The sequence below is a fragment of the Pongo abelii genome, chromosome 13 (assembly GCF_028885655.2).
Source record: "Pongo abelii isolate AG06213 chromosome 13, NHGRI_mPonAbe1-v2.0_pri, whole genome shotgun sequence".
In the NCBI taxonomy this organism is placed as follows: Eukaryota; Metazoa; Chordata; class Mammalia; order Primates; family Hominidae; genus Pongo; species Pongo abelii.
The window spans coordinates 80,877,425-80,949,513 of record NC_071998.2 but is presented as its reverse complement, the minus strand read 5'-3'; the positions used below and the strand labels follow the sequence as shown (position 1 = coordinate 80,949,513).

At 40.5% G+C, this 72,089-nt stretch overlaps 1 protein-coding gene across 1 annotated transcript; it reads right to left on the bottom strand.

The window, feature by feature from the left end:
• Window positions 1–16,049: 16,049 nt before the first annotated feature.
• DIRAS2 (DIRAS family GTPase 2) lies at window positions 16,050–49,132 on the bottom strand. Its single transcript, NM_001133014.1, is given in 2 exon segments — window positions 16,050–20,078; window positions 49,086–49,132. A coding segment is annotated over 1 exon segment (600 nt). The 5' UTR covers window positions 20,043–20,078; window positions 49,086–49,132; the 3' UTR covers window positions 16,050–19,442.
• Window positions 49,133–72,089: the final 22,957 nt, after the last annotated feature.

Sequence of the window (72,089 nt, the reverse complement as noted above, 5' to 3'; positions counted from 1 at the left end):
AAAGTAGTTTTTTCCAATTCTGTGAAGAAACTCATTGGTAGCTTGATGGGGGTGGCATTGAATCTATAAATCACCTTGGGCAGTATGGCCATTTTCATGATATTGATTCTTCCTACCCATGAGCATGGAATGTTCTTCCATTTGTTTCTATCGTTTTTTATTTCCTCGAGCAGTGGTTTGTAGTTCTCCTTGAAGAGGTCCTTCACATCCCTTGTAAGTTGGATTCCTAGGTATTTTATTCTCTTTGAAGCCATTGTGAATGGGAGTTCACTCATGATTTGGCTCTCTGTTTGTCTGTTATTGGTGTATAAGAATGCTTGTGATTTTTGTACATTGATTTTGTATCCTGAGACTTTGCTGAAGTTGCTTATCAGCTTAAGGAGATTTTGGGCTGAGACAATGGGGTTTTCTAGATATACAATCATGTCGTCTACAAACAGGGACAATTTGACTTCCTTTTTTCCTAATCGAATGTCCTTTATTTCCTTCTCCTGCCTAATTGCCCTGGCCAGAACTTCCAACACTATGTTGAATAGAAGTGGTGAGAGAGGGCATCCCTGTCTTGTGCCAGTTTTCAAAGGGAATGCTTCCAGTTTTTGCCCATTCAGTATGATATTGGCTGTGGGTTTGTCATAGATAACTCTTATTATTTTGAGATACATCTCATCAATACCTAATTTATTGAGGGTTTTTAGCATGAAGGGTTTTTGAATTTTATCAAAGGCCTTTTATGCATCTATTGAGATAATCATGTGGTTTTTGTCTTTGGTTCTGTTTATATGATGGATTACATTTATTGATTTGCGTATATTGAACCAGCCTTGCATCCCAGCGATGAAGCCCACTTGATCATGGTGGATAAGCTTTTTGATGTGCTGCTGGATTCTGTTTGCCAGTATTTTATTGAGGATTTTTGCATCAATGTTCATCAAGGATATTGGTCTAAAATTCTCTTTTTTGGTTGTGTCTCTGCCCGGGTTTGGTATGAGGATGATGCTGGCCTCATAAAATGAGTTAGGGAGGATTCCCTCTTTTTCTATTGATTGGAATAGTTTCAGAAGGAATGGTACCAGTTCCTCCTTGTACCTCTGGTAGAATTCGGCTGTGAATCCATCTGGTCCTGGACTTTTTTTTGGTTGGTAAGCTACTGATTATTGCCACAATTTCAGCTCCTGTTATTGGTCTATTCAGAGATTCAACTTCTTCCTGGTTTAGTCTTGGGAGGGTGTATGTGTTGAGGAATTTATCCATTTCTTCTAGATTTTCTAGTTTATTTGCATAGAGGTGTTTGTAGTATTCTCTGATGGTAGTTTGCATTTCTGTGGGATCGGTGGTGATATCCCCTTTATCATTTTTATTGCATCTATTTGATTCTTCTCTCTTTTTTTCCTTATTAATCTTGCTAGCGGTCTATCAATTTTGTTGATCCTTTCAAAAAACCAGCTCCTGGATTCGTTAATTTTTTGAAGGGTTTTTTGTGTCCCTATTTCCTTCAGTTCTGCTCTGATTTTAGTTATTTCTTGCCTTCTGCTAGCTTTTGAATGTGTTTGCTCTTGCTTTTCTAGTTCCTTTAATTGTGATGTTAGGGTGTCAATTTTGGATCTTTCCTGATTTCTCTTGTGGGCATTTAGTGCTATAAATTTCCCTCTACCCACTGCTTTGAATGCATCCCAGAGATTCTGGTATATTGTATCTTTGTTCTTGTTGGTTTCAAAGAACATCTTTATTTCTGCCTTCATTTTGTTATGTACCCAGTAGTCATTCAGGAGCAGGTTGTTCAGGTTCCACGTAGTTGAGCGGTTTTGAGTGAGATTCTTAATCCTGAGTTCTAGCTTGATTGCACTGTGATGTGAGAGATAGTTTGTTATAATTTCTGTTCTTTTACATTTATTGAGGAGAGCTTTACTTCCAAGTATGTGGTCAATTTTGGAATAGGTGTGGCGTGGTGCTGAAAAAAATGTATATTCTGTTGATTTGGGGTGGAGAGTTCTGTAGATGTCTATTAGGTCTGCTTGGTGCAGAGCTGAGTTCAATTCCTGGGTATCCTTGTTGACTTTCTGTCTCGTTGATTTGTCTAATGTTGACAATGGGGTGTTAAAGTCTCCCATTATTAATGTGTGGGAGTCTAAGTCTCTTTGTAGGTCACTCAGGACTTGCTTTATGAATCTGGGTGCTCCTGTATTAGGTGCATATATATTTAGGATAGTTAGCTCTTCTTGTTGAATTGATCCCTTTACCATTATGTAATGGCCTTCTTTGTCTCTTTTGATCTTTGTTGGTTTAAAGTCTGTTTTATCAGAGACTAGGATTGCAACCCCTGCCTTTTTTTGTTTTCCATTTGCTTGGTAGCTCTTCCTCCATCCTTTTATTTTGAGCCTATGTGTGTCTCTGCACGTGAGATGGGTTTCCTGAATACAGCACACTGATGGGTCTTGAGTCTTTATCCAATTTGCCAGTCTGTGTCTTTTAATTGGAGCATTTAGTCCATTTACATTTAAAGTTAATATTGTTATGTGTGAATTTGATCCTGTCATTATGATGTTAGCTGGTTATTTTGCTCGTTAGTTGATGCAGTCTCTTCCTAGTCTCGATGGTCCTTACATTTTGGCATGATTTTGCAGCGGCTGGTACCGGTTGTGCCTTTCCATGTTTAGCACTTCCTTCAGGAGCTCTTTTAGGGCAGGCCTGGTGGTGACAAAATCTCTCAGCATTTGCTTGTCTGTAAAGTATTTTATTTCTCCTTCACTTATGAAGCTTAGCTTGGCTGGATATGAAATTCTGGGTTGAAAATTCTTTTCTTTAAGAATGTTGAATATTGGCCCCCACTCTCTTCTGGCTTGTAGGGTTTCTGCCGAGAGATCAGCTGTTAGTCTGATGGGCTTCCCTTTGAGGGTAACCCGACCTTTCTGTCTGGCTGCCCTTAACATTTTTTCCTTCATTTCAACTTTGGTGAATCTGACAATTATGTGTCTTGAAGTTGCTCTTCTCGAGGAGTATCTTTGTGGCGTTCTCTGTATTTCCTGAATCTGAATGTTGGCCTCCCTTGCTAGATTGGGGAAGTTCTCCTGGATAATATCCTGCAGAGTGTTTTCCAACTTGGTTCCATTCTCCCCATCACTTTCAGGTACACCAATCAGACGTAGATTTGTTCTTTTCACATAGTCCCACACTTCTTGGAGGCTTTGCTCGTTTCTTTTTATTCTTTTTTCTCTAAACTTCCCTTCTTGCTTCATTTCATTCATTTCATCTTCCACTGCTGATACCCTTTCTTCCATTTGATCGCATCGGCTCCTGAGGCTTCTGCATTCTTCACGTAGTTCTCGAGCCTTGGTTTTCAGCTCCATCAGCTCCTTTAAGCACTTCTCTGTGTTGGTTATTCTAGTTATACATTCTTCTAAGTTTTTTTCAAAGTTTTCAACTTCTTTGCCTTTGGTTTGAATATCCTCTCGTAGCTCGGAGTAATTTGATCATCTGAAGCCTTCTTCTCTCAGCTTGTCAAAGTCATTCTCCGTCCAGCTTTGTTCCGTTGCTGGTGAGGAACTGCATTCCTTTGGAGGAGGAGAGGCACTCTGCTTTTTAGAGTTTCCAGTTTTTCTGCTCTGTTTTTTCCCCATCTTTGTGATTTTATCCACTTTTGGTCTTTGATGATGGTGATGTACAGATGGGTTTTTGGTGTGGATGTCCTTTCTGTTTGTTAGTTTTCCTTCTAACAGACAGGACCCTCAGCTGCAGGTTTGTTGGATTACCCGGCCGGCCGTGTGAGGTGTCAGTCTGCCCCTGCTGGGGGGTGTCTCCCAGTTAGGCTGCTTGGGGGTCAGGGGTCAGGGACCCACTTGAGGAGGCTGTCTGCCCGTTCTCAGATCTCCAGCTGCATGCTGGGAGAACCACTGCTCTCCTCAAAGCTGTCAGACAGGGACATTTAAGTCTGCAGAGGTTACTGCTGTCCTTTTGTTTGTCTGTGCCCTGCCCCCAGAGGTGGAGCCTACAGAGGCAGGCAAGCCTTCTTGAGTTGTGGTGGGCTCCACCCAGTTCGAGCTTCCAGGCTGCTTTGTTTACCTAAGGGAGCCTGGGCAATGGCGGGCGCCCCTCCCCCAGCGTGGCTGCCGCCTTGCTGTTTGATCTCAGACTGCTGTGCTAGCAATCAGCGAGACTCCGTGGGCGTAGGACCCTCTGAGCCAGGTGTGGGCTATAATCTCCTGGCGCACCGTTTCCTAAGCCCATCAGAAAAGCACAGTATTCGGGTGGGAGTGGTCCGATTTTCCAGGTGCTGTCTGCCACCCCTGGAAAGGGAACTCCCTGACCCTTTCCACTTCCCAAGTGAGGCAATGCCTCGCCCTGCTTCGGCTGGGGCATGGTGTGCTCACCCACTGACCTGCGCCCACTGTCTGGCACTCCCTAGTGAGATGAACACGGTACCTCAGATGGAAATGCAGAAATCACCCGTCTTCTGCGTCGCTCACGCTGGGAGCTGTAGACCGGAGCTGTTCCTATTCGGCCACCTTCGAAACTAAAACACATTGTTTTAAAGTATATAAAAACACGCACTTTCTTGACTTAGTGAACCTGATTTAAACATTTTTGATAATTAAGTCACTGACAGTGCCTCAGGGTGGCTATACTGACAGTTGCTTCTCACCACTCTGTGCTCTATCCGACTGTTAGGTTTTGTCTGCTCTTCTACTAATTAAGGCTACAAAGAGCATCCCTGAGTGTGAGATTATTTCTTTTATATTTCACATTAGTTTTAGATATGCCTAAGGTTGTTGCTGGGCCAACAGGGTTATAATTTTTTTTTAATCCTTCCAAAAATGTTCCCAAAATGCAGCACAAATTTTTACCACATTGTTTCCAGGTTATAATTCTTTGAAACTCTTCAAATGTAATTCCTAAGGATGAATTTAACAATCAGCTGGTAACTGAGAAGCTGGGAGATCTGCAAGGAAGGTTCTTGTGAGAGGACGATGAAGATGGAGAGCACCGAACCAGGAGAGGAAGGATATGAAGAATGACGGCATCTCAAAGGGAAGAAGTTACACGCTTTGTGCATTGCAAGCAACGGTGTGCTGGTAAAAGCTTAATAACCAGTTCTCCAGAGAAGAAAAGGAGAACCCTGATTTGTAGCATTGGCCAAGGTGGAAATAGTCCTGCTACACCCCATTTCAAGTCACAGGATGCAGTTGAAAAACTGCGCACCTTTGGGTTTGTGACCCAGAAGAAACTGTCCTCTAGAATACACTGACTGCAAGGGACCAGGGGACCACTGGGAGGGACAGTGAAATATGCATCCCTGGATATGGTGTGCTGCCGTCCTCCGCTCGTATCATGCAACAGTCTGGACACTTAAAGGCCCCCTAAACAGAGGTCTCAGGACCTGAATGCCCTTGTGGTCTCTCAAACATGGGACAATTGAACAGACCCCACGGGAAAATGTCGTATACTTGGGGGTAGCAGTGTCCCCAGGCACTAGCATGTGCTCTCATCTTTTCATAAGGTTGTCACATCTCATTGCCTAGTCACAGTCTTTTATTGGTCCTAATATATGCCTACCAAATTAGAAGCTCCTAAGTCAAAGGAATAATGGCTCATTATGAGTGACAGTCAGTGGTTGATTATTTTGGCATGCAGTTCTTGGCACTATGATTAAAAATGGACCCAGAAAGGGGGAAAGACTTCTCAGTGGACCGTATTTTCAGTGTTTTACCTAATGGTAGCCAAACAGCATGACATACCCAAAAGCCAGAGGTTAAAATTTCAACGAAAAGATGGCAGCAAATGGATTCTTACTCTAGTCACTTATTTCATTTGGCTTTAGAAAGTGTCTCCTCATGCTCTTTTTTTCAGCGTTTGGAAACACTCTTAAATTGTTCACAATATGGCATTGCTTTATTTCTCTAACAAATTTGGAAAAATTGTAAAACATTAGGGAAATGCTGATGATTGAACCATTTTACCTTCTCATGAAAACTTGATGTTCTATCTAAAACAGAGATTGCCAGTTTATTAATCATGCTTTTTTATTTTCTATATTTCTGATGCTTTGATATCTGGATGACCCTGGAGGCATCCTATCCAGATTAGCCTACTTTTAAAAGCAGTAAATGACGCCCTGTGAGCACACCTCGTGTATGCAAACCACTCAACCCAGCACCCACCTCCTCCCCCACCTTCTCTCTCAGGTTCTCACCATCTAGGCCACCATCTTCCTTCCCTAATCATTCCAGGGCCAGGCACCAGATGTCCAGAGATAGCCCTCGTGTCCCAGAGCCTGCTGAAATTATCCAAGCTAGCCAATCCTAAACCTGCTTGCCCTGACTTGCCTTGCCTTTCCTGCAGAAGCCACATGATAAAGGCTCTTGTGCAGGTTTCTCCCCTCCTCTCTCAGCCTCCTCACTGATCCTTGTACTTCCCTGGGTGGCCCCACCTGGCATTGCATGCCCCCTCCTCTTAGGAACTGTAACAGCTAGCTTTTCAAAGGTAGCCCTCTCCTGATCTGTTGGTTTCACCATACCTGAATAATAATAAAACCTACATTTTAAAAAAGCCAGTTTCTCTCAATACCCATATTTCTCTTCTTAATAAAAAATCCCCAACTTCTAGATAAGCGTATGGCCTCCAAGATAAAAAAAGACCAAGCCTTTGCTGATTCTCCCTGGCTATTAGCAGTGGCCACGTGAATCAGGTCAGCTGCTTGCTTACAGTGCTCTCCCAAGTGCTGTGGAGGATTCATGCTTTCTTCTGAGTGCCTTCTCTAGCTGCAGAGGATTTGATGGCTGGGGTTCCAGCAGTCATCATGGGCCATTAGGATGCAGCCCACACTCACGTCCTAGAACTATCTAGGATGGGGAAGATGAATTATCTAAATAATCTGGATAGCTCATGATTTCGTGGAGCCATGGACTCCTTTCATGGAACAAATAATGAAAACCTGTTTTTTAAGTAACTATTATTTGATGTTTTTCTGTTGTACTCAGCTAGACTTCATCACAGATAATGCACTATCCTTAATGGAAGAAAAACCATAATACCTGTCTGTCAAGGTAGTCATTGTGTCTCAAAAATATGTCATTTGATCTTGCTACTGATATTATCAATATCTAAAAGAAAACAGTTTTACCCATCTGTAACATCAAAACCATGGTAAGTGCCTTTCCCTTCAAGGGTCACCATGCTCAGTGCTGAAAATCAGGGTGCTCAATCAATCCTCTGCCCCTCCACCTGTTTTCCTAAACATAGCAGACCACAACATGTTGGTGGACATGATTTAGTTATGTTCACAACTTTCACTATTTCCTTGAACAAGAAATAATACATCAAGAGCAGGAGGCGTATTGTTAATCAGCAATTGCTCTGCAAAATAAAGCAGCATGTGATCTGGCATTTAAGTAAAATCTTCCCTTTTCATGCCAGTCATCATGAGTCCCCGCTGCACCTGACCCCAGTGTACTTTCTACGGCCCATATCCTCTATTAATAAATAAACACTAATTAAACAAATAACAATAACAGAACATCTTCTTATATGGCATGGATTCTCTGTTGACCACTCATATGTTCCACCAGCATATGACGAGCTGATCCAAGCATTAAACAGAATCAGCTAACACCCTATTGCTGTGCTCTTCCACATTGTGTGCTTTTAATGTTACATGATATCCAACAATAAGTAAAGGAATTTTAACCAAAGACCAATTGTTCTTTCTCTCTGAGAAATTTTGCAAAAAACTTTGAGTTTGGTTTTATAGGTCTCTGTTATATTACTTATGTCTCTTTCTGCTACAAAATATATAACTTTGGGTTGTTTTTCTTTTAAAAACTCATTTATTTCACACTGCTACAAAATATATAACTTGGGTTATTTATCTTCTTTTAAAAACTCATTTATTTCAAATTTTGCACAGTATTACTTTGCATTTGTTCTGTTAAAAAATAAGATCTTGATTGGTGTACCAGTAGTGGTAGAAGTTTAATGAATTGATCAACTTTCATAAAGATCAATGCATTGTCATGAGGAATCCAGACCCAAAATATCAAATCTTCAGATATTTTTGTCTTATCTCCTATACACACTTTTTTTTGGCATGGGGGACATTTAAAATTTTTCTAAATTTTTATTTCAATAGGTTTTGGGGGAACAGATCGTGTTTGGTTAGATGAATAAATTCTTTAGTGGTAATTTCTGAAATTTTGGTATACCCATCACCCTAAGCAGTATACACTGTACCCAATGTGTAGTCTTTTATCCTTTATCCCCCTTCCACCCTATCCCCCGAGTCCCCAAAATCTACTGTGTCATTCTTATGCTTTTGGGTCCTCATAGCTTAGCTCCCACTTAAGAGTGAGAACATACAATGTCTGGTTTTCCAAGTTACTTCACGTAGCATAATGGTCTCCAATTCTATCCGGGTCGCTGCAAATGCCATTATTTTGTTCCTTTTTATGACTGAGTAGTATTTCATGGGATATATATATACGTATATACGTATATACGTATATACGTATATATATATGTATACACACACACACATACACACACACACACACACACACACACACACACACACACAGAGACCACATTTTCTTTATCGACTGATTGATAAGCATTTGGGCTGGTTCCATATTTTTGCAATTGCAAATTGTGCTGCTATAAACATGCGTGTGCAGGTATCTTTTTTGTATAATGACTTCTTTTCCTCTGGGTAGATACCCAGAAGTGGGATTGCTAGATCAAATGGTAGATCTACTTTTAGTTCTTTAGGGAATCTCCACACTGTTTTCCATTGTGGTCGTGTACTAGTTTACATTTTTTTGACTTAGAAAATTATCATACTCACAGACTGACAGATGGACTGTAGGCACAGAAAGCTTCACGGTGCTTTATGACATTATAAGTTTAGTATTTTGCTACTATTTTATCTTGACCTTCATGATTCACTGAACCAAGAGTTAGGAATATAAAGGAAAAACGCAATTTAACAAACATAAGAAAGTACATGCAACAAACATGAAAATACACTAGCTGTCATGTCAAAACCCTGCTCACTTCAGTAGGGATGGCACCAGGTTCAAGAGACCAAAGAGACCTAGAGCCAGCAAATGAGACATAGGGTTTTATTTGGGGAATTTTAAATACAGGGAGAGTCCAGTGGTGGTGGGCTGAACAGGAGAACCACAATCCCTGGCAAAAAGCATGCAGTTGATTGAGCACCCTCACTGAGCACCTTCCCTCAGCAACCTCCATATGACAACCTTCATTTCTTAAATTATTGCTGTCAGGCTGGGTGCAGTGGCTCACGCCTATAATTCCAGCACTTTGGGAGACTGAGGCAGGTGGATTATTTGAGGTCAGGAGTTCGATATCAGCCTGGCCAATATGGTGAAACCCTGTCTCTACTAAAAATACAAAAAATGGCCAGGTGTAGTGGCACACGCCTGTAAATCCAGCTACTTGGAAGACTGAGGCAGGAAAATAGCTTGAACCTGGGAGATGGAGGCTGCAGTGAGCCGAGATTGTGCCACTGCACTCCAACCTGGGTGACAGAGTGAGACTCTATCTCAAAAAAAAAAAAAAAAAAAACAAGAAAGAAAAAGAAAAAGAAAAAGAAATTATTTCTGTCAGGTAAGCCTACCATATACTAGCCAAGATGAAAGGCATAATGTTAATAGAGTATCTGCCTCAATGACATGACAAAGGTCCCACTGTCTCTGCAACTGCTGTTGACAACACTACGGTTAGGAATTCAATGGAATTTTGATAAATGTCAATTAGTTTTATATTTCACATCTTTAAATTTATAGGAAGAAAAAACTTCACTACATTTTCCTTGGAAACTATGTAAATCCTTACAGACTACTCAATTGCCGAATATCTTGAACAATACTGACTTACCAGGAAAAGACAAAAAAGTGTAGAATACCTGAGTACTTTTTATCCAATTGACTTTGTTGCATAATTTCTGTAGCCTAATTTATTTCTTGCTAACACTAGTCAGCCTAAATTTGACAATATTCTTTTTTATAACCTGCTAAAAGGAATGGGAAAAAAAAACCCTTTATGAGTTTCTGGCATTTCTTAAATTTCTTAAGAACTTCAACCTCCATTGTACTGTATTTATTTATATTGTACAGATTTTAGCAACTTCTCATTTGAATCTTAGAAGGAAAAAGTTGACAAGAAGGAAATGCTAATCTCTGAGACCATGAACAGAGGTAACACATTAGTCAAGATGGGTTGGGTTATGCCCTAGTAACAAACAACTCCAGAATCTTGAAGGCTTAAAACAACAATGGTTTATTTCTCCCATAGACTTTAAATCTATCACAGGTCAGCAGGGACCTCTGCTCCCATCTCAGCCTTGCCCTCACTCTGAAAAGCAAGTCAGGAGAGCAACCCCTCTCTGGAACACCACCTGTTCCTTGGGGAGAGGGCAATGATATGCTGCAGCCTAAAATCAGGGGCCTCCTTCACTCACAACTCCATGGCAGAAATGGTCAAATCTCACCAACAAGAGGGCCAGGAAGCGCAGTCTTACTCTGTGCTCAGAAGGGGGAAGAATGGGAAGACCCAGAGAACTGCACAAGTGATTCTTACCGCGAGCAGTCAGGTGGGTTTTGCTGCTCAATCTAGCAAATGTGCATGGGATACTTATTGGTCCAAAGCATAGTTCAGGTTGTTGAGAGGGTTCAATAATGAACTGGGGGCCGGGCGCTGTGGCTCACGCCTGTAATCCCAGCACTTTGGGAGGCCGAGGCAGGCGGATCACGAGGTCAGGAGATCGAGACCATCCTGGCTAACACAGTGAAACCCCATCTCCACTAAAAATACAAAAAATTAGCCGGGCGTGGTGATGGGCACCTGTAGTCCCAGCTACTCGGGAGGCTGAGGCAGGAGAATGGCATGAACCCGGGAGGCGGAGCTTGCAGTGAGCAGAGATCACGCCACTGCACTCCAGCCTGGGCGACAGAGTGAGACTCCGTCTCAAAAAAAAAAAAAAATGAACTTGGGTTAAATTTCAAACAAGTCAGAATTATGAAGAAATCATTTCTGTATAACAAAACATCCTACAAGCCAGAAAGGTCAAGAAAGCAAGACCCAAGAAACATTTCAAAGAGAGAGAAAATTCTTTTTTTTGACTTAAATGACTGGAAAAAGCATAGAGGGGGCCATTTGAGGGCAGCCTTAGTATAAGAAAGATGTTCATATGCAGGGATGGACAGGGAGACAGAAAGAAGGGATTTCCAAGCAGAGGAAATAACATAATCAAAGCAGTACATTTTGACACATTCACTCTGTAATTGTGTGTTGCCAGTTTACAGTGACAATGATATCTTAAAGCCCATTCTCCAGCCCACTCTGAGTTCCCTATCCTTATGCTAAGATTGAAATGGGGATATTTGAGATATTTTGTAGTATCTAACTTTGGGGGCTGTTTTATTTCTGCTGGGGTGTGTGCGTGTTGTGTGTGTGTGCGTGTGTGCGCACGTGAACATTTGGGGAGGTACTTCTTGAAAGCTAATGTGTACTTTTTATTAAAAGGACTGCAAAAGATATAGTCTTGATTTTTGGCAAGGGCAAATAACACATTTCACATTTACTGTGTTGCCACCTAACAAAGAAACTGCGTAACTTTCATCTTACATTCATGACAAACAGCTCTATCTCCACTAGGTTTTTTTTTCTGAGCTCCCCATCTCTCCTTATAGAAGTTAAGTTGGAGTATGGTGGTTTCCTCTGTTTCCTACACCTAAGCTAACTCCATGTTGTTTGAGGCAGACTGTGAGGAGTTAGAAGAGCAAACAAATAATAGCAACAATAATGATAATTATTATCATTGTGACAATAGAATTTATGTTAAAATGTCTTAGGCAGATGCCTGCCTATTTGGGCCCCTCAGTGACTTGTGATAGACTAGGATAGGCAAAGACCCCTTGTAGTTAAGAAAGGTAAATGGAAATGGAAAAGTGAATGAGGACAATCCAGAGATGTGAAAAGATGAAGGCATGAGAGTTCGTGCCCAGATCTGAAGCAGCAACATTGGCAGGGCAGAGTCAGTGCCATGGGTTAAAGGAATCCTGTGGATGTGGCCGCAGCAGCAGCCATGGAGTGCTGAATGCAAGGAACTGCAGCCACGGACCCCACATTCACAGTATCTGGGGCAACAGCAAGTCGGCAAAGCCAAGGCAGAATTGATGGGGGCATAACCTCCTGACAGGTTCATCTTGCCCTCTGCCCAGGGACAGCCGATTTATCAAGAGAGGGCAGTTGCAATAGAGAAAGAGCTTAATACACATAGAGATGGCTAAGCAGTAGACTGGAGGTTTTGTTATTCCTCAAATGAGCCTCCCTGAAAATTCAGAGGCTATGGTTTTTAAAAGGTAGTTTGGTGGACAGGGTGCTGGAGAATGGGAAGTATTCATGGGTTGGGTTAGGAATGGCATTATAGGGAGTCAAGGCTGTCCTCTTGTGCTGGTCCACAAGACCAGATGAGCCAGTTTACCAGTCTGGGTGGCACCAGCTGGTCCATGAGAATGCAGGGTCTTGAACATCAACCTTAGGTTTTACAGTAGGTTGATATCTTGAACATCAACCTTAGGTTTTACAGTAGAATTGTTACATATAGGAAAAATTGGAGAGGTTAGAAATCTTGTGGCCTTTGGCTGCATGATTTCTGATCCATAATAATGTCTAATCTTCTGGCACTTTGGGAGGCTGACATGGGTGGATCACCTGAGGTCAGGAGTTCGAGACCAGCCTGGCCAACATGGTGAAACCCTGTCTCTACTAAAAATTAAAAAATTGTCCGGGTGTGGTGGTTCATGCCTATAATCCCAGCTAATCGGTAGGCTGAGTCAGGAGACTTGCTTGAACCTGGGAGGCGGAGGTTGCAGTGAGCCAAGATCATGCCATTGCACTCCAGCCTGGGCAATAGAGCAAGACTCTGTCTCAAATAATAATAATAATAATTTCTAATCTTGTGGCTAATTTGTTAGTTTTGCAAAAGCCTGGTCTCCAGGCAAGGAGAAGTTTGCTCAAGGAGGAGCTATTATTATCTATGTTTCAAAGTTAAACTATAAATTCATCCCAAAGTTAGTTTGGCCTAAGCCCAGGAATAAATAAGGGCAGCTTGGAGGTTAGAAGCAAGATGGAGTCTCTTAGGTCAGATTTCTTTTGCTCATAATTTTCCTATGTCAGATTTTTCTCACTGTAATAATTTTTACAAAGATGGTTTTAGGGGCACCTGTCTTCAGTATTTGCAGGCATTGAAGAAGATTGAGGAGTTGTTAAGAATAGAGAGTGTGCCATGCTTAGATCAGGAGGGCAAGGAGGGGTGCTCCAGATGGCTGCTGGGGCTCAGACCCACAACCAGGGACATCACTGCCCACGTAGCCCTGATGGAACTCCCCAGGGTAGAGCATGTGGGCAGATGCTCTATACCTGAATTACAATTTTCTCTCAATGCTAACCTTGGAAAATGCTCTACACAGAGAAAGCCGAGACCCTCAATAGCACTGACTGAAAAAAGTCACTAAAGGGGAACTTGATTTAACAAAGCCTGCTCCCATCTCCATCCCGCCCCAAGACTTAGGGAGCTGGCAGGCATTCCCAATTAAACTTGGCTAACAGCAGTGATTCTTAAATTCAATTCCATATCAAAATTACCTACTAACACACAGTTTCTGTGAGGGGTAGGCAGTCTGGTTATCAATAGTTTGCAAAACTTCTTTACCAAGCGATTCTCACGTGCAACAAAACTAAAGAGCAAGTAGATTACAGCCTTGCATGTCAAAGTGTGGTCTCGGACCAGAAGCAGGGACATCACCTAGGGGCCTGATAGAAATGCAGACTCCCGGGCCCCACTCAGCCCCACTGCCTCAGAGGCTATGGAATCACAAGACCCTGAAGTACTTCATTTGCACATTAAAGTTTGATAAGCACCAGAATACCCTTTAATGGTACATAATAGGGTTGACTGATTGTCATTATCTCCGTAAATGGGAGCCCTGACTAATGTTGCAATGATGACCTGAAGCTGGGCGGAGGGTTGTAGTAGGGAGGGGCATGCAGACAGCAAGACCTGGAAAGCTGTTGATGAAGAGGCTGAAAGAAGTGGAAGTTTCTGGTGGTTTTTGTACTTGGGTAGTTTGATTTTCACGTTGCCACCAACCTTCCAGATAGAATGCTACATAGTGGGCAGATTTTTGTATGTTTCCTCTGAAAGCTCAATATGTGACAAGCCAGCTCTGTGCTTTGTGCTTATCATTAAATTAACCCTCAGGGCCACCACCCTGCAGACGTTAATCATTCCCATTTTGCAGAAGCACTAAGAGGGCAAGAACCTCCCCAGTGTCACTTAGCCATTCCGTCGCAGAGTAAGGATTTTGTTTTTAGCGTTTGATAGGTTTTTCCTGCATCATCAAAATTAAGTTTTATTTTACAATTAGTATGGAAAAAGAGAAATAAAGACCAAACAGAAGCAGTACTTAGCAACAATGCTAGGGCAGAAACTGTCCCCACAGGGTTGACAAGAATGGCGTGCCCGGTTCCGGATAGAAATAGAATAACAATTAAGCATTAATCAGGCTGCACTTTGGCCTACTTCCTTGTTGCTAAAAGTCACGTAGCACTAGATCCTGACCATTTGTATCTCTTTGTTCCTGTAGATAAGATTTCTGGCATTAAGGTTATAAGATGGTTTAAGAATTGATCTGCATCCCTGTTGTTCCCTTAGACAGGACCTCTGACCTTAGAATCATAAGGCTTTTGTTTAAGGATCACTTAAGATTTTTTCAGCCCCCAAATTCCAGCGCCCAATTTGAAGACCCCACAGAAGGATGGGATCAGCATGAGACTGCAGCTTCTTCATCCTCATCCCACAACTTCACCCGATATTCTTTGACCAATCAATGATTTCCACACTTCACGCTGTGGCCCACTCCAAAACCCTCAAAATCGCTAGCCCCACAGCCCTCTGGGAGATGGATTTGAGGTTTCCTCCTATCTCCTCATTGGGTGACCCTACAATTAAACCTCTTGCTCTGCTGCAACCCCATGTCTCAGGCATTGGCTTGTCCCAGACTTAACACCATCATTTTGTCAATGAAAAGAATCACTCTATAAAATTTTTGAAGACATTTATTCTGAGCCTAATACGAGTGACTAATGACCCTAGACACAACCCCAGGAGATCCTGAGAACATGTGCCCAAGGTGATCTGGCTACAGCTTCATTTTATACATTTTAGCAAGACATAAGACATCAATGAATACATGTAAGAGGTACACTGGTTTGGTCCAGAAAGGTGGGATAACTCAAAGTGCGGGCTTCCAGGTCATAGGTAGATTCAAGAATTTTCTAATTGGCTATTGGTTGAAACAGTTAGATTATTATCTAAAGACTGGAATCAATAGAAGGGAATGTCTGGATTAAGATAAGGGCTTAGGGAACCAAGGTTCCTATTATGCAGAAAGAATCAATAGAAGGAAATGCCTCTTACCAGACCCAAACAGTCTATCATTCTTCAGATGTTTTAATGTTAATGCTGGTCAGTTGTGCCTGAATTCCAAGAGAAGGAGGATAAATGAGGCACGTCTGATCCCCACTTCCCATCATGGCCTGAACTAGTTTTTGAGTTAACTTTGGAATGCCCTTGGCCAAGGGGAGCATCCATCAGTCAGTTGGGGGGCTTAGAATTTTATATTTGGTTTACAATTTAATAGCCTGGGGTTGTGGAGGAAAGCAGGATTAAAAAAAAAGAGAAGGGAGTTTGTCTTCACTTCTTCTATTTTGACACAAGTAAGGCCCTGCCCTACTCCTTCCCTCTCACCTTAACCTGTCTGGAGCTTCGGCTTCATTTCCACCCAGTGACAGAGAGCAATGGGAAAGTTTCACGGGACATCCCAGGGTGAGCTACTATTGCCTATGCTAGTTCTGCACAGAGCCTGATACCCTCCTATTGTGGTCATAAGCACATAACAGCCGCTGAGGAGTCACCAAGTCGAGGTCATCCTAGACCAGCTAACCCCTTAAGAAATAGCACCACCTTCCAGCCAGGGTGTCATAACTGTAGCTTTATTGTAATATCTCCCATTATTTCCAGAACATCACTGGCAACTAGAAACTTGTATGCAAGGGTGGTTTTTATAACTGCAGAGTAAATAAAATATAATAGAGAATAGACTTGTAACAATAAATACACTTTAAATATAAATATACACATTGATATCCCACACATATAAAAGTCATGCTCTGCAAATACTTTGTATACACACTGTCCTTGTGGGGTATGAATTGCAGGATGTGTCTTCAAAGATTTACATGTGTCCTATTAGTTGTAGATATTTCCAGAGAACTTATGTAGAAGCAACACATTACAAATTTTGGGGAAAAAAATTAAGTATCACAGAGCAATTTTTAAAATATTTAATACATTTTTGTTCTACAAAGACTGAGCATTTCTTAAATATTACAAACAGGGAAACAAATATACTAGCTTACAGATATGTACAATTTATGACTTTATACTTCAAAAATGCAGGAAGATAAATTATATATTTTATATACATGTAATTTTAGATAGAATGAACAATTCAATATTGCTTTTGTGTTGGTCTTGCTGCATTGAATGCATGCCCATGGCTTGTCGCTGGATGGAGGAGGGGCTCATGGGGATAGAAGGGAAGTCATGGAGCCCCATGCTCATGCCCAGAGCGCCATCTTCAAAGCAATATTTAATTAAATATTAACTTATTCTGCCTGGGTCAAAAACTGCTGTGCCCATATGCAATGTAGGACGTGTTTTCAAGAACCACAGCTACATATTTGGGAATGGAAACATACAAATGTTTTAAAAAAATCTGATTCTGTGATACTAACTCCTCAAACCCTGAGTCAATTGGGGAGCTCCTAAAAGACGATTTTGAGATAACCATTGATATCCTCAGTTCAGCTCATAGAAAATGATCTCAAAATGAAGACCCATAATTGAGGCTTCAATAGCCTTCCTAGCCTATAAATTCACAGGCAAAATATGAAGGAAAAAAATGTGTCCTGAATGAAATCAGACTTTCAGTAATTACAAACTTCTCATGCTGATGAAGCCCTAAACACTTAAACATGTAGAAACTGATTTGAAAGGGATAAAAGAAATTCTGACTTACAATCAGTAGAAATGGGATGGTTTGCAGGAATATCTCACATTAAAAGCCTTATTAACACTACAGTCAGTGGCAAAGATCGCATTCTACTGTTAGCAAAGAACCCAATCAAAATCTATACGTCTATTTTGGCCATGAAGTTCTGTTTCTTCTTGCATTTAACCTATACCCAAATTAAAACTTGATCATCTCTCTCTCAGAATAGAAACAGAAAAAAAATGTCGGGACAAGTTGAAAAACAAATGTTCCAGAAAATCCACCAACTAAAGATCTCATTGCGAATGCTGTGCAACAGCTTTCTAGAACAGAACAATCCTGCTTGAGGAATTTGAAGGGGGCCACGGGACTGGCCCAAATGCTCTGCACCCCCAGCTGGCTCCCACGCCACTTCTCTGCTTTCTCAGCTCAGCATGAGTGTTCCCCCTGTAAAGTCAGGGCGGTTTTGTTCTAGGAGATCATGGAGTCAAGCAGTTCTCAAAGGCACCTCCCACGCTCTAAACACATCCCAAGGGTGAGTTACTGGGAGACCAGAGAGGATGAGATCAGGACAAGGGAACTGAACCAGAAAAGACTAAAGAAAACTAGGACATATTGAGAGAGCAAGTGTGCTTTGGGGGATGGCGATGGCCACACTGCTGCTGCTACAAGCCCTGCACAGGAGGGACAGGAGAAACAGCGGTTGCAGGATGTGGCCTGGTCAAACATCCCCAACTTAAGCCCTGCCTGTGCTGACACTGCCACCCAACAGCCAGGCAGCCCCCACCCCCCAAGGCAGGCCCACGTGGGACTGCAGCTTCTTCTGCCTGCCAGGCGGGTGACAGGAAGATTGCTGAGAGGATGATGCCACAGTTGGGTCCAGTAAATGTTCTGCCAACTGAAACAAACAGGAGATCTAACAGGCACTATCAGTGGGAGTTTTCAGGAAGCCAAGTCCAACCAGGCTCTATGATGGCAGAGCAATTAAGCTGAGTGCGCTCTTCCCAGGGCAGAGAAGCCTGCCTGTCTCCAGCCACCATCCTATCCCCAAGCTAACACAGGAAACCTGAAATGGCTGTAATTTGGCTTGAAAGATTAAAGATGCACACAAAATCATTAAGAGAAAAAGATAATTGTTACTAGAGTGAATACTGTATTGAACAGCTCTTAGAAGACACGTATAATGGAACATGCAAGAGAATTTACTATTACTTAAATGCATTTTCCAGGAATATATTTCCAATACAGATAGATCATCAAAAACACAGTGAATAACTTCTGTTTCAAAGTATTTCATTAAGGTGCAAAGTGTGGCATATACACGTTTGTGACACTACAAAAACGGATGTGCTTCTGGTTGTCTGATGGCCTTTGCTGGCTGCTACCCAGCTGGGTACAGATCGAGTTATTTAAGAGAAGAAAACCACTTTGGAGGAAAAAAACATCTAAAAATAGCGAGTTTATTTGCTTGTATTTAAAATCTGAGGGCTGAAAGAAGTTATACTCCTCACAGGTCAAAAGAAGAAAATCACATTTCTAAAACCCTCGATGTATAACACACAGGAACATTATTGCGATGTATTAATACTGTCACGATATCCTCACTTAAAAACTGAAGAACTTCCGACAGAGCAGCACACTATTAGTGCACTTATCCCTGCACATGAAGATAAATACTCTAATAGCTTAAAATGATACTTCCTAACTAGGTCTAGGTAAGGTGAACACATCCCCTCAGGGTAGCAAGGCTCCTAACAGGCCAGGTGGGAATTAAGAATGAACACCCTTTGGGGGAGAGGCTGTGTTTTTTAATCTCCTTTAAAAAAGTGTAAAATGGACCAAGTGTGGTCCACTTTGGACCACCTGATCTTCTCACCTCTTCCTGCCCCTCCCCTCCCCCAAAGATGTGATTGGCTTCTGTCTGGGATTGGTGCAGGTAGCTCTGGGTTAACACGCTCTCACATGCACGTAGATGACATTTAGTCCTTTCGGTACATGTTGCTTTGTGGGTACCAGTCCTCCCTCCCACCTTCGGGTGTTCATCGCCACCTTCAGCAATTGCTGGCACCTCTCAGTTCTCGGGGATGCTGAGCGTGTTGGTTTTCACTTGAACCGCCTGGCAGATTCTGTGACTCCAGAGGGGGTGGCTTGCTGTTGGTGGTGTGAAATGCCCTCTTAAGGACAACAGGACGCATCTCGATTAAATGCAATGTTTAACACGTGGGCATTATACATGCTACCCTGACGACGGTGGGTTTCATTTCGGGGGAGTGAGGTGCCGGGGACACACAGCTGCTCCTCCCGCAGGAAGGGCCTTCACATGATCACGCACTTGCCTTTGAGCTTCTCTTTCCTTTTCTGCTGCTTGCTCTTTTTCCCGTCGATCTGGAGACTCACGGTCCTGCGCTTCTCCAGGTTGAGCAGCTCCTGGAAAAGCTCCTTCACGTTATGGTTGAGCTTGGCTGAGGTCTCCATGAAGGCGCACTTCCATGTGCGGGCCAAGGCCTCCGCCTCGCTGCTCTGCACCTCGCGGCTGGGGCTCTCGTCACACTTGTTCCCCACCAGCATGATGGGGATGCTCTCCACGTCCCCTTTGATCTCGCAGATTTGTTCGTAGATGGGCTTGAGCTCCTCCAAGGACTGCCGGCTGGTAATGGAGTACACCAGGATGAAGGCGTGCCCTTTGGAGATGGACAGCCGCTGCATGGCCGGGAACTGGTGGCTCCCCGTCGTGTCGGTGATCTGCAATGTGCATATGCTCTTGTCGCAGCTGATCACTTGCCGGTAGGTGTCTTCCACCGTCGGGATGTAGCTCTCCCGGAATGTGCCTTTCACAAACCTCAACACCAGGGAGCTCTTGCCAACACCGCCAGCCCCAAACACGGCCACCCGGTAATCGTTACTCTGCTCAGGCATGTTGCTGGAGAGCTCCAACTCTCAGCCAGGACGCACCTAGCAAAGGAACCAGATGTTTGAGAGAATTAATAATTAAAATATAAAAACATTAATAAGGATGGCTCTACCCTTTTTTGATAGCTTAAAAATGGGAGGTGATAACATTTAAAATAGCGACAATTCCAAATCCAATAAATTTGGTCAATCCGCCGTTTTCAAAAGGACAGACGATCTATTCAAGGGCTCACTGGAGCCCATCTGTTTCTCTTTATTGGACCATGACAATGAGCATCTTTGCTCCCACATAGGCCCTAAGTTCAGGGAAAAGATGCAAAGTGAGCCCGAGAGGCAGCAACAAGGAAAGGCAATGAGCAGATAAATTAACCACCCCCCAAAAAACACAGACACACATATGCCCACACACATCACCATCATCAACAGCAGCATATCTTTGCTGTTTTACCTGAAGTGCTGAGTACCCAATATACTGGTCATCATAATGTGTGTGTGTGTGTGTGTGAACAAATACTGGGAGAGGGAGATGAGTGAGGGAAAAGGATGTTCTTAATATTTATTCAGTGTTTATATTAACTCATGAAATCCTCACCACTCTGCAGAAGTTGGTGCCATTAGCTCTGTTGTACAATGATGAAACTGGAAACAAGGAAGAAATCGGGAATGGAATGTCTCTGATGTTACACAGCAATAAGAGGGAAGGCTAGGATACAACCAAAGCATTGTGGATGTCAATGCCCATCCCATAGGCTGTCTGTAGACAGAGCTGGTCCCAGTGACTTGGGCATTACTCAGGCCATATTATAGATTGTCTCCATTAAGCATGAAGAGTTAACTAATAAGTGTGGATAGTCATTTCATTCATCAAAATTAAGATGATTATACAAGCTTTATTTTTAAGAAACATAAGGATTCAGGTATTACCAGGATAGTAGCATAAACTACTTTTTAAGGGTCATTAAAAATGAGGAGAACGCAGCAACTCTTCATCACAAACTTCACCCCTAGTCTAATATTTATTTTTATTCAGGGATGTGTAGATGTGCCTTCTTAATTTACAACCTATCAAAATTTTTTCATTCTGTACCTTCTTTGGTAAGGAAGGACATATACCACCAAATAAAATAGAGAATTACACAATTTGGATACATTTTTAAAACTGAAGTTGATAAGTAACATGGTAATGTGAAGCATGGAATTCATTCTTTTCTGCAAGCAGGCATTGTGCTGACTTTTCACCTTTCTAGTTTTAGGGCAACCTTGGAAAAACAATAAAAAGCTTTACTGAAGAAAATCAGTTTTAGAGTCCAGTAAAAATATTAAACATAACTACCAATGGAAGGAAATGTGTTTGTGCAGTGAATATGTTCTCCTGACAGACAGAACATCAGGTCAAAGCCCTGGACTGAGGCATCCCACCTTCTCATTTTGCCTTGTGCGTCTGCCTACAAATCTGCTCAATTCAATACTCAACTGTTCTTGCATGCACTTTGGAATCCCAAACCCTCCAAGAAACTAAGGAAACATCATTGCTAACAGAAAATATAAAAGACTGTTAGGAAGTTCATTAACACCAAAAGATGGCAGAAGAGTCTGCTTAGGAGTTTGATGAAGTTTATTAAATGCTTATGAGATAATTATGATTAATTCAAGGGTGAAGCATTGTGACAAATTGTTCCACAATTTTTTTAAAAAACTCAATCATGTCTTAGTTTGTTTTCTGTCGCTATAACAGAATACCTCAGATGAAATAATTTTAAAAGCAATCTATTTCTTACAGTTCTGGAGGATGGTAAGTCCAATATGAAGAAGCTGGATCTGGTGAGAGCCTTTTGTTGCCTCATAACATAGTGGAGCGCATGGCATGATGAGAGAGAGCAAGCATGTCAGCTAGGGTCTCTCTCTTTGTCTTATAAAGCCACTGATGCCATGACAGGCATTGCCCAGCCTCCTCATGACCTCATCTATTCCTAAAAGCCCCACTTCCAAATACCATGAACATACACATTTGAAGATTACATTTCTAACACATGCACTTTTAGGGAACACATTTAAACCATAGAAAATGGCCAGCGGAATCTAATGTTAAGCTTCTTTCTATATCCTTAGAATGAAGCTCTCTTTTTGCTTAGAAGGGAGTTTCCTCACTCTGTTTTGCCTTGTATTATGGTTATGTAGCTCCAGACTAGAGCATAAGCATCTAGCTGGAAGAGAACATATCTTAACAAGTTCTGCATCCCAATATATCTCAAAGATCTCTTGGTTCACAGCACACACACTCTTTATGAGTTTGCTGAATATGTGGTCAGCTATGTTAAGGTGTCTCCATTATTAAACTGGCAACGAACACATAGGAAGTAAATGCTAAACATAAAATAAAGTATTCATGGCTACAATTATTCATTTACCCAGAGAAATATCCATTGAGCTTCCACTAAACCAGGCTATGGACAAGGGGCCAGGGAACAACTGTACAGAGGACAGACTTAAGGAAGGATCTCTATTCTCATGAAACTCAGAATCAAGTAAAGCAGACATCAATCCAAAAGATAACTTCATAAATATTTAATAAATTATATCATAACAAGTGCTGCAAAAGAGAGGTCTGAAGGAATTTCATGAAATTTGAGATATCAGGAAGAATTTCACTAAGGAGGTGACATGGAAGCATGAATCTGAAAGATGAACAAGAGTCAGAAAATTGAAGGGGTATAAAGTTCAAAGTGCATTTATGAGATAGGCCTGGGACAATAACTCCATAGTGATCTTCAACTCACTAACAAAAACCTAGACTGTGGAGAACCACTTGAACCTTGGAGGTGGAGGTGGCAGTGAGCTGAGACCATGCCACTGCACTCCAGCCTGGGTGACAGAGCAAGACTCCATCTCAAAAAAAAAAAAAAAATTGTAAACTATTTTCTTCCATGTCAGAACCATTCATTTATTTCACAAGCATTTATAAAATGTCTTCTAGATACTGTGCAAACTCAGTGCTTACCCAACAGCACTCATAGCATTAGAGAGGGGACAAGCATAGGAAAGTATACATTACGCCCCACTTCACAGATGCTGTGATCTAGTTATCAACAAAGGCAGGATAAGAACCTAGTGGGGAATCTAGCTCTGGCTGGAGCCCTCAGGAAGCATTTCACAGAGGGCTGAAACTTGCCAGATGGCGAAGTGATGAAAGGCCTGTTAGTCAGAAGAAAGAACTTCATAGGAAGGAATAAATGGAGGAAATAGAGCTAATGCTCATGCCATGGTAGACAGCTTGTGTAAACTGGCATCCAGGAGTGAATTTGGGGGAGCAAATTCACTTGATTGGTGGCACTCACCATCAATCAAGATAAAAGGCAGAAGAGAGAAGCAGCTTTAGAGAAATGACAGTAAACAACAAGGAGAAAGGAACTGTGACTGGGTCAGGTTTATGGGACAAATGGGGGGGATATCTGGTAGGTGATTGGGATTTAGTGTGAAAGCTCAGCAGAGAGGTCTCATCTAGTGATAAATATCTGGATACCATTCATACACAAACAGCGCTATAATAAACAAAAATTCTCCAGGGAGAGAGCATGTAGAATGAAAGGAGAATACCACATGCCCAATCTGTTATATGCTATTGAGACAACTTGGCAAGTTACTTAAACTTTCTGCATTTGAGTTGCCTTAGCTAGGAAATGGATATAATAATGCCACGTTGTTTATGAGACTAATGTGGGGAGTAACACAATGCAATCAAGCACTTGAACAGCTCTCAGCACATAGTTTTTTGGCTACATTCAAGAAGGACTATGCAGACAAGGGGTTCATAAAGGAGCAGTATGATGGACAAGGAGAAAAACTCAACAAGAGGGCAACTAGCTATTAAACTCCTTCAATAAGATTTCAGAATACAACATTCATATAAAGAACCAACTGTATTTCTATACACTTGCAATGAACAATCTGAAAATGAAATTTAAGAAAATAACTCAATTTATAATAGCATCAAAAAGAGTAGGATACTTAGGAATAAATTTAACAAAAGATGCAAAACATATCTGGAAATTACAAACATGGTTGAAAGAAATTGAAGACACGAATAAATGGAAAAACACCCCATGTCATGTATCAGAGGACTTATACTGCTAAGATAGCAGTATTTCCAGGAATCACCTACAGATTCAATGCAATTCTTAAAAGCATCCCACTAGCTACTCTGCAGAAAATGACCAACCGATCCAAAAATTTATATAAAAATTCAAGAGACCCAGAATAGTCAAAACAATGTTGAAAAATTAAAAGTGAAAAAGCTGGCAGACCCATACTTCCTGATTTTAAACTCACGACAAGGATATAATACATCAAGAAATTGTGGTACTAACACAGGATACACAGATAGATGAACAGAATAGAATTCAGAGTCCAGAAATAAACCCTCATATTTACAGTGAATTGTTTTTTGACAAGGGTGCCAATAAAATTCAATTCAAAAGGGAGAAGGAATAGTCTTTTCAACAAATGATGCTGAAACAGGTAAAAGAATAAGGGGAGCACCTCTTCCTCACACCATACATAAAACTGACTCAAAATAGATCAAATACCTAAATATAAGAGCTAAAACTATAAAACTCTTAGAAGAAAACATAGGTATAAACCTTGATGACCTTGGAGTAAACAGTTTTCTTAGATGTCACACCAAAAGTATGAGCAACAAGATTAAAACTAGGTAAATCTGACTTCATCAAAACTAAAGGACACAATCAAGAAAGAAGTAACCCACAGAATAAGTGAGTATTGTTATAAATCATATATCTGATAAGGGACTAGTTCTAGTATATACAAAGAACTTCTACAATTCAACAACAACAAAACAACTCAATCAGAAATGGGCAAAAGACTTAAAAAGACATTTCTCAAAAGAAGATATATGGATATATTGACTATATTTAATAGTCATAAGAAGATATACAAATAATAATAAGTCAATAACATGAAAGATACTCAATAAGTCAATAACATGAAAAGATACTCAACATAATAGTCACCAGGGAAGTGCAAATCAAAACTATAACAAGCCTGTAATCCCATCACTTGGGAGGCTGAGGCAGGCAGATCACAAGGTCAAGAGATCAAGACCATCCTAGCCAACATGATGAAACCTAGCCAACATGATGAAACCTAGCCAACATGATGAAACCTAGCCAACATGATGGGCATGGTGGTGCATGCTTGTAGTCCCAGCTACTCAGGAGGCTGAGGCAGGAGAATCGCTTGAACCTGGGAGGCAGAGGTTGCAGTGAGCCAAGATCTCACCACTGCACTCCAGCCTAGCAACAGAGTGAGACTCTGACTCGTCTCAAAAAACAAAACAAAGGCTGGGGGCGGTGGCTCATGCCGGTAATCCCAGCGTATTAGGAGATCGAAGCAGGTGGATCACCTGAGGTCAGGAGTTCAAGACCAGCCTGGCCAACATGGTGAAACCCCGTCTCTACTGAAAATACAAAAAAAATTAACCAGGTATGGTGGCAGGCACCTGTAATCCCAGTTATCAGGAGGCTGAGGCAGGAGAATCGCTTGAACCCAGGAGGCAGAGGTGGCACTGAGCTAAGATCGCGCCATTTCATTACAGCCTGGGTGACAAGAGCGAAACTCAGTCTCACAAACAAAACAAAACAAAAAAAACTATAAAGTACTACTTCATACCCACTTGGATGGTTATAATCAACAACAACAAAAAACAAACCCAGAAAATAACAAATGTTGGCAAGGCTGTAGGAACATTTGAACCCTTGTGCATTGTGCATTGCTGGCCAAAATGTAAAATGATATTGCTGTTTTGGAAAAAATTCTAGCAGTTCCTCAAAAGGTTAAACAGAATTATAATACGACCCAGCAATTCCCCTCCTTTGTATATACTTACGATAAATAAAAACACATAGCCACACAAAAATTTATACAATGATACTCATAGCAATATTAAGCATAATAGCCAAAAAGTGGAAACAGCACAAATGTTTGTAACTAATGAATGGATAAGTAAAATGTGATCTATCCATTCAATGAAATATTATTCATCAAGAAAAAGGAACTGGTACATACTGCAACACGGATAAATCCTGAAAATATTATGGCAAGTAAAAGAAGCCAGTAGCAAAAGACCACACATACTGTATGGTTCCATTATATGAAACATTCAGAATTGCAAATATACAGAAAGGGTATTTGTGGTTGCCTAGCGATGGGGTGGGGTAGGCACTGGGGGAAAACAAGAAGTAACTGATAATAGGTACAAGGTTTCTTTGGGGAAAATGAAGTGTTCTAAAACAGTGGTAATGGCTGTACTGTAAAACCCTGTGAATGTACTAAAAACCGCTGAAATGTACACTTTAATGGGGGAATTATATCTCAATACAACTTTTACTTAAAAACAGACATGAGGAGAGCCAGTAATCCACTGCATATAGTCCATTATCTACTGAAAATGATTCACACATATAGAGCATCGGGTCACAGACCCCACTATGAGAAATAACCTGTTAAAGGTAACAGACCTCAGCTTTATTCCTACTAGGCAAATAATTGAAATATCCCAAATATTCACAGTAGAAGATGAACAAACCCTGAAATATTCATACCATGAAAAACAGTACCCTAAATGAACATATTAATACCTTAAGAAAAAGCAATACAGGCTGGGCACGGTGGCTCATGCCTGTAATCCCAACACTTTGGGAGGCTGAGGCAGGTGGATCACTTGAGACCAGGAGTTCGAGAACAGCCTGCACAACATGGTGAAACCCGTCTCTAGTAAAAATACAAAAAATTACCCAGGCGTTGTGGTGTGTGCCTGTAATCCCAGTTATTCAGGTGACTAAGGCACGAGAATTGCTTGAACCCAGGAGCAGAGATCACGCAACTGCACTCCAGCCTCTGCGACAGAGTGAGACTCCGCCGTCTCAAAAAAAAAGTAAAGAAAAAAAGAGAAAACAATACAAAAAATGATACATACAACAAGCTCTTTGAACCTGACAGTGGCCTGCTGGGTGCTGGAAATATTACATATCTTGATGTGGGTGGTGGTTACACAGATGTTAACATTGTTGTTATATGGCCATTATTTAGATTATCCTATCTTATTCATTTAAAGTTATCATGAAAATAAAATTTCAAATTTAAAAAATCTTTGAAAACTCAAAAATCCAATAGGATACATTTTCAGATCCCAGTTAGAGGAATAAGAATGTTGTGAGATCAAGTATGATAGAAATAGAAAGTAAATCTTTGATTTCACAAAGCAGAGGTTAAATAAAGACTGAGAAAATTTTAGTTAAGTGACATTGGGGGGTGTGAAGGGAATAGAAGTTATGTTGCAATAGGCCTGGGAATGATGGAAATGGAAGAGATGGCTAGAAAGACAAGAAATGTAGATTTCTCTTGAAATAAATGTGGAGATTAAGGAAAGGAGAAAGAATGACTAGTACAAGGTAATGCAGGGTTAGAGCGGTAGGAAAGATTCTGTATAGATCTGGTGATGGATGACTGATAGAGCAAATCTTCAAGGAAGCAGGAGTCACTGGGGTCTAGGATGAAAATGGCAGGTCCGTCTTCAAGGAGGGGAGCAAGGAGAGAAGAGAGGGCAGGTGTTAGTTCAGAAGCGCAAATTAAAGCTGCCCAGACCAAGCCAAATCACTCAACTCACAAAGAGAGCAGGAGAAAGCCTGATTGCATTTTAATAATTTTTTATAAAAGTACACTTTAAAACAAAAAAAAAAATTGACACAATGCATGTATTTGGTTAAAAAATGTAAGGCGATTATAAAATGTTCTCTTATGCATAGCCAGTCCCCTTCATTCAGGAGCCCCCCAGTTTCTCTTTTCAGAAATAACAACTGTTTAAAAGAATGAGAACTTAGTCATCATCTTCTGATGTCCACAATTATAATTTTAAATCAGGCACTTATTGTTTGAATAACAGATCTTTGCATCTTGACTTACTGACTTTGGACCATATCTATCTACAAAATTAACACAATGACATTCTTTCCTCCACTACCCTGATTTTTGTTATAAGAAAAATAAAGTACGTATCAGCATTTAAGATTTCCAGCTATGTTATTTATAGTTTGTTCAAAATATATATGTGTTCTGTGCTTTGCCACAGCCTTTTTCTAAATCCTACCAAAAGGCCGGGTGCAGTGGCTCATGCCTATAATTCCAGCATTTAGGAGGCTGAGGCAGGAGGATTGCTTGAGGTCAGGAGTTCGAGATCAGCCTGGGAAACATAGCAAGACACCGTATGTACAAAAAATACAAAAGTAAGCTAGGCATGATAGCACACACTTGTGATAGTAGCTACTCAAGAGGCTGAGGCAGGAGGATCTCTTCAGCCCAGGAATGTGAGGTTGCAGTGAGCTGTGATCACACCACTGCACTCCAGCCTGGGCAGCAGAGCAAGACCCTGTCTCAAATAAATAAATAAATAAATAAATACATACATACATACATACATACATACATACATACATACATACCCTATCAATAAAGAACATTAATAGGATTCTGTAACTATTTTTCACTGCAGGAGAGTAGGTAGTAGGACTGGACCCACTGAGAGAAGAATAATCTTCTTTCATCAAACTTTGCTAATTGAAGAATAATTTTCTGTCAGTAACATTTGGATCTTACTTTTTTCTGGAGTTTTTTTTTTTTTTTTTCCTCTAACTCTTAGCTGCTAATTTTGGTATTTCAATTTGTCTCCTTTCAGCCATTTCATGTGCTGGTATAAACGATACTAATAAATTATTTTAGATGGCATTAAAATTTCTGAATTCATGGCCTCTCACTTGATTGATAGAGTCCTGAATGCAGCCCAAGTTCAAATTCTTTCTTCTTCAGACGTTATTTCATTTTTAAGTTTAGCATCCAGGCTTGTTAATGTAAAATCCAAAGCCAGTATGATTATCTTTCCTTTGTAAGAAATTTGTGTTTTTCCTTTCTCTTTGGAAGAGTTAGAGTTTTCTCTTTAACCTTGGAGTTATGAAGATTCACAAGGATCCATTCGAAATTGCTTTTTGAGGGCTGGAGGGGGAGAGAAGGGATAAAAACCCAATTTTTCCCAAAGCCTGGGGACACTTTCTTCTATTTTTAAAAATTACAACATTCCAACCCCTATATCTTTTCTCTTTCTGAAGCTTCTATTAGATGATGGATTGATTGTACCTATTCTCGATTTCTCCAGCATCTTCTATTTTTAATAACCTTTCTTGTACTCTGATTTTCCCTTTTTCATAGAAGTAGTTTCTTATCTTAGGAAATGTGATACCATGCTGAATTTCAATGAGAATGCTCATTGTCATTGGTTGTGGCTGTTCTCCTTGCTTATCCGAGCTCTCTGTGTCTCTGTTTGTTCATTTTAATCCTTCTTTTTCATCTGCTCGTTTCCCCAAATGTCTGCTGGTCTCTGGTTCTCCATTTGATTTATGAAAGAATCATCACATTGGCTGGGAGAGGTAGCTGGAGTGTGAATACTCTTGAAGATGTGCAGGTTTGTTTATCGACAGGCCATCCCCTGAATGGGAAGGCTGGGATGACTTGATACACACCCCTGTTATTTTCCTTTTCTTGAACTTGGTTGAGCTAAACTGTCTCAACACTCCCTTATACTCCAAAAAAGCTTATACATAGACAGATAGAGGAAGGAAAGGATTAAGAAAATTAAAAAAAATTCCATCCCAAAGTGCATAAAGTACAAAAATCTATGTCAAGAATTCAAAATGAGACCTCCTAGGCAGTGAAAATCAGTATTAGGCCTATAGGGCCTAGATTCAGGGAAAATGCATTTTGATTTGCTGAGTGACACAAGTTTCCCATTCAATAATATTTTAGAAGAAACTTGAGTTCTTGTGAATGAGATAGAAGCATGATCTCAGGCAAAACAAACCCACAGCCTTTATCTGTATTATGCCCTAAATTAATCCCGCTTCAAAACACAGTTATGGAGCTGGGCATGGTGACACACACCTGTAACTCCAGCTATTTGGGAGGCTGAAGCAGGAGGATTGCTTGAACCCAGGTGTTCAAGACCAACCTGGGTGATACAATGAGACCCTGTCTAAACAAACAGTCAAAACTAGAGGGAAAATTATACATTGGAAGAATTCGGATCTTTAAGAGTAAATGTTTGGAAAAGGTTGATAATTTAGTGTACTATTCTGCCCTAAATGTTCTATCTACAGCCTAAGCTAAAAGGTTTACGAAGCTAAAAGGTTTATACAGATTGTCTCTGCTCAATTACTGACTTGGTTTCTGTGAAATGTTATTAGCTTTAAACAAATCTTATATTTGAAGTTGGTACGTGAGAGCCCCTTAAAACTCTTAATAATACAAGGTGAATAATGGTCATTAAGAAACAACAATCAACAAATTGTAAATTCTTTAGGTAGGAAAGTGTACTTTTATATATTTTTAGAATCTTGATTTAAATAAATGTTTACTTTATATTCCTTCTTACCTGAATCTAAAAAATGATAGATTTGTTAGTGGGAAATATTTGATCATAAAAGAGACTTAAACATCCATGGCTCAACTTTATCCAGAAAAGCAGAATGCTTTTCCAGGAATCTTGTGTTGCAGTGTTATAAAGACAACTTCCCTGGCAGTGGGGCAGGTACAGAAGCAAGAGACACATCCAGAGGGTCTCAGATGCTCATTTCAAGATGCATACTACCTGCAAGAATGAAGTCAGTGGAGATAAATGGGGGCACTTCTTGGAATGGCAGGGGTAGCATAAATTATTTTTAAGGTTTCATATTCAAGAGGCCAATAAGCCCACAGCTTAAGTATACAAATAAGTTTCACTTATATTTGTCTAGAACAATTTCATTTGGGGAACATATGATGGCCAAAAATTCCAAAGAGCCAAATAAAATATACTTAATGACACTTTTTTTGCGGGGGGGGGGACGGAGTCTCACTGTGTCACCAGGCTGGAGTGCAATGGTGCGATCTCAGCTCCCTGCAACCTCTTCGGCCTCCCGGGTTCAAGCGAATCTCCTGCCTCAGCCTCCCGAGTAGCTGGGACTACAGGCGGGCACCACCACCTGCCTCAGCCTCCCAAAGTGTTGGGATTATAGGCGTGAGCCACCACGCCCGGCCGCTTAATGACACTTTTAAGACTGCCCAGAGCCTAACTACATTTTGGGCATTTTCTGATTTATTCATTTTCTATGTGAGTAAGGAAAACAAGAAGGAAAATCATGTGAATAACAAGCAAGACTGTTGTCTTGGTCAAGGGACTGGTGACCAATGACCGATGCAGCATGCTAACCTCTGCAGGGAAATAGTTACACAAAGATAAAGTCAACTTGAGCACATGAATCTGCATGTACGGAAAATAAAGTATTTGATGCCAGTTATGAGGGCTTGATGCGCTACTGTGTGCAGCTCAGACTATTTAATTCACTGTCAGCCCGTGGGCTACCTATGTATTCTTGGTTAGGTGAATTTCTAGTGTTAGCCACCTAAAAGTTTACAAAATTGGCAAGGTCCAAAAAATGATTCTTTCAAACAATCATGAATTATTTTGTTTCTCATGCTTTTGGTGTCGTTTGTCTTTCAAACAATCATGAATTATTTTGTTTCTCATGCTTTTCGTGTCGTTTGAGAATCCATTACTGAATCCAAGGTCATGAAGATTTACGCCTATGTTTCTCTTAACAGTTTTATGGTTTCAGTTCTTATGTTTAGGTCATTGATCTATTTGAGTTAATTCTTATATATGGTGTGAGGTAGGTGTCCAACTTCATTATTTTACATGTAGATATCCATTTATCCCACCACCATTTGTTGAAGAGATAATTCTTCCCCCCATTGAATGGTCTAAGCCCCCTTGTCAAAAATCAATTAACTATAAAGGTGAGTTTATTTCTGGACTCTCAATTCTATCCCATTGTTCTATATGTCTGTGCATATGCCAGCACCACCCAATTTTGTTTACTGTAACTTTGTAGTAGATTTTGAAATTGAGAAGTATGAGTCTTCAACTTTGTACTTCTTTTTCAAGATCTTTTTATCTATATGAGGCCCCTTGTAATTCCATACAAATAGATAAATTAGGCTTCATCAAAATTTTAAAAATTTGCACAACAAAGGGCATTACCGAGAAAATTAAAAGAGATCCTTCTTGGCCGGGTGCAGTGACTCACGTCTGTAATCCCAGCACTTTGGAAGACTGGGGCCGGTGGATCATGAGGTCAGGAGATCGAGACCATCCTGGCTAACATGGTGAAACCCCATCTCTACTAAAAATACAAAAAATTAGCCAGGCGTGGTGGTACGTGCCTGTAATCCCAGCTACTCAGGAGGCTGAGGCAGGAGAATCGCTTGAACCCAGGAGGCAGAGGTTGCAGTGAGCCGAGATTGTGCCACAATACTCCAGCCTGGGTGACAGCACGAGACTCTGTCAAAAAAAAAAAAAAAAAAAAAAAAGAGATCCTATGGAATGGGAGGAAACATATATCTGAAAAGGATGTAGTATACAGAATATATAAAGAAACTCTTACAACTGAACAACAAAAATACAAACAAGCCAACTAAAAAATGAACAAAGAAGTTGGGTACAGTGGCGCATGCCTATAGTCCAAACTACCAGAGAGACTGAGGCAGGAAGATGGTTTGGGCCAGGAGTTCATGTCCAGCCTGGGCACCATAGCAAGACCCCATTTCTTAAAAAAAAAAAAAATAAAGACAAGGAACTTGAATAGATATTTCTGTACAGAATACATACAAGTGGCCAACAAGCACAGAAAAAGATGTCAACATCATTAGTCATTAGGGAAATGTAAATCAATGAAGTACCACAATGAAGTACCACTTCACACCCACTAGAATGGCTATTTTTAAAAAACAGAAAATAAAAAGTATTAGCAAAGCTAGAGAGAAACAGAAACCCTTGTGCATTGCTGGTGGTAATCTAAAATGGTACAAAATCTGCGGAAGGAATCAAAGATAGAATTACTGTATGATCCAGCAATTCCACTTTTGGTGGAAAAGAAAGAAAAGCGGGGACTCTAATAGATATTTGTGTGCCTGTGTTCACACAGCAGTATTACTCACAATAGCCCAAAGGTGGAAGCAACCCAAATGTCCATAGAAAAGATGAATGAATAAACAAAATGCAGTGTACATAGACAGGTGATGTAGTTTGGATATTTGTCCCTGCCCACATTTTGTGTTGAATTGTAAGCCCCAATGCTGGAGGTGGGGCCCGGTGGGAGGTGTTTGGATCATGGGGGCAGATCCCTTATGGCTTGGTGCTGTCTTTGCAAAGGTGAGTTAAGTTCTCGCAAGATCTGGTCATTTAAAATTGTGTGGCATTCCTCCTCCCCACACCCCCAACCTGCAACTCTATTCCTTCTGCTTTCACCATGTGAAGTGCCTGCTCCCTTTTTGTCTTCTGCCATGATTGTATGCCTCCTGAGGCCTCCCCAGAAGCAGACACCGCTATGGTTCCTGTACAACCTGCAGAACCATGAGCCAACTAAACCTCTTTTCTTATAAATTACGAAGTCTCCAGGATTTTTTTATAGCAATGCAAGAATGGACTATGGCAACAGAAATATTATTCAGTCTTAAATGGGAAGGAAACTCTAACACATGCTACAACACGGATGAACCTTGAGGACATTATGCTAAGTGAAATAAGCCAGTCAAAAAAGACAAATACTGTATGACTTCACTTATAGCGGGTACAGATAGCAGTCAAATTCACAGAGAGAAATAAGAATGGGAGTTGCCAGGGGCTAAGGGAATGGAAGAACGAGAGTTGTTGTTTTATGAGTATGGAGTTTGGGTTTTGCGAGATGAAAAGATTCTTAGAGATGGATGGTGGTGATGGTTGCATAACAACGTGAATTTACTTACTGCCACTGAATTAATTACGTGCCTGAAAATGATTTAAAAGGAAAATTGTATGTTATATATATTTTACCATAATAAAAAGATATGACTGTATGTATAAACATTTTTAGCAATAACCAAACCATGAATTAAAGACAATGTCCATCAAACATAATTGGCAGTGTTAGCTAGGCAGACAGCTCCTCCTTATTCATCCACACTATACAGTAAAAACAGCAAGGGTCAGCGGTTGCGGGGCAAGGAGAGGGAGAGCATTAGGGCAAATACCTAATGCATGCCGGGCTTAATACCTAGATGGCAGGTTGATAGGTGCAGCAAACCACCATGGCACGTGTATACCTATGTAGCAAACCTGCACATTCTGCATAAGTAGCCCAGAACTTAAAGTAAAATTTAAAATAAAGAAAAAGAAAAAAAAACAGCAAAGGTCTCATCTAATCTGACAAGATGAACAAAACAAAACTAATATCTTGAGAAGACCAATTAAAATGCACACCTTCATGCTGGCCTTAAGTTCCTACTGTATTACTGACTGTGTGAAGCCATCACTATTAGCCATGGCATCTAACACTCAGCCCCTAACCTGTGCTGCCCACACAGTGCCACTGGCCCCTCGAAATGCAGCTGGCTGAACTGAAATGTGCTGCCCTGGATTTTGAAAACTTAGAATAAAAAATTGTTTTTAACCTCATTCATAAATTCTGATATTGATTACAAGTTGAAATGATCATCTTTCATAGATTTGTGAGTATATCAGTACTTTACTGCCAGCCACAGCTGTGATCATCTTGCCATTTCAGACTGGGGAGACTAGGTGGCCATTGTCATTGCTGATCCTGTGAGAATGTAAAACTGGATAATATATGAAATGCAAAATATAACAAAATTTATATATATATACACACACACATATGTATATTTTTTTGAGACAAGGTCTCACTCTGTTGCCTAGGCTGGAGTGCAGTGCCTCGCTCATGGCTCACTATAGCCTCAATCTCCCGGGCTCAGGTGATCCTCCCACCTTAGCATCCCCAGTAGCTGGGACTACAGGCTCATGCCACCACACCTGGCTAACTTTTTGTATTTTTTGTAGAGACAGGGTTTCATCATGTTGCCCAGTCTGGTCTCGAAATGCTGGGCTCAAGCAATCCCCTTCCCTCAGCCTCCCAAACTGGTGGGATTACAAGTGTGAGCCACCTTGCCCAGCCTAAAAATATACTAGTTTCTTTTTTTTTTTTTTCTTTTTTTTTGAGACGGAGTCTCGCTCTGTCGCCTAGGCTGGAGTGCAGTGGCGCAATCTCGGCTCACTGCAAGCTCCGCCTCCCAGGTTCACGCCATTCTTCTGCCTCAGCCTCCTGAGTAGCTGGGACTACAGGCGCCTGCCACCACGCCCGGCTAATTTTTTGTATTTTTAGTAGAGACGGGGTTTCACCGTGTAAGCTAGGATGGTCTGGATCTCCTGACCTCGTGATCTGCCTGCATTGGCCTCCCAAAGTGCTAGGATTACAGGCGTGAGCCACCACGCCCGGCCAAAAATATATTACTTAAAATTAATTTCATCTTTTTACTTTTTAAAATGTGGTTACTACAAATACAAAATTACATATGTGGCTCACACGGTCTGTACTGCTGGAGAACATAAAAACAAATATCTATACTTTTTCCAGCACAGTTTAATAACACATAATGCTTAATCCAATGTGTTACAAAATTTAAATAAGCTTAATTTTTAAAAAATGCTTAGAATCCTCTTTTGAGGTTTTCTATTAATAGTGAAAGGCAAAAATCCATGAGCCACTGGAAAAACATTTATTTTCCCGCTGTGGTAAAATATATACAATAATCCACCATAATGTATGGTACAAACTAAAATTCACTTCTTTCTCAATATCTTATGGGAAGACATATAGAAAAAAAAAAAAACTGCTGACGGTGTGAAAAAAACCAATACAGTTGTTCCTTTGTATCTGCGAGGGATCGTTTCTAGGACACCTGTGAATACCAAACTACGTGACACTCAAGTCTCTTATAGGTAATGGAGTAGTACTTGCCTATAACCTATGCACATCCTCTTGGCTACTTTAAATCAGTTCTAGGTTACTTATCATACCTAATACAACTTAAATGCTATGTAAATAGCTGTTATGCTGCATCATTTAGGAAATAATGACATGAGAAAGAAAGTCTACATGTTCAGTATGGGCATAACCATCTTTATTCCCATTTTTTTTTCAACTGGTTGAATCTGCAGATGCGGATGCCACAGATACAGAGGGGCCAACCCTATTAGAAGTTACACACAGAGCTTTGCTAAATAGTTAGGCAAAAGTACAAATGTTCCCAATAAATCTCAGCTCATTTATTATTTGCTAGAATGATTCTCTTTCAACAATAAGATACTTTGATACATATATTCTTCTTTCAGTGCTTATTTATCCACTTATCTCTGTTCTTTTTCTCTCTCTCACTCCTGCTCCCTACTCAAATATCAATATCTTTGTCTCAGTCAATAGCAACAGGAAGGCAGGGACTTTTGGTTCATTCTCCAGCACTTCCATGCCTCTAGCCCAATGTCAGGTACATCAGAAACACTCAGCACATATTGATTATTTGCTGTGGAAATACATTTTTTTGTGTGTGATCCAACAAAGGAAAGTTGTAGCAGCGAAGAGAATTCAACTATAAAAAAGTAAATAAAGTGTTTTGAAAAACTCTACCTAAAACCACTCAAAGGTTGGCAATGGCAATTGAAATAAAAACTTACACAAAGATATGTGATAACATGATAGAAACAGAATGAGAGGTGAGTTTACTGCATCATTTATCACTACACTATTGCAGAAAAGATCTTGAAGCCAAAAGTAGGTGGGAGCTACTGGATAGCATGTACTTGGATATGTTATTTTTCATTTATAAAAATCAGACTTTTAAAATACAGTAGAATCTTTCCAATACTTTACATGGAGATGTGCAGCAACGATGAAAATATTTTCTATCACATAATGGTTCGCTAGTCACTCTGTAGCGAAAAAAAAAAAAAGAGTTGCAGAACTAATATCAAGATGCATATTTTTCTTTTATGCAGAAAGCGCTGTTCTAAGTTTATTGATGTTTTCTACTAGGTAGGTCTTCAGTAGCATGCCATATAGCAGAGCAGGTATTTTCCAAAAATATGCATACTTTCTTCATCCCTGTAATTTAAAGGTGAGAGACACAGTACCTGCTTTGGAAACCTAATCATCCTATAGAGACAGCATTTTGGAAAGGGACATATAAAAATGATTCCACCCTTACATGAGATAGCCCAAAGCAATGTAAATGTGTCCTTAAAATTAACTCTCCAATCAGTACAATTAAGAACCTGAAAATCAAATTTAAAAATTAATTTTAAAGGCTGCCCAAATGCAGGATTTCCTTGAATGTGGAACCATTTGACAAAAATACATGAATAAAATATATTTTTATTACATATCAAAAATATGTAGTGAGCATCAAAGATGATGAGAGACCAGGGAAGGACTCCCTGAAAAGTTGATGTGTTAGCAAAAATTTGAGAGAGGTAATGGCATGAACTCTGTGGAAACCTGTGTGTGGGTGGTGGGGTTCTTCTAGCAGAGAGAGCAGCAGGTGCAAACACAGACGCTTGTCCAACATACTCAAGACACATGGATAAATTCTTGAATGGAGAGAGAAAAGCAGATGAGGTCAGCAAAGTAAACGGGCCGGGACAGGCAGGTCATGGAGAGCTTTGTAAGCACAGGGAAAAGGTCAACTTTTATTCTAAGAAGAACAGGAGACAGCTGGAGGGTTTTGAGCAGAGAAGTGATAGGGTGGGACCTCCATTGTAAAAGTACCCCTTTGAGGGCCTGTAGGCTAAGGGTCGGGAGTGGAGGCAGCATTCCAGTCAGAAGTCTCCAGCAACAATCTTGATAAGTGCCAAGGGTGGCTTGTACCAGGGTACAGGCTGCAGAAGAGGTACATCAGCACCATCACTGCAACTACCTCGCCCGTGAGGGAGCCCACACCCTATCTTTGCTACTCTTCCTTCGCTGCTACTCTACTCACTCAGTCAGTGGGGGCATCTGAGATGCCATATCATTCATATACCAGCACCCCCAACTGCACACCCATGGCCAGGACCTCTCCCTAAAACTGCCGGCTTATATACCCCTCTCCTGCCTCAACATCTCCCCCTGGGTGCCATGCACACATCCCAAATAGAACATGTGCAAGTCTAAACACCCTGTAACACCCGAAACTGCTCCCCTATAGTTTTCTTTGCCTCAGTCAGTAGCAACATTATCCCTCCAGTCACCCAGGCCAAGAACTTTGAAGTCCTCCTTACCTCCTCTTGTTCTCTTATACTTCATGTCCACTCCATCAGCAACATTTGTCAGTGATATCTTCCAAACTCCTCCAGACCCCACCATGAATCAACTTCTCCATTGTTAGCAGGCTCTCCAGGCATTATCATCACTTACCTGGATGAGTGCAGCAGCCTGCTGGGTGATCAGTTTGCCTCAGGCCCTAAGCCACTCCAGTCAATTCTCCACTCAGGCTGCAGGACACGTCATTCCTATGCTCAAAACCCTCCATCATTGGCCCTGTCTCCCTGAGAGTAACAGCTAAGGGGCTCTGCTCCACACCTTACCCTCATTCTCACCATTATCCCCTAGCTCACTCAATTCCAGCCACACTGTATCCTTGCTCATGGACTCACCTGGCATGCTTCTGCCTCAGGACCTTTGCCCTGGCTGCTCCCACTACCCAGACCGTCTTCCCCTAGGTAATCAAAGGCCTCACTCTCTTGCCTCCCACAGGCCTGTGTTAAAATATCACCGGCTCAATGAGAATTTCCCTGACCACCCTATCTCAATTTTCAACCCTATCTTCAACCCAGTAGTCCATGGCATCTTCCCACTTTATTTTCTCCAGCGTACATTTGCTTTAGAACATAGTATGTAATTTCCTTTTTTAAAAAATTTGTGTTTACTTCCCCTATATTAAAAGCTCCTTAAGGGCTTTTTGTCTGTTCCATTCATTCCTGTCTCCCAGTGCTTGAACACTGCCTGGCCCATAAGAAGTGTGCAAGAAGCATTTATTCAGTCCATGTATGAATCTGTGTTTTGCTTCTAATGAGCACACTGGGAAGGGCAGGCTAAGCGACTTGCCTCAGGCAAGAACAACGTAAGCAAAGATCTCTGGCTTCACCTCTACTTTGCTGTAACATGTGTTTCTGTGGGCTGGGCAGGATCTCAGATGGGGCTTCCAGGCTGCAACCACAGAACACTAGTGCAGAACATGTGGCTATTTCACTGACAGGGCAGTGCTGCTACTTGGTGATTCCATGGCTCTCTGTTGTAGACGGATTAATGAAGCCAGACCAAGACCACGTGCCCCAGGCAGGCCCTGGGGAAGGACACAGCATGGAGCCTCTCACATACTGGAAGGAGAGTGCCACCGTGGGTCACCAGGGGAAAGCCATGTGAGGCGAGTCTGGAAAAGAGGCCATGCTGACATCACATGCGGCTTGTAGAGGGCAGAGGGCAGCCACTGAAGGGGCCCTGGCTTCCCTGTCAAGTGGACAATTTGGTCAAAAACAAAGGCAGCTTGGGCTAAGGTGAGAGCAGAGGAGGCAGAAAACAATTATGGTGACATCAACAGCAACTCGTGATGGGTCTGTGGGAAAAGGGGTTGAGGTAGACTGGAGGAGAAGGAAGCATCAGAGAAAACTCCTAAGGTTTCCAACTTACAGAACTGCATAGCTAGGATGAGATGATTTGCTGAGAGAATCCTGGACAAAAGACAGGTTTTATGGGAGGAATCATTGGCTTAATTTTCAGGATGCAGCCCTCCAAGTGCCTTTGGGACAGTCAGGGGCTCACATCAGGTAGACAGGTGGATACACGTCCAGGGCTAGCTATAGCATCTGGGATAGGAATGCACATTTGGGAGCTACCTGCATTGAGGTAGGGATGGAAACCAAGTGTGTGGATGAGATCGTTTGCAAGAACAAAGAGAAAGGAGTGGATGACTTGGACACAGCCTCAAGAGACTCCATAATTTGATGTTTGGTAAAAGCAGTGGATCTGCTTTTGTGAAATGGCACTAAGAAGTGAAGTCAAATGAGAAATGGCGAGTGCCTACTGGATGCAAAGCAATGCAAGTCACTGGTGAACCTGGCAAGAGGCGCTTCAATGGCACCACAGGGTAGAAGAAGATTGCAGTGGATTGAGAAGTGAGCATAAAATGTAGAAATTGAGACAGGCAGCTCAGAAACACTTCCTGAGACTTTGGTTGTGAATCAGAGGAAAGATTGTGAATTGGTGGCTACATGGTACACAGTTTTGATTTGTTAAGTTTTTAAAAATTAATTTTCAAATACAGATATATAGACAAGTATACATTTTAAAGAGAAGGTAACAGCTGAATTTACTAGCAAGATCAAATGTAAGTTCCTGCTGAGGGTCAAAAGGAAGTGCTATGGTCAGAGTGGGGAGGCTCCCTCTGGTCCCCCTAGAAATAAAAGGGTGTCCAGTCCTGAAAAGTCCTCCTGTGCCTGTGGAGCATAAGAAGAGTGATGGAAAAAGAGTGAAGTGACCTTGGATGATATCTGAACATGAGGTCAGAAGGAAGACAATGAACCAGGGGCCAACACCTTTGCTGAGTGAAGAACAATTTCCAGGAGGTCAGAAGAGAGCAAGGGCATACAGTAAGGACCTAAGAGCCATTAATCAATGAAAATTTATTTGTGTCTGCTCCATGGAGACCAGGCAGGTTAGCAATAGGAGGGAATAGTTACCAATGTGTCTAGAATCCAATGATCAATAACCTCATACAGTCCTAATACCTGAGGAGTTCTTGGCAGGCTTCCAGTCAAGGCCAGGATGCCCAGGATCTTTACACAGATGAACAGCTCAAGGCTAGAAAAACAAGAATATCAACCAAGGCATGTTCTTTCATATTCAAAACCGTATGAATTCAGAGTCAGGAACTCCTATGGGGAGATGAGTCTAATCAACAGAGGAAAGGAACATTGGCAAAAGGAGGAAAGTGGATTTAACCAGATAAAAAATAGAGTCCCGGTTGGTCCAATGAAAACAGAAAGATGTATAGGAGAAAAGGGAACATTTTAACATTCATTTGAGAGTGTGAGCTCTGGTAAATTAGAAAGGGCTGAAGCTGAAGCCAGAATTCCATCCAGAAATAAAGTACAACTCGAAGACAATGGGCTTCGTGCCAAGTTGTAAAAGAGAGGAATAAACCTGAGACACTGAGCAAGAGGAACCACTCAAATATTCATCAGAAAGCAACCACCCAAACAGCCTGAATCCTTATTACCTAGCTAGAATCCAGAGGTTCTAGGCAAGTTTCATCTTTAAGACACCTTTTGACTTACTTAGCTCTTAGTAGCCCCATTTTACAGATAAGAGAACTGAGGCTCTGGATGGTTAAAGTCACAGAGAATTGTTGCACAACTAGTGACAGAATCCACATTTGAACTCAAGTTTAGGTAAGTCCAAACACACATGGAAGAGGAACAGACAATCACAAGAGCCTAGGGGACCAGAAACGTGGTCTAGGCTTCGGTTAAAACAAGGAAGCTCTGGATGAACATTTCACGCCATGCAGGTATCTGGGGACAGAATCTTCATTAACGTTTTAGTGCACCTAGGCATAGTGATCATAGCTAATCTGGGAAAGCACTCAAACCAACCCAAATTAGTAACAACTGAACAAGGAGCGCTGGATTCTAAACTGTTGCAGAAGGAAGCCTTTCAGACTAACCTAAAATATTAAGAAGCAACTTTGAAACTTATAAAATATTCATTAAAAAAATGCAATGATGATGTTAGGCAGCGTATAATGGATAACTGTGTATGTTTTCTGACACATCAAAAATGCTATACATGCTTCATATAAGGTCCACACCAAAAGCTGAACTCTGAAAAACTACACCACAAGGTCAAGAAAACACATGCTTGGAGGAAAACATGGGTTATACTTACATCATGGGATATTTAATTCATGATTTGAATGTAGCCTTAACACTAGGGGCAAAAGTGTCCTCATAAGCCTGACCAGAGAAGGCTCAGGCCATGGGAGACTAGAGTCAGAATAAGGAGTCTCATTTGTCAGTCTTTGCCAGTCTTAAGAGAAGGTAATGGAAGACAAGATGATATTTAGTATTTACATGTCTTTCAATGCTGGGGTAAAAGACTCACAGTTTCTAATTAGTATAAGTTTCCTATTTAGTACAAGTGCTACAACCAAGAGGTCTGGGTTCCATCTGCAGTCTCAGGATTGCAGGGCAAGACCCTTCTGCCCCGAACATAGCTTCTGTTTCCATAATGGAAGTGGAACAATTCAGTGGAATCTGGAATTGTCCTAAAGGATAGAGAATACAACTGAATATTCTTTTTTTTTTTTTTTGAGACAGAGTCTCGCTCTGTCACCCAGGCTGGAGTGCAGTGGTGCGATCTTGGCTCACTGCAAGCTCCGCCTTCCAGGTTCACGCCATTCTCCTGCCTCAGCCTACTGAGTAGCTAGGACTACAGGCGTCTGCCACCACACCCGGCTAATTTTCTGTATTTTTTAGTAGAGATGGGGTTTCACAGTGTTAGCCAGGATGGTCTCGATCTCCTGACCTCGTGATCTGCCCGCCTCGGCCTCCCAAAGTGCTGGGATTACAGGCGTGAGCTACCTGCATTGAGGTAGGGATGGAAGCCAAGTGTGTGGATAAGATGGTTTGCAATTATGGTGCCTGGCCCTGAATATTCTTACAGAATGCCTCTGTAAGAATAAACGTATCACCAAAAAGTTACCATGCAAAAATCAACAATATTTTGTTTGAAATGCAACAAAATATGACAAAGTTGAATATTTCTACAATGTGGTAACTTAATTGGCTCATTGTTTCACATTAACTCACAATGGCAACTTACTCAACATGATTTTTTTCTCAATCACCAGAAATGGTCTCTTGTCAAAAGCATAAATTGAATGGTAGTGGAACATTTAGCATGTGACTAAATGATTTGAGTGGTCATTGGTAAGGGAGCAGCATTGTGATCAAGTGTTAACAAAATGGTACATAGTCAAAGAGAGACAGATATCAACTGATAGCTATTTAGTCAGAGAGATAGACAAATACATGGAAGTATGGTATACGCAATGTTTCATGCACAGTCGCTCCTCAACTTACCATGTGGCTATGTTCTGATAAACCCCTCATAAGTTGAAAATATCATGTCAAAAATGCATTTAATACAACTAACCTACTGTATACCATAGCTTAGCCTTGCCTACCTTAAACGTGCACAGAACACCTTCATTAGCCTACAGTTGCCCAAAGTCTTCTGGCAACATAGTCAATTATAGAGTATCAGTTATTTCCCTTGGTGATCATGGGGATAACTAACAGCTATGGCTCACTGCCACTGCCCGGCATAGTGAGAGAATATCATAAAATATATCACTGCATATCACCAGCCCAGGAAAATATCAAAAATTGAAGTACAGTTTCTACTGAATGTATATAGTAGTCCCACCATTGTAAAGTCAAAACATCATACATTGAAGCATTGCAAGTTATGAGCCATCTACAGATTTGTTCATATTAGTATATATAGAGCCAGATTGTGTTTTTTAACAGCTTCAGAAGACTCTGCTGAGGGATAAGCTATCATTTATTAACCACTTTCTTGCTATTTTCAGTCTTTTGCTCAATGAATAGCCTTATACTTAAATATTTCATGTTTCTGAGCCTATCTGTAGAGAAAACTCCTATAAATGGAAGTGCAGAATCAAACGGTAGGTACACTTCAAATTTGGTAGAGATTGCCTGTTGCTGTTGAAAATTACTATCAAGTTTTCCATCACCTGTCCCTTGATGGTGTATAAGTGCTATTTCCCCAAACCTTGCATAATATGGTGTATTATCAAACTCTTTGATCCCTTCCATTGAAACAAGATGTCTGTTTCTCATTACTGAATTAATTGCATTTACTTAATTTGGGTGACATTGAGCATCTTTTCTGTTAAAAGTGATTGGTATTTGTATCTTTGAAACCGGTGTGTTCTTGTTCTTTGCTCAGTTTTTAGTAGTTTGGAGGGATGGTATTATCTTAGATTAAGGCCATGGCTCTCCAGCTGTGCTTGAAAGATCAGCACTATCTCCTTCACTGGGACCTTGTTAGAAATGCCTGTTCCCCATTGAGTCAGATCAGCTGAATCAGAGTCACATGGGTTTGAAGTCAGCAATCTCAGGCTTAGCAAGGCCATCAGGTGATTCTGATGCTTACAAAATTTGAGAACCACTGTATTTTAAAAAATTAGGCCTCATCTGAAATATGTTGCAAATATCTTTCCTTTGATGTTATCTATTTTTTATTGTCTTCTGGACATAAATTTAAAATTTCTGTATATCCAATTTAACAAACTTTTCCTTTTTAGTATTTCAGTTTGAGTTCATCCTTAAAAAGTCCTCCCCTACTCTGAAACCACTAAAAATTCTCCCATATTTACCTCTTCATTTTTTATGTTTAAATATTTGTTACAACAACTTGATTTATTTCTGCATCTTGAAACTATTGTGTATGTGGAGGAATTTAAACTAGCATTTAAAGAATGCAAGAATAAAAAAGAGAGGCACAAAGCATTATATGTAAATCTGTAAAAGTTAAAAAAAAATAGATAAGCACATGGTTTTCATGATATTCAGAGAAATTCAAGTTCTTTTCAAAATCTAGGTTACCCAGCCATTTCTATTATCCAGTAGTTCTATCTCTTCTTGGCTTGCAAACATTTACACAGACCTTACTCAAAAGCTAATGTCAGTTTTACATTTTGTGGTCTGCTCCCATTCATTCTGTAATAAGAACCCAGTGAAGGCCAAAGAGGTCCCAAGAGAGAAGCATGAAGGTAAAGAGAAGGAAGCAAAAGCCTTAGTCAATCCCTTTTTAAGTGTCAGATGATTGTTTTATGGGCAAGGAGGCAATGAAATACTCCATTGATCATGTGTATGTGTGTATGTGTGTATGTGTGTGTGTGTATGCATATAATTGGGGTGGTAGGTAGCTGGGTGATAAGGCTGGGGAGATGAGTCTAAGTTTGTACAAAAATGGCACTGAGCTGGATTTTTTTATTCAAATAGAGATCTGAGTGGACTCCACCTGGATTTGCCCTCGATGCAGAAACCTGGATTCTGATCACTTTTCCTTTTTGTTCAGCATCTTCTAGAGAGAAACTCCCAAACTCAAAAGGCACAAAAGTGCTCCAATAAAACAATCAGAATGTAAGGATGACAGAGGAAGGAAATCTTCCTCCTTCAAAGGCTCCTTTGTCTGAGCTCTGATGATTATCTAAAGATGGTAAAGGAGGAAGGGCGTGTGTGTGTTTATTATGGGAAGGCCTAATGGAAAGTTCTTGCGTTCTTATTTTCTCAGAAAAATAATCACTTTGCAGACATTAATTAGCTTTAGAAAAATATTGCCCCAGATCCTTTCATACAAAACACTGCCCTCTTTAAGTCTCCTATCATAATTTCTGAGACAGAGAACCATGTGGTGGAAATCGTACCCACCCCACGAGCACTCACTGATCATGGAGGTATTCAGGGACTAGATAAAGAAATGGACATATTTTCATTAAGGTCATTCATTTCTGTGTTTCAAAAATCCGGTATTCATGGGTCAATTATAAAGCATGAGATTTCACCCTAAACTTTATCTAATGATGTCAAATAGAGACAAACATTGAAAATACTCATACCAGTAAAGCATAATACTAAAAGATCTGTGAAATATATTTTATTGCATAGTACAGAATAGCCCACTAGCTGTTCATTAGTTTTATAATGGGTTTGCTGCTGCTTGTTCAGTAAAAGAAATTATATGAGAATTGAATGACCCATAATGGGACTTGTGGACTAAGTTGCTGACCTCTACAATCAAGAATAATGTTGAAGCAAACCAGGGGGGCAGTACTTCTTGGGATAGAAGTTAGTAGTGGTGCAAAATGATGACGCCCATCAGGTATACCTGTTTCCTTTGTTTCTGCCACAATAAACCCCTAGGCTGCATGAGGGTTGGATCCCCCGTATCTACTCACTGGTTATTTTTCATAGAATCACAGGAATTATTTGATCTAATCCTTTTGTCTTTCTGATAAAGAAATAAGTAATAGATTCAAGACAGCACCACAGTTAATGGCAGGAAAGAGAAGGACACATAACTCACAGCAATCTGAGATCATTTGTATATTTATTTTTGATAGAGCTTAGTTGGTGATGGCGCTGAACATTTTAACTTTTAAATTACCGTCAATTGAGTAATGATCTATAGCTGTGCTGGACAATACAGTAGCCATCAGCTGCATGGGCTATTGAGCACTGGAAGCACAGCTAATCCAAATTGAGATGTCTTGTAAGTCCTCAGCAGGCATTAAAAAGGTAAAATATCTTATTAGTATTTTGCATGGATTATATCTAAATGGTCATTTTTATATGCTGGCTTAATTATATCATTAAAATTAATTTCAGCTGTTTCTCTTTACTTTTCCATTATGACCATTAGGACATTTTAAACTGTGCATGTGACTCACACATTTCAATTCTATTGTACAGTACTGATTTATAAGAAAACACTTCACTGCATTTAGGAGACAGCTATAAGGAATCTCTTTCCTAAATTTGCCAGTGGCTGAGAGCAAAGAAGGAGAGAATGAGGGAGCATTTGTTTTTAGTACTTCAAAGAGTCCTTCCCCGTCAGTGAGGAGAGACTTGCAAGCCATGTCATATAATGAAAACTAAAGCATTATTTGACACCAGTTAAATAACTTTAAGTTCATGTTTAAATATGTATGCATGAATTAGTAAATTTAACTCTTAAAAAGCCATCAGCAATTTTGACAACATAACAACCATCGTATTCCCTTTTGATTGAGCAGCTGTTTTCCTGGAAAAATCATAACCAAAATCAGTGTCCTACAAATCAGTTCTGCTCTTAAAAGGACATCTGTCCACTGTCAATACTCATACCAGGTAGATAGACTGATGATAGATAGAGCCAATCCACCACATGAGTGAGAATTGGGGATGATTGTTATCTGAATTGAAAGTTGCAGATCAACACCAAACACTTTTTTTACATAAAACAGCTGGCAGGCAACCACTCCACCCCAGACAATCGAATGCTCCTCTCACAAAGAAATTCTCTGGTGGAAAAATGTATGGCATTTGTCATAGGGAAATGATGATTTTGCATAAATAAATAGGTTAATTTTCAACATATCAACTCTGGTCTTCAAATTAGAAGAAGAATGAACAATACTTTTTATTATCACAGATACACTCTCTTTTTGACAAAAGCACCCCAGTTGTTTCTTAAAAGGTTTTAATTTTTCAGTAAGACATGCAGCATTTACCACTGAAATAATACATTTCCAATACAGTAAAAGTCGTGTGTGGTGTATAGGATACGAACAACATACAATAAATAATTTTTTTTTAAAAAAAGGTCTCCTCCATTCTTCTCATGAGGAAACTGCTTTGCTGAGAATGCTGGGTTGTTAGACAAAAGCTGAAAAGTGACTTCCACAACTTGGCATTCAACCTGTATATTTTCTCAGTGGCCTCTTAGGAACAATTCTATTAAAGCTGTAACAAAGAAAGATTCTGGAGGTTTCTACAATAACCATGAACACATACTTCCCATCTGCAGGGATCACTGAAGTGTGAGCAGCAGTTCTGTGCCTTGGTATAGACAGCAATTCCCCCTCCTTTCTCCTTCCTTTCCCTGTGCTTGCCCAGGACTATTACCAAATTAAATGCCATATGTTAAATGGGATGAAAATGTTTCCTTGCCACTGTATCTTTTATTTCTATAAAATGAACTATGTGTCTTCCTGTCCCCAGCCCACAAAGCCTCTTGCATTTCCAGAGATAGATAAAATTGTGGACAATTTTCAATTTCAGGCAACAACCAAGAAGAAAAAAAAGTATAATTCCCCTACAAATTTGTTAAATTTATTCTAATTTTATCCTCCCCTTTCCTCTCCCTCCCACTCCACCTCCTCAAATCCAAATGCCACTGGAAATGGAGCGCATTGTGACTGATTTGAAACATAAAATGCTCCAGACTTTTAGCGTTACCTAGAAAATCTTCCTCAAAAATAAAATTTTTGAAAATTTTTAGTTTGAAGCAGAAAAGTTCTGATATGCTGGACTAGCTTCTCACATCTGAAGGGATCCATTTAAAAGATAACAAGGGCAAATACGTAAAATAAATTCCTAGGGAAGGCAAGCTGTGTCTCTGCACAGTAGGAAGAAACTGAATTCTACCACAATGTTGTATTCCAACATTCAATGGATGTAACAGATGATTCACAGAGCTTCTAGTTTAAAAGTCTCCCAAACCCACATAGAATGTGAATTGGAGTTTCAAAGAGGAAAAACAGCATTTTTCAAGAGAGAAGGAGAGAAGCAGTTTCCCACACCGCCAGAAGCCAGCACTGCTTTTCAGGCGAGCCTGGGAGCTGTCAGCAGTCATTGTCATCTGATGGGAAACCACAGTCTTACAACTAAGGACTGGATGCAGCCCCTTGCCCATCTTCTGCTCTTACAACAAGGAAGCGGAAAGGAGCACATGTAGATATCATGAAACACATTCTTTAAGAAGACAAACAAAAGATGTAGACAGGTCTCAGCGAAGCGCATGAAGTGAAGCAGTCGAGGATGAAAGCATGCCGAACCAAACGGCAGTCTCTAGCGTGCTTGGCTTTTTTCTCACTTTAGACCACATCTTCTTACTCTTTTCCTAAATCCATTAAACTTCCACATTAACAGAAACACCTGCACAGTAGAATTTTCCAAAACGGTAAATCCTGTTTCGGAAGGAATCCCTAATAATACGTAAGATACAGATTTTTAAAAAAGAACATGTTTTAGACAAGGGCAGCATGATGCTCACCCTCCCTAACAAGGATACAGAAATGCAGGTTTCTTCCCCTCTTACCAACTCCAGTACACGCTGACTCGCCCTCCCTGAGAGCGGTAATCCCTTTCCAGGGGCTGTCAAACAATCATGCCAAAGCCGCCCGTGCCCCAATGCGGACGCAGCGAAGCAACGGCAGAAGGGGGAAATCGGTTACCTGGGGAAGAACACAACTCCGCTCAGAGCTTCTTCAGAGCTCCACTCGCGCAGGACAGGGCAGCGCAGGGTGTGTGGATGCGGCTCCTCCCGGAGGCAGGCGCAGCGCACTCCCTCCCGCCGCCGTGACGATGCTGTCAGCTGCTCACCCGCCGTGCGCACCGCCCGCCGGCCGTGCGCCCTGAGCCCAGCGCCCTCTCGCTCCACCGGCTCGCAGCCCCTGCACCTGCGCTGACCTGAGCCGCGCCGGCCTGGCACTGTCACCGCCGCTGCACGCTCCTCCTACTCTCTTCAATCTCTGCCTTCTCAGATGTGCCAACTGCTGCAGAGGCTGCTGCTCCTGCTTAAATGGCGCCTGCTCGCCTCCAAAGAGCTTTTAGGTGCCACCTACTGCATGCTCTTGGAATAGATGGCGAGGACTGGAATTATCTGATAATTTAATGAATTAAAATAATTCCATTGAAAGGGAACCAGATTCTTTTGTTCGCATTGCCAACTATAATCGCTACTAACCATATAGACTTTTTTTCCGTTTTCAGATTTTAACTTTTAAAAACCGACTCATTTAAAGGCAGACGAAATGCCCTGCCCCATACCATAGCCAACCACACAGCGTAGATTAATATATTCTAATTTAATAGGATCCTGTGACAACACCGCCATTGGCAAGCTTGGATTAGAATTGCTTTTTCACTGAGTGGTTTCACATTAGCATTTCAAGCAAATAACCACGTTTATTTCCTGACATTGATAAACAATTTTGTCAAAGACGCATTGATTAAAAACCAGGTGAATCAGCAAGAAAAAAGATTAATGGCTAACAATTCTGTGCAGGCATTTTTAAAAGTGCTTGAGTATAAAACATTGATCCATGTTAAATTTAAACTACAGACTGAAGGAAGATTTCTTCTCTTGGTTATATTACTCATTCTTTTGTAATACCAAATATGCTAAAAGATGAGCAAAATTAATATTCTGTAGTTCTTTACATTTGATTTGTGTTGTAGAATCCTATTTATCTGTTTTAATCCCGTCTTCACTTTCTAAATAATTAAAACATGTTAACCTTTGAAGTTCATTTCCAAAGTAAAATTCTGCCCTGCTATTCACAGGAAATGCGCATTTTTAAAATCATACTTAAAAACTACGCATTTTACAACTTATAGTCAAGAAAACTTATTTTATTCCCCAGTTCATCCTAATTCTGGCCTTGATCCTATGGCCATTGGAATATAAAAATAAAAATACGCTGTTTTTACTAAAGTCATTTAAGGCTACTTCAACAAACCTGCCCCTACACTAATGATGTCTAAAAGCAGAGTGGTCACCCTGTCCTCCACAGTCTCCTCTTTATTACAAAGGAATATATGGCCACTCAGAAACCCATCCCAGAGGAGGCTCCAAATATGATGAGAGTGGATTCTGAGCACTGCCTGATGCAGTTTCTGGGTCCTGAAACAACCTTCCAGTTTTACAAGTCAGGATGTTGTTTTCCATGACAACCAAAATGTAGGTTATCAGGTTAAATGACAAAATGGAATTTAAGAACTAAACAAAGGAGGGTAAAAAGATTAAAGAAGCAAAAATCCAGTGCTAGCATGGAAGCAGGGAGAGCAAATCAGGAGCTGATAAAGAGAGCCAGTTCTATGCTGAATATCCCACAATGCAGAAGAATCCTGCGTTTTGCCACATGCCATCATTATTTGTTCTGAGAATGTGAAGCAGAGGCCCAAAGGCCTCATTTAAACAAGGAGCAACTCACTTAAAATGATGTCTTTGGCCTCTTTGGCACTCGCCACAATCCCTAGCCTTTCATCAGCCAGAAGGAGCAGATTGCTCCCAAATTCCTCCTTTAACTTCCCCTTAACTTATATCCTTCTAAGAGCCTGAACCATTTGCTTCTAGGCTTGGGGCTCCTGACATCTGCCTGCACATTAGAATCAGCAGGGGAGCTATAAATACATTTTAAAACAAGGTCCAATTTCCAGTCTAGCTCATGCCGCAACTGGCACAGGACCTCCGTGGATGGGACGCAAACATCCATATATTTCAACGTGTTTATGTGAAGTTGCTGTTCGTGTCCCCCAAAAATTCACATGCTGTCATTCTAGTTACCAACGTGAAGAGGAGGGACCTCTGCACAGAGCTCTCATGAATGGGATTAGTACCCTTATAAAAGAGGGCCCAGAGAGCTAAGGCATCGTCTATGAACCAGGAAGCAGACCCTCATTAGACACCAAATCTGCCTTGAACTTGGACTTTCCAGCCTCCAGAACTGTAAGCTATAAATTTTGGTTGTTTATAGGCTACCCAGTCTATGTTTGTTTGTTTTTTAATAACAGCCAAGAGTAAAACAGAGGTTAAGGTCAAGAACCATTAATCTAATATAAACCTTTGTTACTCAACGTGAATTCGCGGATCTGCAGCATCCACATTACCAAGCAACTTATTAAGAATACAGACTTTTAATCCCCACTCCAGAACTTCAATCTCAGATTCTGACTTTAATAAAATCTCCAGGAGATTCCTAAGTTTGTTAGAAGTGGAGAAGCTCCAAGCCAGGGTACCTCAAATGCTTCAATATATGAGAATCACCTTGGAGGAGGGGGCTTGTTAAAACACTTCCAGCTGGGCCACGCCCTGGTTTTCTGATTCTGTAGGTCCGGAGTGGGGTCCCTGGTAATGCTGATGCTGCTTAGAGCAGGAATCCAGATGAGCTATGCCACTCTGGTCATGCAGAGACCAGCAACAAATGATGGTGGGCTATTCAATCCTTAGGTGAAAGAAAGATAACAGTCCTCCATTTGCTAAAGTAAATCAATCCAGTGTCGCTCCTTTTGGGGAAGCCCCATCCTTATCCACAGTCTCACGGGTGCACTTTCCCCAGAGTCTTTGGGTGGCTGTAAAAAGAGCCTCTTCAGCCGAGTTCCTGCTTTGCTCTCACAGCTTAGGACTCTGCAAGCTTACACTTGGCCCTTGTGCAAAGGAGAAAACGGCCCCTCTCTGGGTGGACACAACCCTTCCCTCTGCTCAGACAGTGCGTGGTTTGAGAGGCAGAAGACCCTTCATGCAAAGAACTTCCTGAACAGGTGCAGACACTCTGGATACCCAGCTGGGTGAGGGATGCACCTGCTGAGCCCCAGGCCACTCTCACCCTCTTCTGGTCACCTTGAACATTGTACAAACTGCACATCCCTCAAGGTACACATCAGCTCTCCTCCCCTACCAGGCCAGCGTGGTCTGTGTGATGGCTCATAGCTCCATTTATGACCTTGGTCCACAGAGTTCCAGACACTGCCAACAAAGAGGAAGAGCCAAATTCTGACACTGGGGACACAAACTAAGGGAGAAGGCAGTAGATGCATTGATCAGGTGCTGAGCAAGCAAGCATGTAGTGAATGAAAATACATGCCTTTGGACTATATTCTTCATGGCTTCTTTGTCTTACTTTTATCCTGTTCTCTCTAAGACAGTGGTTCTGGGGACCAGCAGTATCAGCAATTCTGGTAAGTTGTTATAAATACACATGTCAGCTCCACCCTGGACCTATTGATTCAGTAACTTTGAAGGTGGAGCCCAGCTATCTGCTTTTTAGCAAACATTCCAGGTGATTCTGGTGCACAGCAGAGTTTGAAACTCACTGCACTACAATTTTTTTTAATTATACGTTTAGCAAATGCCCTATCAACATATCTCCTCTAAAATTCTCAAAAAGTTACCATGCTGGTAGAATGTGCTCAAGGGAACAATGCACCCCATCCTCTGTGATGTTTCTGGTAGTGAAGACTCAGCAGATTTTCCTGACATCACAACATTGGTTTCTTCCCAGCTGTCCCTTCTAAAGTTCTACCATGCAAGAGTGCGGCACAGGCTTCTGCTGCCCAGAAGACATTCCATTTCCCAGCAGTCTTGTCACCAGCCAGGATGTCCACCTCCAGGACTGGCCCAGGTCTCTCTGTACCTCAAGCTCCAGTCACCATGCCCTCCTCAACAGGGTCACTCCATCCTAATCTCTGGAGGAGCCAAATCCTGGAAACTAAGGTCACAGCCCTGAAGTGCAAAACTCTCTGTAGATCGTGGAGAAAGGAAGCACATAAAGGCTTCCCCCCAAAACGGAAGAAGAAAATAAAATTTTCCTTTCATTCTTGTCCATGAGTTTACTGGTCCAAACATAAGAGCTCCGAAGTTGGGGTGGCCCTTCAAAGATAGCCCACATTGAGGCAAGAAAGCCACCCTGGATCAGTCATTGTCTGTGTGCTGTCTCTCCTCACTCCTTAGGAATGTAATCTTGGGCAAGTTGGCTGTCTTTGGTAGAAGGTAATGTCAAGGAAGGGAGTCACCTGAGAGCCTTCAGCAGTGATACTCCAAAATTATAGATGTGTGATATTTTTAAAAACTAATTTTAGCACAATGAGTTTCAAACTCTTCTGTGCATCAGAATCACCTAGATTGTTTGCTAAAAAGCAGAGTGCTGAGCTGCACCTTCAGAGTTTCTGAATCAGTAGGTCCAGAGTGGGACTGAAATGTGTATTTCTATTGTATTGCCACTGGTGCAATAAAAGCTTCGGTCCTGCATGATGGATAAGGTGGTGCCTTATGGCATCCCCCAGAGTCCCCAAGAGTGACTTTTAGAGGATGGTGTCATTTTGTTGCAAATAAAGAATCTCAAGGTAGGTCTTCTTTGCAGCAGATAAAGCTAGTGTTACTCCGTTGGTTTCAATCCTGATTCTCTATTTTTAATCATCCCTTCAGGCTGTACCATCCAACTGTACTAGATGCTCTTAAGTTTAACAAGGTTTTACCGTTCTTCTTCCTTCCTTCCTTTGATACCATGTGTGCCGCATTAAGAATGAGGCACCATGCTTTCTATGTGTTCTTAATCTTTTCAGCTTACCCAAGCTACACAGATGCTAAAGCTGACATCTGTTCTCTGTAATCTCAGAGAGTTTCTCATCCCTGCCTTATATGAGGTTGACCTAGTTTTCTTGGCCTACTCAAAATATTAGTGAACACAAACAGATGATTATATGCATAAAATGTAACTCTGTGCACTAACATTGCTCTGTGCATTCCTGGATCCAACCCATCACACTCCTTCCCTCCTCCCCAGACCTTCCACTATATCCTCTGGAATGCCTATGTCCTATTCATCAAATTCCTTGGAAATTTAAACTTCTTTGGGGAAGGACTGTTCTCCAGGTCCCTGCTTCTGGTCACATCTCCAGCGAAAGTTCTTCTTCCTCTGGATACATGATCTTTTCTGGGCCATATCTTCCCCTCTCAGCTGCAAAATCTTGTATCTTTTTGGATGATGTCATTCTCTTCCTTTCATCCTGTCAGCATCTCGCATCCTTTTGGCCTGGTGGTCTTCCTCTCTACCTGGCTGCCTGAAAGATTCACCCCATCTCTGGCCTCTATTGTCATGGTTCTCCTTTTCCTCATTGACATTTCCTGCACCACACTCAAGCTGTCCCACCAATGGTCATATCCTGCTCCCTGGCATCACAATAGAATATGGGTTTCGAGCATCCTAATTCCAGTCCAGTCACATAGCTATGCCTCCTCTTCAGCAGGCCAATGTCTCCCCTGTGCTCAGGATCTCTTCTTTCTAAGTGTCTGTCTCTTCCACACCCTCACTTCTTGCTGTTAGATCTTCTCCATTTTTATAAGAGGTAGCAAAAAACATTTTCTTTCTCTCTCACTCATTTGTCCCCTCTGAAAAATCAAAAAGATTGAAGGAATTACCAGGTAAGTATCAGTTTCCTAAGTGGTCTCCCCGACCTATGTGATCTCCAGTCTGTTCCCGCAGCAGCGAGGATGAGCAGAGCAGGATATCCTAGAGCTTTGAGAATCAAGCCCAAACCTTTATCTGGCTTATAAAGCTCTCATGATCCAGTTGCTTACTACATCTCCAGTTTTATCTCAGGTCATCTCCCCTACTCACAGGTGCCAACGGGCCTGGCTTTCTTTCAATTCTCAAAATTCACCCTGCCCCCTCCTCCTACTGGGGCTGCTGCACATACCATTACTTGGCTCTGTGTGCTGTTATGGCCATGGCTGTTTCAATGGATTCCTTGCCTCCAATATACCCCTAAAAATCTTGTCCACAGAGAGGCATTTTTGATCACCTTGTTTAAAGTTGCATCACCTTCTGCCTTGGATTGAACTGTGTCCTCCAAAAAAAGATACATAAAATACTAACCCCCAGTAACTCAAAATGTGACATTATTTGGAAACAGGGCTGTTATAGATAGAATAGGTTAAGAAGAGGTTATACTGGAGTAGGATGGGCAGCTACAGGGAATGCCCCTTATAGAACACATGACTGATGTTCTTATAAGAAGAGACAAAGAGACACACAGAGAGAAAACCATCATGTGACAATGGAGGTAAAGGCTGGAGCAATGCATCTACAAGCCAAAGAATGCCAAAGATTGCTAGCAAACACCAGGAGCTGGGAGAAGTGAGGAAGGATTTTTCCCCAAGGCTTTAAAAGGAACAAGGCTGAAACCTTGGTTTTGGACTTCAACCTTCTAGAACTGTGAGAAAATACCTCTATCTTTTTTAAACCATCCAGTTTTGGTACTTTGTTACAGATGCCCTAGCAAACTAATATACTTCCTGATATGAATCTAAATATTTGTAACCCTCCCCCAAATTCATATATTTGAAGCCTAAATGCCCAATGTGATAGTATTTAGAGATAGGGACTTTGGAAGGGAATTAGACAATGATGGGAGAGCCTCATATGAGGAGAGACACCAGCACACTCTCTCTCCACCACATAAGGACACAGCAGGAAGGTGGCTATGTGCAAACCTAGAAGAGAGCCCTCACCAGACACCAGATCTCATGGCACATTGATCTTGGAGTTTCATGCTTCCAGAAATGTGAGGTTTAAATTTCTGTTGTTTAATCCACAGTCTATAGTATTCTGTTATAGCAGCCTGGACTGCCCAGGACACTTTTCGATCATGCAGTCCCTAGTTTCTGCTTCCTTTATAGTCTAGGTTATGATATCTTTATTTTTGTATATTAGTCATTTATATGCTTATTTTTGTCTTCCCCTTTATTCTATAAGCTATATGAAGTTAGACACCATGAGTCTCTCTCATCATTTCTTCAGCATGTCAGGTTGAAAAAAAAATTGAGGGAGGATGTACATAACTGCTACCTCCCTCACTATCTAGATTCTAAAGCAATAAAGAATATACACAAGAGTATACAGGAATCAAAATACTTGAGCAAGATGGCAAACTAGGAACTCCAGGTTCTTGCTCCCTGTAGAAATATCAAACAATAACAGACTGAGAGAACAGCTCAGTGAAAGTTCTAGAAACAAGTCAAGGATCTGTAGCAACCAACTGAATGCCCAATCAAGAAAAAGCAAACTCTAAATAGTAGAAAATGGCAATGTGTTTGTGCTCACCTTGCCCCATTCCCTCCCTAGCAGAGCATCAAAGGAAGCCACTCAATTCCTGGGATCTTTCTTGGGAAAGAAGTAAAAGAATAGAACTTGTTTGCAGTGTTCTAGCTTGTCTGGGGACCATCCAAGGAAGGGGTTTCTGTCTTTCCTGACTCAGCAATCACACAAGAATAATGGAAGTTTGGACAGTAGGTCAGGGGATATTGAAAGCAGCGATGGGTGTTGGAATGCCTGAAAACTGCAGGGGAACTTCAGACCCACAGATATATGGAAGGAAGATATTACAGGCAGAGGACCACAATATGACATCTAAGGCCAGGGAAGAGGAAGGGGTGAAACCCCCTAGGAAAATTAGGACACATAAAAATAGTCATGTATATGGGGTACTGGGAAAACAGTACATACACAGTCCCAGGGAAGATGCATCCCCAGAAGAGCCACAGAACACCTTAAACCGCCATGCCAAGCTGATTAATAAAGATCTATCCTGCACAGAGGCAGTCTGCAAAGTCTGCAGTGTGGCTGTTTTTATTCAAATGCCCAGTTTTCAACAAAAGTTCACAAAGGATGCAATGAAACAGGAAAATATGGTCCATTCAGAGGAACAAAATAAATCTATAAAAACAGATTCTAAAGAAACATTGGCTTCAAACTTACTAGACAAAAACTTACTAGACAAAGACTGTTCTATATGTGCTCAAAGAGCCAAAGAAAACATGGACAAAGAACTAAAGGAAATCAGAAAAAAATTATATATGAACAAAATTAGAATGTCAGTAAAGAGATTATTAAACAGAACCAAATCAAAATTTGGGAGCTAAAAAATACAACTACTGAATTAAAAAGTTTACCAGAAGGCTTCAACAGCAGATTTTTAACAAGCAGAAAAAAGATTCAGCAAACTTGAAGACAGATATCATTTTAAGATATCAAGTCTCAGGAGCAAAAAGAAAAACAAATAAAGAAAAGTGAACAGAACCTAAGGGATTAATGAAGCACCGTCAAGCAGACCAATATATACATTAAAGGAACTTCAGAAGAAAAAAAGGATCAAAAAAAAAAAAAATGACCTAACTTCCCAAATTTGAAGAAAGACATGGACATACAAATGCAAGAATGGCAATGAGCTCCAAGTAGACTAAATCCAAAGAGACTTAACTGATACACATTATAATGAAACTGTTGAAAGTTGAAGACAAAGAATGTTGAAAGTAGTGAGAGAAAAGCAACATGTCATGTACAATGGATCCTCAATAAGATTATCAGCAGATTTCTCAGCAGAAACTTTGCAGGCCAGGAGGCAATAGGATGATATATTTAAAGTCCTAAACATAAAACAACTATCAACAAAAACTTTGTATCTCCCAAAACTGTCTTTCAAAAATGAGGGAGAAATTAAGACATTCCAAGGTGAACAAAAATTGAATGAGTCTATTATCACTAGACCTACCAGAAAAGAAATCCTACAGGAAATTCTTCAAGTTGAAATTAAAGGATGCGAGACAGTAACTTGAAGCCATACAAAAATTTAGAAATCTTTGGTAAAGTTAAATACCTGATACAGGAGGAGCCAAGATGGCCGAATAGGAACAGCTCCGGTCTACAGCTCCCAGCGCGAGTGACGCAGAAGACGGGTGATTTCTGCATTTCCATCTGAGGTACCGTGTTCATCTCACTAGGGAGTGCCAGACAGTGGGCGCAGGTCAGTGGGTGAGCGCACCGTGCGCCAGCCAAAGCAGGGGCGAGGCATTGCCTCACTCGGGAAGCGCAAGGGGTCAGGGAGTTCCCCTTCCAGGGGTGACAGACGGCACCTGGAAAATCGGGCCACTCCCACCCGAATACTGTGCTTTTCCGACGGGCTTAGGAAACGGTGCCCCAGGAGAGTATAGCCCGCACCTGGCTCAGAGGGTCCTACGCCCACGGAGTCTCGCTGATTGCTAGCACAGCAGTCTGAGATCAAACAGCAAGGCGGCAGCGAGGCTGGGGGAGGGGCGCCCGCCATTGCCCAGGCTCGCTTAGGTAAACAAAGCAGCCTGGAAGCTTGAACTGGGTGGAGCCCACCACAGCTCAAGGAGGCCTGCCTGCCTCTGTAGGCTCCACCTCTGGGGGCAGGGCACAGACAAACAAAAAGACAGCAGTAACCTCTGCAGACTTAAATGTCCCTGTCTGACAGCTGTGAGGAGAGCAGTGGTTATCCCAGCACGCAGCTAGAGATCTGAGAACGGGCTGACTGCCTCCTCAAGTGGGTCCCTGACCCCTGACCCCCGAGCAGCCTAACTGGGAGGCACCCACCAGCAGGGGCAGACTGACACCTCACACGGCCGGCCAGGTACTCCAACAGACCTGCAGCTGAGGGTTCTGTCTGTTAGAAGGAAAACAGAAAGGACATCCACACCAAAAACCCATCTGTACATCACCATCATCAAAGACCAAAAGTAGATAAAACCACAAAGATGGGGAAAAAACAGAGCAGAAAAACTGGAAACTCTAAAAACCAGAGTACCTCTCCTCCTCTAAAGGAATGCAGTTCCTCACCAGCAACGGAACAAAGCTGGACGGAGAATGACTTTGACGAGCTGAGAGAAGAAGGCTTCAGACGATCAAATTACTCCAAGCTACGGGAGGATATTCAAACCAAAGGCAAAGAAGTTGAAAACTTTGAAAAAAATTTAGAAGAATGTATAACTAGAATAACCAATACAGAGAAGTGCTTAAAGGAGCTGATGGAGCTGAAAACCAAGGCTCGAGAACTACGTGAAGAATGCAGAAGCCTCAGGAGCCGATGCGATCAAAGGGAAGAAAGGGTATCAGCCCTGGAAGATGAAATGAATGAAATGAAGCGAGAAGGGAAGTTTAGAGAAAAAAGAATAAAAAGAAATGAGCAAAGCCTCCAAGAAATGTGGGACTATGTGAAAAGACCAAATCTACGTCTGATTGGTGTACCTGAAAGTGACGGGGAGAATGGAAACAAGTTGGAAAACACTCTGCAGGATATTATCCAGGAGAACTTCCCCAATCTAGCAAGGCAGGCCAACATTCAGATTCAGGAAATACAGAGAACGCCACAAAGATACTCCTCGAGAAGAGCAACTCCAAGACACATAATTGTCAGATTCACCAAAGTTGAAATGAAGGAAAAAATGTTAAGGGCAGCCAGAGAGAAAGGTCGGGTTACCATCAAAGGGAAGCCCATCAGACTAACAGCGGATCTCTCGGCAGCAACCCTACAAGCCAGAAGAGAGTGGGGGCCAATATTCAACATTCTTAAAGAAAAGAATTTTCAACCCAGAATTTCATATCCAGCCAAACTAAGCTTCATAAGTGAAGGAGAAATAAAATACTTTACAGACAAGCAAATGCTGAGAGATTTTGTCACCACCAGGCCTGCCCTAAAAGAGCTCCTGAAGGAAGCACTAAACATGGAAAGGCACAACCGGTACCAGCCACTGCAAAATCATACCGAAATGTAAAGAACATCGAGACTAGGAAGAGACTGCATCAACTAACGAGCAAAATATCCAGCTAACATCATAATGACAGGATCAAATTCACACATAACCATATTAACTTTAAATGTAAATGGACTAAATGCTCCAATTAAAAGACACAGACTGGCAAACTGGATAAAGACTCCAGACCCATCAGTGTGCTGTATTCAGGAAACCCATCTCACGTGCAGAGACACACATAGGCTCAAAATGAAAGGATGGAGGAAGATCTACCAAGCAAATGGAAAACAAAAAAAGGCAGGGGTTGCAATCCTAGTCTCTGATAAAACAGACTTTAAACCAACAAAGATCAAAAGAGACAAAGAAGGCCATTACATAATGGTAAAGGGATTAATTCAACAAGAAGAGCTAACTATCCTAAATATATATGCACCCAATACAGGAGCACCCAGATTCATAAAGCAAGTCCTGAGTGACCTACAAAGAGACTTAGACTCCCACACATTAATAATGGGAGACTTTAACACCCCACTATCAACATTAGACAGATCAACGAGACAGAAAGTCAACAAGGATACCCAGGAATTGAACTCAGCTCTGCACCAAGCAGACCTAATAGACATCTACAGAACTCTCCACCCCAAATCAACAGAATATACATTTTTTTCAGCACCACACCACACCTATTCCAAAATTGACCATATACTTGGAAGTAAAGCTCTCCTCAAGAAATGTAAAAGAACAGAAATTGTAACAAACTGTCTCTCAGATCACAGTGCAATCAAGCTAGAACTCAGGATTAAGAATCTCACTCAAAACCGCTCAACTACGTGGAAACTGAACAATCTGCTCCTGAATGACTACTGGGTACATAACGAAATGAAGGCAGAAATAAAGATGTTCTTTGAAACCAACGAGAACCAAGACACAACATACCAGAATCTCTGGGATGCATTCAAAGCAGTGTGTAGAGGGAAATTTATAGCACTAAATGCCCACAAGAGAAAGCAGGAAAGATCCAAAATTGACACCCTAACATCACAATTAAAAGAACTAGAAAAGCAAGAGCAAACACATTCAAAAGCTAGCAGAAGGCAAGAAATAACTAAAATCAGAGCAGAACTGAAGGAAATAGAGACACAAAAAACCCTTCAAAAAATCAATGAATCCAGGAGCTGGTTTTTTGAAAGGATCAACAAAATTGATAGACCGCTAGCAAGATTAATAAAGAAAAAAAGAGAGAAGAATCAAATAGATGCAATAAAAAATGATAAAGGGGATATCACCACCGATCCCACAGAAATACAAACTACCATCAGAGAATATTACAAACACCTCTATGCAAATAAACTAGAAAATCTAGAAGAAATGGATAAATTCCTCAACACATACACCCTCCCAAGACTAAACCAGGAAGAAGTTGAATCTCTGAATAGACCAATAACAGGAGCTGAAATTGTGGCAATAATCAATAGCTTACCAACCAAAAAAAGTCCAGGTCCAGATGGATTCACAGCCGAATTCTACCAGAGGTACAAGGAGGAGCTGGTACCATTCCTTCTGAAACTATTCCAATCAATAGAAAAAGAGGGAATCCTCCCTAACTCATTTTATCAGGCCAGCATCATCCTGATACCAAAGCCTGGCAGAGACACAACAAAAAAAGAGAATTTTAGACCAATATCCTTGATGAACATTGATGCAAAAATCCTCAATAAAATACTGGCAAACAGAATCCAGCAGCACATCAAAAAGCTTATCCACCATGATCAAGTGGGCTTCATCCCTGGGATGCAAGGCTGGTTCAATATACGCAAATCAATAAATGTAATCCAGCATATAAACAGAACGAAAGACAAAAACCACATGATTATCTCAATAGATGCAGAAAAGGCCTTTGACAAAATTCAACAACTCTTCATGCTAAAAACTCTCAATAAATTAGGAATTGATGGGACGTATCTCAAAATAATAAGAGCTATTTATGACAAACACACAGCCAATATCATACTGAATGGGCAAAAACTGGAAGCATTCCCTTTGAAAACTGGCACAAGACAGGGATGCCCTCTCTCACCACTTCTATTCAACATAGTGTTGGAAGTTCTGGCCAGGGCAATTAGGCAGGAGAAGGAAATCAAGGGTATTCAATTAGGAAAAGAGGAAGTCAAATTGTCCCTGTTTGCAGATGACATGATAGTATATCTAGAAAACCCCATTGTCTCAGCCCAAAATCTCCTTAAGCTGATAAGCAACTTCAGCAAAGTCTCAGGATACAAAATCAATGTGCAAAAATCACAAGCATTCTTATACATCAATAACAGACAAACAGAGAGCCAAATCATGAGTGAACTCCCATTCACAATTGCTTCAAAGAGAATCAAATACCTAGGAATCCAACTTACAAGGGATGTGAAAGACCTCTTCAAGGAGAACTACAAACCACTGCTCAAGGAAATAAAAGAGGATACAAACAAATGGAAGAACATTCCATGCTCATGGGTAGGAAGAATCAATATCATGAAAATGGCCATCCTTCCCAAGGTAATTTACAGATTCAATGCCATCCCCATCAAGCTACCAATGACTTTCTTCACAGAATTGGAAAAAACTACTTTAAAGTTCATATGGAACCAAAAAAGAGCCCGCATCGCCAAGTCAATCCTAAGCCAAAAGAACAAAGCTGGAGGCATCACACTACCTGACTTCAAACTATACTACAAGGCTACAGTAACCAAAACAGCATGGTACTGGTACCAAAACAGAGATATAGATCAATGGAACAGAACAGAGCCGTCAGAAATAATGCCACATATCTACAAGTATCTGATCTTTGACAAACCTGACAAAAACAAGAAATGGGGAAAGGATTCCCTATTTAATAAATGGTGCTGGGAAAACTGGCTAGCCATATGTAGAAAGCTGAAACTGGATCCCTTCCTTACACCTTATACAAAAATCAATTCAAGATGGATTAAAGACTTAAATGTTAGACCTAAAACCATAAAAACCCTAGAAGAAAGCCTAGGCATTACCATTCAGGACATAGGCATGGGCAAGGACTTCATGTCTAAAACACCAAAAGCAATGGCAACAAAAGCCAAAATTGACAAATGGGATCTAATTAAACTCAAGAGCTTCTGCACAGCAAAAGAAACTACCATCAGAGTGAACAGGCAACCTACAAAATGGGAGAAAATTTTCGCAACCTACTCATCTGACAAAGGGCTAATATCCAGAATCTACAATGAACTCCAACAAATTTACAAGAAAAAAACAAACAACCCCATCAAAAAGTGGGCGAAGGACATGAACAGACACTTCTCAAAAGAAGACATTTATGCAGCCAAAAAACACATGAAAAAATGCTCACCATCACTGGCCATCAGAGAAATGCAAATCAAAACCACAATGAGATGCCATCTCACACCAGTTAGAATGGCAATCATTAAAAAGTCAGGAAACAACAGGTGCTGGAGAGGATGTGGAGAAATAGGAACACTTTTACACTGTTGGTGGGACTGTAAACTAGTTCAACCCTTCTGGAAATCAGTGTGGCGATTCCTCAGGGATCTAGAACTAGAAATTCCATTTGACCCAGCCATCCCGTTACTGGGTATATACCCAAAGGACTATAAATCATGCTGCTATAAAGACACATGCACACGTATGTTTATTGCCGCATTATTCACAATAGCAAAGACTTGGAACCAACCCAAATGTCCAACAATGATAGACTGGATTAAGAAAATGTGGCACATATACACCATGGAATACTATGCAGCCATAAAAAATGATGAGTTCACGTCCTTTGTAGGGACACGGATGAAATTGGAAATCATCATTCTCAGTAAACTATCGCAAGAACAAAAAACCAAACACCGCATATTCTCACTCATAGGTGGGAATTGAACAATGAGAACACATGGACACAGGAAGGGGAACATCACACTCTGGGGACTGTTGTGGGGTGGGGGGAGGGGGGAGGGATAGCATTGGGAGATATACCTAATACTAGATGACAAGTTGGTGGGTGCAGCGCACCAGCATGGCACATGTATACATATGTAACTTACCTGCACATTGCGCACATGTACCATAAAACCTAAAGTATAATAATAATAATAATAATAATAATAAAAGAAAAAAAAAAAAAGAACAACATACAAAAAAAAAAAAAAAAAGTTAAATACCTGAGGAAAAAAATTAATAATATTATTGTAATTTTGGTTCTTGACTCCCCTTACTATTTTATATAATTTAAAAGACAAAAGCATAAAATACTTACAAATCTCTATTAATGAGTACTGTATATAATGGATACAAAATACATAAAGATGTAATTCAGGACATTTAATAATATAAAGGGAGGGCAGAACTGTAAATGACTAGAGGACTTTTTTTGTTGTACACAATTGAAATTAAGTTGTTACAAGTTTGAAATAGATTTTTATAACCTTAGGATGTTATATGTAATCCCCTGGTAAGCACAAAGAAAATATCTGTAAAATATGCACAAAAGAAAATGAGAAAAAAATCAAAATATGCTGCTACAAAAAATCAACTGAAAACAAAGGAGGGCAGTAGGAAGAAAATGAGGGCCCCCCAAAAACCTATCATACATATAGAAAAAAATAAAGTGGTAATAGTAAGTTTTATATTATCAATAATTACTTTAAACTCTCCAATCAAAAAGCATAGATTGGCAGAATATGTAGAAAAATAAGACACAACAATATTCTATCTACAAAATATTCACTTCTGGCCTAAGGACATGCACAAGTTGAAAGCGAAATAATGAAAAAAGATGTTCCATGAAAACAGTAACCAAGAGAGCAGAGGTGGCTATACTAAAATTAGAAAAATAGACTTCAAGTCAAAGACTGTTATGAGATAAATATATGATACAATGATAAAATTCAATTTATTAAGAAAATATAACAATTATAAAAATATATGCACCAAACATCAGAGCTCCAAAATATAAAAAGCAAATATTAACATTAAGGAAAAAATAGACAACTCTACAATAATAGTAGGAGACTTCAATATTCCATTTTAAATAAAAAATAGAACAACTAAATGAAAGATTAATAAAAAAGCAGAGTGAACACACTGTAAAACTATTGGAACTAGCAAACATATACATAGCACTCCACCCAACATGAGCAGAATTTAAAGTATACATGCAAATTTCTCACTAGATTATACATTAGGTCACAAAATGAGTTTCAATATTTTTTTAAAAGGTTGATTGAAATCCATAAAAGTATCTTTTATATTCACAAAGGAATGAAACTAGAAATCAATGGCAGAAGGAAAACTGGAAAATCCCCAAAATAAAAACCAGTGGATCAGAGAAAAAATCACAAGAGAGATTATAAAATAGCTAACATAAATGAAAATAAAATCACAACATCTCAAAAGTTATGAGATGCAATAAAAACAGCACTAAGAGAAATTTATAGCTGTAAATGCTTATAGAAAAAGTGAAGAAAGATCTCAAATTAACAACCTAAACTTTATGCCTTGTATTAGTGTGTTCTCACACTGCTAATAAAGACATGCCCAACACTGGGTAATTTATAAAGAAAAGAGGTTTAACTGACTCACAGTTCCACATGGCTGAGGAGGCCTCACAATCATGGCCAAAGGCAAATGAGGAGTAAAGTCACATCTTACAAGGTGGCAGCAAGAGAGCGTTTGCAGGGGAAGTCCCCTTTATAAAACCATCAGATCTCATGAGACTTATTCACTATCATAAGAACAGCATCCGCCCCATGATTCAATTACCTCCACCAGGTCCCTCCCACAACAGGTGGGAATTTTGGTAGCTACAATTCAAGATGAGATTTGGATGGGGACAAAGCCAAACTATATCATGCCTTAAAGAACTAGAAAAAGAAGAACACACTAAACCCAAACCTAGCAGAATGAAGTGAGTAATAAAAATTAGAGCAGAGATCAACCAAATAGAGAAGAGAGAAACAATAGAAAGTTAACAAAACCAAGAGCTGACTTTCTGAAAAGGTAAACAAAATTGACAAACCTTTAACTACACTGATAAATTTTAAAAATGAGAAGACTCAAATTACTAAATTCAGAAATGAAAGAAAAGACATTACTATTAATATTATAGAAATACAAAGGATTATAAAAATGTACTATAGACAACTGTATGCCAAGAAATCAGATAACCAAGATAAATTAATGAATTCCTAGAAACACAGCCTAATAAGACAGAAACATGAAGAAATAGGAAATCTGTATATACCTATGACTAATGAAGAGATTTGATCAGTAAGCAAAAACTTAACAAATACTTAACAGCCAATTCTTCTCAGCTGGAATTATTAGACAGGGAATTTAAAACAACTATAATTAATATGCTAATGGTTCTAATGGGCAAAGTAGACAACATGCAAAAACAGATAGGCAATATAATCAGAGAGATGAAAATCCTAAGGCATAACTAAAAAAAAAAAAATACTAGATGTTAAAAAAAAAACTGCAGCAGAAACAAAGGGTACTATTCATGAGCTCATTAGTAGACAGGACACAGTTGAGGACAGAATACCAGAGCTTGAAGATATGACAATAGAAGCTTCCAAACTGAGAAGTGAAGAAATCAAAGCCTGAAATAAACAAAACTGAATAGCCAAGGACAGTAGGATGACACAGAAAGAATACTCTACGCATAATGGGAATACCAGAAGAAGAAAGAGAGAAAGGAACAGAAGAAATATTTGAAAAAATTAGGGAAACGTGTTATGACATTAAATTTAGCAATGACACCAAAATATATGACATCAACAGAACAGGCAACAAAATGAAAAATAGATAAATGGATTGCATTAGAACTAAAACCTCCATGCATCAGGACACAATCAACAGAGTAAAAAGGCAACACACAGAATGGGAGAGAATATTTGCAAATCATGCATCTGATAAGGGGTTAATATCCAAAATCTAAAGAACTGCTACACCTGAACAATAACAACAAATGATGGAGAAATGTGCAAAGAACTTGAACAGACATTTCTCCAAGGAAGATATATAAATGGCCAATAAGCACATGAAAAGATGCTCAACATCACTCATCATTAAGGAAAAGCAAATCAAAATGAAATGAAAATCACTTCACATTCATTAGGATGGCTAATTTAAAAACAAAAACAAAGGGGCCGGGTGCAGTGGCTCATGCCTGTAATCCCAGCACTTTGGGAGGCCAAGGCAGGCAGATCACCTGAGGTCAGGAGTTCAAGACCAGGCTAGCCAACACGGAGAAGCCCCGTCTCTACTAAAAATACAAAAACTCGCTGGGTGTGGTGGCAGGTGCCTGTAATCCTAGCTAGTCGGGAGGCTGAGGCAGGAGAATAGCTTGAACCTGGGAGGTGGAGGTTGCGGTGAGCCAAGATTGCACCACTGCACTTCAGCCTGGGTAACAGAGCAAGACTCTGTCTCAAAAAAAAAAAGAAAAAGAAAGTAAACAGAAAATAACAATTATTAGTGAGGATGTGGGGAACTGTTGCTGGAAATGCAAAATGATGCAGCCACTCTGGAAAACAGTATGATGGTTCCTCAAAAACTTCAATGTAGATTTGTCATATGACCTTGCAATTCCACTTCTGGATATATACTCAAAAAATTGAAAGCAGCAACTTGAGCATATATTTGATATATTTGTATACCAATGTCCATAGCAGCATTATTCACAATAGCCAAAATATGGAAAAAATTCAAATGTCCATTGACAGATGAATGGATAAACAAAATATGGTATAGATATATAATGAACTATTACTAATCTTTCCAAAAAGAGGAAATTCTGCCACATGCTACAACATGGATGAGCCTTGAGAACATTAAGATAAGTGAAACAAGCCAATCACAAAAGCCAATCACACAAATACTGTGTGATTCCACTTGCATGAAGTGTCTAGAATAGTCAAATTCATAAAGACAGAAAATAGAATTGTGGTCGCCAGAGGTTGGGCGAAGGGGGAGCAAAAAGTTAAAGGTTGATAGGGACAGAGTATCAGTTTTGTAAGATGACGAGTTCTAGAAACGAATGGTGGCAATAGCTGTGCCACAATATTAATGTACTTAATGCCACTGAACTGTACATTTAAACATAGTTAAAGTAGTGAATTTTATGTTATGTGTATTTTACAATTTTTTTAAAAGCATATACAGAAGTGAAGCAGAGAACAAAATAGCGCTATCATCATTTAAGGCTGGTATTACCAAATATGTCTTATATCTTCAGACTAGTGAGCTTACTGTTATACTACTGAACTCTTGAGTTTAGAGACTTGCCTGCCCAACCACAAGCTGCTTGGAACTCCTGCCAGCTGTGTCCCGCTAGGGACCTGGCCCTGTAAAACTCTCAGTGGGGAGGAGCAGAAGAGAAAAACATATGCTTCCCACAGTCCAAGGGACATCAAGGTGAATTTGGACGCAAAGCAAAGGGAGACTAGAAATTGAGGAGAGTGCCATTTGATGTCTTCTTGCATTTGGTATAATTTGTCTCTGTTCTGCACCATGACCTTGTTAATACTGTCCCTCCACCCCTGCTTCCACCCCTGCTTCCACCCCACCTAGATATTCTAATTGCGTTGGCCCTTTTTTCCCATCTCTCTCTTTGTGAAAGGAAACATTTCTTTAACATATCTTATCCATTTTTTATTCATTCTTGCTATGGAAATATATATTTTTTTCAAAGATCTCTTTTCGGAAGGCTGCTGGCAACTTGATCTAATTTGGACTGATTGTTTTCTGGGCTTGCTGGAACTCTGAAGTGGATTAGGATGGGAAGAGACTAGAGACAGAGAGACAAGTCAGGCGAGACATCAGGAATCGCAGAAGGGAGAGATGAAGGGCTGAACTGAGGCAGCGACAGAACACAGAAGTCAGGCAGAATTGATACTTAAGGAAGTAGACTGTCCAAGGTTTGATGGCCAGAAATGGGAGAGCACAAATGTATTCTCAAGTTCATGCCTTGCTGGATAGATCCTGGTACAATTAAAACTAGTTGGAAGGATTTGGTTACTCTAGATGTTCACTCTCTACTGTATAATTTTTTAACAGTAAGGAATTTTCTTAAAAAAAAAAAAAACACCTAATTACTGTAATCCTAGCACTTTGTGAAGCAGAAGCAGGCCAATTTCTTGAGTCCAGGAGTTTAAGACCAGCCTGGGCAACATGGTGAGACTCCACCTCTACAAAAAAATATAAAAAATTAGCTAGGCATTTTTAAGGTTTATCCATATTATAGTATGAGTAAGAATTATTTGGCTGGACGCGGTGGCTCACGCCTGTAATTCCAGCACTTCGGGAGGCTGAGGTGGGCAGATTGCCTGAGGTCAGGAATTTGAGACCAGTCTGGCCAACATGGTGAAATCCTATCTCTACTAAAAATACAAAAAAAATTAGCCGGGCATGGTGGCGGGCATGTGTAATCCCAGCTACTTGGGAGGCTGAGGCAGGGGAATTTCGTGAACCAGGGAGGTGGAGGTTGCAGGAAGCTGAGATTGCACCACTGCACTCCAGCCTGGGTAACAGAGTGACACTCCATCTCAAAAAAAAAAAAAAAAAATTACTTACGTCTGAGTAACACTCCATCATACGTATACAACCCATTCACTTACCCAGTTACCTGTCAATGAACATTTGGGTTGTTTCCACATTTAGCTATTGTGTTCATAGGCATGCTTTTATTGGTGTATGAGTATCTTTTTTAAGTCCCTGCTTTCAATTCTTCTGGGTAGATATTCGAAAGTGGAATTGCTGGATTATATGGAAATTCTGTTTGATTTTTTGAAGAACTGCCATATTATGTTCCACAGTAGCTGCACCTTTTGACATTCCTACCAACAGTTCTCTACATCATTGACATCTCTTATTATTTTCTGTTTTGTTTTTTATATTAGCCATCCTAACAAATGTGATATCTCATTGCTCTTTTGGTTTGTATTTCCCTAATCATAAGTGATGTCAAACATCTTTTCATGTGCTTAATGGCTATTTATATATCTTACTTGTAGAAGTGTCTGTTGAAGTTCTTTGCCCATTTATAAACAGTTTTCTTGTCATTGAGTTGTAGGATTTCTTTGTATAATCTGGTTATCATCTTTTATCCTTTATCAAATGCATGATTTGCAAATGTTTTCTCATTCTGTGTGTTGTCTTTTTACTCTGTTGATACCGGCCTTTGATAAACAAAAGTTTTTCATTTTTATGAAATTCAATTTATCTACATTTTTGTTGCATGTTTTGGTGTTGTACCTAAGATATCATTGCGTAATTCAAGATTACAAGGATTTATTTCTATGTTTTCTTCTATGAGTTATGTTTTGTTTTGTTTTTGTTTTTGTTTTTGTTTTTCTATGGCATTTTGCTCTTTTTAAAGCCCAGGCTGGAGTGCAATGGTGTGATCTCGGCTCACTGCAACCTCTGCATCCTGGGTTCAAGTGATTATCCTGCCTCAGCCTCCTGAGTAGCTGGGATTACAGGCACACGCCACCACGCACAGCTGATTTTGTATTTTTAGTAGAGACACGGTTTCACCACGTTGGCCAGGCTGGTCTTGAATGCCTGAACTCTGTTTCAGCTCTAGGTAAGGTTAAATCATCCTCCTGTAATCTGGATTGTCAGATTCCCCAGGGCTGATATTGTTCAGTGGGAGACATTTCCCCCTCTCACACTTAGGGAATTCGCAGTTTTTTGGCTATCTCACAGAGTTTGCAGCAGCAAGCTGCTTCTTTCAAAGGATCTGTGAATTCTTACAGCCTTCCTGGTATGTTCCCATGATGGTTCTTGGAGCAAAAGTTTACAATGTGAGTCTCCACATGCTGTCTGTCTGTCCAAATGGAAGCTGCATATTAGTCCTGTCTTCTATCTACCATTTTCTTCCCTAATCCCCTCTAATGTACATTTTGATTTCTTTGATACAATTTAAGAGTGTGTAGTTCTTACAAATTCATGGATTTTTCAGTTTTACTTCTGTTGTTTTACAGTTTCATTCCATTTTTATCAGAAAAGATGCTTTGTATACTTATAATTTTTTTAATTAATAAGGCTTGTTTTGTGACCTAACACATGGTCTATCCTAGGGCATATTTTATATTTGCTCTTGAGACAAATATGTATGCTACTGTTATTAAGGGCAATGTGCTATATATGTCCATTAGGTCCCAAGGGTTCGTATTGTTGTTGAAGTCATCTATTTTCTCATTGGTCTTCTGCTTGGTTGTTCTATTTATTATTGAAAGTAGGGTATTGACACTTTTAAACATTATTGTGAAACAATCTATTTCTACTTTATTTCTGTCAATATTTGCTTTATAGATTTTGTAGCTCTGGTGTTTGGAGCATATATATTTTTAAATATTATATCTTCTTGGTGTGTTAACACTTTATCCATAAATGATGTCCTTCCTTGTCTCTTGTGACAGTTTTATACCTAAAGTCTCTTTTATCTTATAAATATAGTGACCACAGCTCTCCTTTGGTAACTATTTGCATGGAATATCTTTTTCTATCCTTTCCCTTTTAACCTATATGTGTTCCTAAATCTAAGGTAAATTTCTTATATAGAGCATATGGTTGAAATCTGGTTTTGTTTTTTTTTAATCTATTTTTCCAATTTACACCTTTTGATTGAGGAGTGTAATTTATTTATATTTAATGGAAGAAAGAACTTAATTTTACCATTTTGTTATTTGATTTTAATATGTCTTACAGTCCTTTTGTCTGTCATTCTCTTCATTACTGCCTTTATTTGTGTTTAATCTTTGTAGTGATACATTTTACTTCTTTTTTTTCTTTTTGTGTATTTTTTTTAACTTTTATTTTAAGTTCATGTCTACATGTGCAGGTTTGGGACACAGGTAAACTTGTGTCTTGGCGGTTTGTTGTACAGATTATTTCATCACCCAGGTATTAAGCCTAATACCATTCAGTTATTTTAGTTATTTTTCCTGATCATTTCCCTCCTCCCACTCTCCACCCTCTGATAGACCCCAGTGTCTATTGTTCTTCTCTATGTGTCCATGTGTTCTCATCATTTAGCTCTCACTCATAAGTGAGGACATGTGGTATTTGGTGTTCTGTTCCTGTGTTAGTTTGC